Below are 72,089 nucleotides of genomic sequence, written 5' to 3' on the forward strand. Positions count from 1 at the left end.
GTTCTGAAGGGCACTGAAGTAGCACCACGGAGGCCAATGTTTACGTGGTGCTTACTCTGAGCAGGAACTGCCCTCGGGTGCTTTATTCCTTGCAGCAGCCTAGGAATGAGGTACTATTATTCTCAGCTCCATTCGACAGGGAGCAAACTGGGGCACAGCGAGCTTACACCACTTGCTCGGTGCCCCTTATGGCAGTATGTGGCAGAGCTGGGCTTTGCACAGAGGCTGTGTGGTGCCTGCCTCTGTGCACTCAGCCACGTGCACCCTAGAATGCGGTGGGTCTTTAATGCTGGCTATGCCTCAGAATCACCTGCATGACCTGCAAAGACCTGCTTGCTGAATCAGACTCTCCAGCCCCTGCGCTGGGTACAAGCTCCGGGCCTTGGTGCCCAAATATAGGCATTCCCTTCCCCTCCCTGGCTTCCTTTTCCTGACTCACTGGCTCTTTACCAAGTCATAGGACTAGATAATTAGGGTTACCTTTGACCCATTCCTGACAGAGCCATGTCACCAGCCTGTGTGACAGGTGGAACAGGTTCTAGGAGCTGCAGGAAGAGATGGCTGTCCCTGGGATGATCCTTCTCCTCCTGTCTGAAGCCACAACCCTGGTCATGTGACTACTGGGAAAGATGCTGTGAGCCATGGCGGATGTCTCACCCAACCTCTGTCTTTTAAATAAACCACATCTGACAACCCCATGTTATCCTGAGCCCCTTCAGGATGCTAGAAACTCCTGGGATGTTTCGGAAAGTATAGTTCAGCTGTAACTTGGGTCGTAGGAACCCATGGTACCAACCATAGTCGAATTGCCCTGAACGTTAAAATAAGATGGCCCTGAGTTCTCATACCCCTCTAGGACATTCCTCTCTCAAATCAAAATTTGTTTAAATGGGTGTTATGGTCTTACATGATCTGGCCCCTGCTAATCTCTCTGACCTGAGCCCAGTCACTTCCCATCATGATCCACACTTGAGCCACACCAGCCTTTCAACTGTGATGGCTCACACCTGAAGACTCTCACACTTGCCATTCATCTTACCTAGAACGTTCTTCCCCTAGAACTTGACACAGCTAGCTCATTCTTATCATTCAAATGCCAACTCCAATGTTACCTCCTCACAGAGGCCATCTGATGTAAAACCCCCTCCTCTACCCTCCCCCATCACTCTCCATCTTGCTAACCTTGTTTTATTTTCTTCATAATACTGGCAGGATATATACCCAGGATGCTTGGGTGGTGCAGTCGGTTAAGCATCTGCCTTCAGCTCGGGTCATGATATCGGGGTCCTGGGATCGAGCCCCGCATTGGGCTTCCTGCTCAGCCGGGAGTGTGCTTCTCCCTTTCCCTCTCCCTATGCCGCTCCCTCTGCCTGTGTTCTCTCTCTCTCTCTGACAAATAAATAATAAAAATAAACTAAAATAATTCCGTTTGTATAAAAAAATACTTATGACATTTCAGAGCTCTCTCTCCTTTGCTTGTCTAGGTCCTTATTGTATCTAATACTAGAATGGAAACTCCAGGATAGCAAAAGCTTTGCCTGCCATGGAACCTGCCAGAAGCCTGCCAGGAACGGTGCCTCGGACACTCCATAAGTATCTAGGACATGAATGAGAGCCTTTGCCATCAGCGCTTTCTCTCATCCCCGCCCCACTCCTCTCAACCAGGGTCCTCCAGGAGCAAAGCCAGCCAACTGAAAGCAGAGTGTGCCCCCTGAGATGGGCACAGGTGTGACAGATGCCACCGGGAACACCTGACAGAGAGAGTAAGCTCACCAGCTGGGTTCAAATCCTGGCCCATCCCTACCCACCATGACCCTGGCCTCGCCTCTGGGCTGTGTGACCTCGGGCTCCCGGCTGTGAGCCTGTTTTCTTCCTGTGTAAAAAATCAGACAAAGCATCAGACCTACCTCAAAGGGTCATGGTAAGGTGAAATGAGATAGTACATGTGAAGCACGTAGCCCAGTCTCTCAGACCCACAATCCTGGATGCAGAGCCGGGGAGGGGCACACACAAAGCCTGAAAGGCATCCCCATTGTACTTCCTCAAGGGAGGTTGGGGGGATGAGGGGACATTCAAGGCCACTGCCCTGCTTTAATTTACCCAGCTTGTTACTGCTGGAGAAGCCAAGCAGAACCACTTATCAAGAGTCAGTTTTGGGCTCCCCAAATAATTACCAAGCACCTGCCAGGTGCCTTAGGAAAGACATGGAGGAGACAGATGATGAGGTCTGGGGACTTAAGCTAGGAGCAGAGACAAGATAAAAACACAGGACCAAAGACAGTAGAGGTTAAGTGGAAGACAGAGGGAGGAGGGCCAGGGGATAGTCTGTTGGCAGCAGACCAGCTTTGCTCCTGATAACTGAAGGGAGGGCACCCTTCCACGGGCCCCTCCAAAGGATGCCTTGGCAGTAAAATAGAGTCAGTGGTTAAGAGAATGCCCTTCCCATTCAGGCACACCCCTTTTAAAATTGTGTTTCCTCTGTGACCTCAAGCACATGATATCACCTTCTCTGAACCTCGTTCCTCATTTATGAAATAGGGATAATATTGGGACCTATTCACAGGGTTCTTGAGAGGATTTCAAGAAGTCTGCATTAAAAGTCCTTGGCACAGGGTGGTAAATAGGAAATGTATAGCCACAGTTCTTGCTTTGTTGTTATGTTTATCCAAGCTGGAAGTATTTCAACTTCAAAGAAACCTCTCTAGCATTTGCTGCTTAAATTTTTCTTTTTTGTTTTTTAAATTTTTTAAAAAGATTTTATTTATTTGACAGAGGGAGAGAGAACACAATCGAGTGAGCATGAGCACAAGTGGGGGAGCCGTAGAAGGAGAGGGAAAAGCAGACTCCCCTCTTAGCAGAGAGCCCAATGCAGGGCTCGATCCCAGGACCCTGAGATCATGACCTGAGCCAAAGGCTTAACCCACGGAGCTACCCAGGTGTCCCTTAAATTTAGTTTCCAAACAACATTTACATGGTGCTTCTGTGCCAGACTCTGTCTTAACAACCTTATAAGGAAGGTACTATTTTTTGGTCTTTTTTTTTTTATACATAAAATTTACCATCTTAACCATTTTTAAGTGTACAGTTCAGTAGTGTTAAGTATAATCACACTGTTATGCAACAGATCTCTAGAACATTTTTGTTCTTTTTTTGTTTTTTCAAAAATGAAACTCTGTACCCATTGAACATCATCTCCTCACTTCCCCTTCCTGTAACCCTTGGTTTCTGTTTCTAGGAAGGTACTGTTTTAACTCTGTTTCAGAAGCCAAGAAACCAAGATCAGCTACATAGTTTGTGGGACTTGGTGCAAAATGAAAATGGAAATTATGAGGAATGGTCAAGATGATCACAGCAGAGCACTACATCAAGCACAATCACACAGGACCCATGATATAGGCCCTGGAGGAAACCAGGGGCCAGAGAAGGTAAGTTACTTTCCCAAAGTCACACAGCAAGTTTTGGAGTCTCTGAAATCATTTACTTATCGTAAACTCCCTGCAGGCAGGGGTTTTGATTTGTTCACCGCAGAGTGGCCAGCAACCAGCATAGTGCCTGGTGCCCTTGGTCATTCATTACATAGTTCATATCTGAGGGAATGAATAAATCGGTCACATTCACCTGAGAGAGAAGGGCTTTGTCCAAGGATCTGTGCTCTGGCACAATAGCATTCCCATTCCTCTTCCTCCTTTGTGTTTACCTAGAGCCCTTGGATTTCTAGGAGAAGCAAGTGTGGCGCGTGTCTTTCTATGTATAACGTCCCCTGGCATTTTTACGAGTCCTCTCCTCTTCAAAACATTCCTGGTTTCGAGTCCCACCTTCACCCGTGGAGTGGAATTAGAAGTCACTGGATAGGGGCGCCTGGGTGGATCATTCTGCCAAGTGTCCGCCTTCAGTTCAGGTTGTGATCCTGAGATCCTGGGATCGAGCCCTGAGGGTCCTGGGATCAAGCCCCAAGAGTCCTGGGATTGAGCCCCACATCAGGGCTTCCCTTCTCTCCTCCCTGCTCATGCTTTCTTTATCTCTGTCGCTATCTCTGTCTCTCTCTCAAATAAATAAATAAAATCTTAAAAATAAAAAAAGAAGGGCGCCTGGGTGGCTCAGTTGTTAAGCGTCCGCCTTCGGCTCAGGTCATGATCCCAGGGTCCTGGGATCGAGCCCTGCGTCGGGCTCCCTGCTCTGCAGGAAGCCTGCTTCTGCCTCTTCTACTCCCCCTGCTTGTGTTCCCTCTCTCGCTGTGTCTCTCTCTGTCAAATAAATAAATAAAATCTTAAAAAAAAAAAAAGAAGTCACTGGATAAAGAGAGGTCACTGGTAGCATGTTCTGGCCCCAGATCCCCAAAAGTCTGATGGCTAAGTCCCCTCCCTGATCTCAACACAAGAAAACTAGAACCAAACTGTAAAAGAGTTTTATTTACAGTTACAGCATTCAGTGCTGCAAAAGAGTTTAGGGAACTAGCCTATATGTTTTGTTGCTCTGAAAGGGATTTCATTTTTTTCTGTCTGACCGTGAGAGTCTTTGCTGGCAGTGAAAAGAAAGGAGAGATGAAACCTCAGGGACATATCAATGGATTAATCATACTCCTAATCTCACAACCTCTTATTGTTCTGTACATGATTCCCTTTTAGTTTAAGTATTCTTTATTTGTCCATTTTCAGTACACTAATGACTACATGGGAACCCACCCAAGAACTAGGTCACTGCTGATAACTCCTATCTCCTCTGGGCTCCTCACCTGTCTCATCCTTCCATCTCAGAGGTAACCACTGTCCTGAATGTTGTGTCTCCTGGTTGCCAGTTTTCAGGTGCATTAACATTTGTGTGTGTGTGTTTTTTTAAAGATTATTTATTTGAGAGAGCGAGAAAGAGAGAGAGAGAGCACATGAGAGGGGGGAGGATTAGAGGGAGAAGCAGACTCCTCGCTGAGCAGGGAGCCCGATGCGGGACTCGATCCCGGGACTCCAGGATCATGACCCGAGCCGAAGGCAGTCGCTCAACCAACTGAGCCACCCAGGCGCCCCTAGGTGCATTAACATTTGTATGCCCCCCTAAATAATGCATTGTTTGCTTTGAGTTGTTTCTGAAATTCATAGGAGGGGTATGTCAGCTTCTGAGACTTGCTTTTCTGACTCCAGAACAGCTAAAAAGATCACATTGCCATGTCGTTACACCTACTGTTATTTTATTTATTTTCACTATCGCATTATACTTCACTGTCTGGATAGACCATCATGTATTCACTCCTTCCCCTCTCAAGGGCATTCGGGTTGTTTCAGCTTTTTGCTCCTGAGAAGAGAGCTCCCATGAAATTCTCATGCAACTACATGAGTTAAATTTTGCCTTGGGTATATATAACCAGGAGTGCAATGACTGATTCATAGGGTATAGGAACGCTCAAATTTGCAAGAGGATGCCAGATCGTTTTCCAAAATTACTGTTGCAAACCCCCCAGTGATCACAGGGGACCCCATTGATCCCCATCTCCCATCTGGGGAAGATACATCAGTGATATAAAGGATCTATCTATCTTTTGTGAATTTGGGCTGAGAACACAGAGGCCAGACTCAGAATCTGGTGATGTGCCTGCTGTTGGCGCACTTGGTGGGATTAGATTATAAGAGTATAGAGCAGCCTGGTAGGTCTCATTCTAACCTCCAGAGCCTGGATAGTAACACAAGTACCCTGTAGGGGACTGGCAGACTTTCTTGGGTCTCCCAATTCTGTTCTCTGAAACTGAAATATTGGCATACTAAAATAAGGTAGGGGATCTACTAGATGTATGTGTTCGGTGGGGATGTGAGGGTACAATGAGTTTGAGAGTGACAAAGGTTAAAATTCTAGGAGGTGGGAGCTCCGGAGTTGCTACATACAATAAGTTTGGAAAGGTAGGTACAGTACAAAAGGCTTTGCCAGGGCTTACACGAATATCGGGGTGGGCGAGGGGAGAAGTGGCTGGGAGAGCAGCTCCATATTACCAACAGAAGTTTACAAAGTTGAGATTTGTTAAGGAATTTCATGAAATGAACCAAACGTAACATTTTGTCAATTAGGCAAGCAACCGAATTAAATCCCATCACAAGCGCATTTTATGCGGGCTGTGGGTGAATTTTGACCTGTTCAATGTGATACAGAGTGAGGTCTCCAAAAGCATTGTAAAGGGTTCTTGGCTGAGGAGAACCATTGGACCAAATCATAACACTGACTATATTCTTTCCAAGGAGACATACTCATCTCTGGCAGGTTTCTAATCCACTCTATCCTGAGGATGTGGCCTCCTTTGAGTCCCATCAGGTTGGTTAAATTAGCACTGAATGAAGTGTGAAGGGATAGGCCAAAGACTGGTGAAAGAGTATAGATTTACCACTTTATTTTTTTATTTTTATTTTTTAAAAGATTACTTATTTATTTATTTGAGAGAGAGAATGAGATAGAGAGAGAGAGCATGAGAAGGGGGAGAGTCCGAGGGAGAAGCAGACTCACTGCTGGGCAGGGAGCCCGATGTGGGACTCGATCCAGGGACTCCAGGGTCATGACCTGAGCCGAAGGCAGTTGCTTAACCAACTGAGCCACCCAGGCGCCCTAGATTTACCACTTTAGAGGTGTGAATACACATACAATACCTCGTTTTCCTGTCCACCTTTTCTTTTGTTAGATGTAATTTCCCCCCCTTGGTTCATACAGGTTTTTCAAGAAAAGCAGCCATTCTGAAGTGGACCCAAGAGTGAGAAAATTTTGGTCAGTTACCAAAGATAAAGGTAGGAGAAATTTGTTATATGTGAAAAGCACTGATGCTAATGATGTGGCTGAGTTAAATCGTATCTGTGTCTCTCGGGCTGCCTTGATTTGCCAAAATCTTACTGCCACGGTATTTCTATAGATCACATAAAAATGTATTTATTCAACACATTTATTGAGTGCTTACTATGTCCAGGCTGGGGTTGTATAAGAGCTGGGTATACAGCATGACCAAAAGAGAAAAATCCCTGTTCTCAGCTGTGGGGGGAAACAGAAAATTAAAAAGTAAATATATACCATGTCAAATAGTAACAAACGCTTGGAAGAAAATAAAAAAGAGGAAGAGATAGAATGATGGCCATCCTATTTGGATAAAATCGCCCCAGGAAGACATTCCTGACAAGATGATGATCTACTTAAACCACCTTCTGCAAGGATTGGGTGTATGTATTTAGGGGGCCCCTGGCAAACTGCCCCATCACGGCTGTGTGATCTTGTTCTCAGTGACTAACTTCTCTGAGCCCAAGCCAGTAACAATCCAGAGAGGATGAGGAAAATGCACTGTAAGTTATAGTGACTATTACAGTTTATGAATGCAATTTTGTATAGCATGAATTTCATGGATGTTATAATAACTTCCCCATGCCCCAAGGAAAAAATAATCTCCAATCTACCGAGGGGGGTCTTGGCACAGTTCCCTTCGTTTACAGTTAGAAATGGGATTTCGGACCCCGCTATAAAGCAGGCATCCCCCTGATTCTGAGAATTCAGAAAGTTCTCGATTGCTAGCTTCGTTCCCTCATCTATAAATCCGAGGTAATGGTCGTGCTGACCACTTAGGGTTTTGTTTTTTGTTTTGTTTTTTTGATATTAAAAAGACATTTATTGAGCTACATGTGAGACACATTGAACCATATGCCAGGCATAGTCCTAAACAATGGAAACATATTCATTTATCTAATCCATAACAACCCCGTAGACCGAGTACAATTTTATTTTATTTTATTTTATTAAGATTATTTATTTATTTATTTATTCATGAGAGACAGAGAGAGAGAGAGAGAGAGAGAGAGGCAGAGGGAGAAGCAGGCTCCCAAGGAGCAGGGAGCCCGATGCGGGACTCGATCCCACGACGCTGGGATCATGACCTGAGCCGAAGGCAGACGCCCAACCATCTGAGCCACCCAGGCGCCCCCGAGTACAATTTTAAACTGCACTTTTACAGCCAAGGAAACTGAGGCACGGAGGAGTTAAATCTTGACCCCCGCACCTAGGGTTCCAACCACCACAACTGGGCTCCAGAGCCTTTCAGTGTTACAAAGGGCTCAGCCCTGTGCCTAGCACATAGTAAGGACTCAATAAATCTTTATAGTGGTGGTTTTGTCAGTTCTAGCCAGGGGGCTGCTCCAGAATTTCCACTTAGAGCTGAAGGTAGCCGGTTTGTTGGAAGGGGAGGCTAGGGGGCACTGCATAGCAACTATAATGTTTACTTGAACTGCGGGAGTTGGTGGGGATTGCGGAGAAGGGGAGTTAGCCGGCCACCCCTGGGCACCCCACTTTGCCGCGGAGACTAACAAGCACCGTAGCAGCTGAAATCCGAGCTTCCCCCCCCCACCACACACCCCTCTCCGGAGCAGCCGGGTGAGCTGGCCCTCCGTGCAGCGCCCCCTTCCTCTTGAGACAGATGGTTCCTTCGTTCTCCGGGCTGGCACAGGTTCCGCGCTCCGAGTCACAAAGCGCGGGGTCACGTGGGCGGGCCGGTGCGCTTTGTGACGCCGCGGGCCCCGCCTCCCGGCCCGCCTATCCGCGCACGCCAGCCCCGCCTCGCGCGCGCCGCCCGTGCAATCCCTGCTTAAGAGACCCCGGAGTGGGGCGCTCGCCCGAAGCCAGGCCGCGTCCGCCATAGTGCCTGGCTTGGAGGTGTCGCCGGCGCTGGGTGAGGGCCCGAGAGCGGCAGGGGGGCAAAACAAAAAGAGAGCCCCGAAGCCCTTGCCGTTGCCCGGCGGTTTCCGGGCCTCCTCTCGCGGTTCGGGGCCGAAAGGCGACGGGAGCGAAAGGCGAGAGAAGCGCGGAGCACACGGCGAGAGGAAGCGTCGGGGAGCCTCGGCGGCGTCCCCAGGGTCCGCCAAAGCCACCCGGCCGCTGGCTGGGGCCCGGGGTGGTGAGGAAGTGCTTCGAGGCCTAGTTGAGGCCTAGTACCGGCTTTGTGTCTGAGGCGGCGGCGGCGGCGGCGGCGGGGGGGAGGCGGAGCCGGGGGCGGCCTGCGGGAAGGCCTCTCCTCCGCCGACCGCGCGTTTTTGGCCTAGGCCGCGGGCCGCTCGTGGCCTCCGGGGAGCAGGCGACAGGGGTTTGTGTGTGGGGGGGCCTGGGCCTGGGGAAGCTGACGCCGGTCGTCCGGAAGCCAGGAGGAGGCGAGAGGCCGCTCGTGGACTCCGGGCCTAGGCCCTCTCCCCCAACCTTCTCCCGGGGCCTGGGTCACCCCAATCCACGGAAAGAGAGACCAACCGGGAGGTGCGGCCGCGCTATGGACCCCTGACCCCGCGGGGTCATTCGGACTCTAACGTGTGGACTGACCGCTACTGACTGCACCGCCTGCCCCCCGTCTCCTGCCGGCCCTTAGCATGAGCGAGGGGGACCCAGCCGGGTGACATTGTGCCCGTTGGCGGATTCTCGATTTCCCCTTTTCCCGTCCTCGTCCGCTTCCTCCCGTATGAAGTGCTTCTGAGTATCGGGGGGGACGGGGGGGTTCTGGATTACTGTTTTTACGAACCCCTGCTTGTGGTTGGGGGGGTATTTAATCTGAGGCCTTAGGGTCCTTCGGTGTCTTTTGAGTGTTTTGTGTGTGTACATATTTTGCTCTTAAGTTTATAAATATACATATATTGAGAGTGTCCACGTCTCCTCGCTGAACCTTAGGAATCCTTTGGCACCATGTCCTGTGTGCATTATAAATTTTCCTCTAAACTCAACTATGATACCGTCACCTTTGATGGGCTCCACATCTCCCTCTGCGATTTAAAGAAGCAGATTATGGGGAGAGAAAAGTTGAAAGCTGCCGACTGCGACCTGCAGATCACCAACGCGCAGACGAAAGAAGGTAAGGGCCACCTGGGCTCCAGATACTTGCTGGTTGAAGATAGATATTAGTTGTGCTAGGTACTGGTTGCCTGGCAGAAGGCTAACCGCCATTACGTCTCTTGTGGGACGGTTCATTCTAATACTTTTGATACAACTTTTATTGAGACCCCAGGGTTGCAGCGGTCGGCCTGGGAGCTTAACTGGTTTATTTGATGTCTGCGTACGTGGGATCATCGGTAACAGGCTAATCTGAAAACGTGGAAGTCTGATGATTCTTCTCAAATGTTATTTAAAATGAAGATTTCAGTGGGAGACGGTGAGGGGTGTTATCCAGGTTCTTGGTATTCTTGCCTTGTGGCGTTTTCGAGCTTTTTTTTTTTTTTTTTTAAGATTTTATGTATTTGACAGAGACACAGCGAGAGAGGGAACACAAGCAGGGGGGTGGGAGAAGGAGAAGCAGGCTTCCCGCAGAGAGGGGAGCGCGATGCGGGGCTCCGTCCCAGGACCCTGGGATCACGACCTGAGCTGAAGGCAAACGCTTAACGACTGAGCCACCCAGGCGCCCCGAGCTTGTTTTTTATCAGAAGGAGGGGAGGAGAGCATATGGAGGCTTCTTGTTAAAGCAGCAGCAGAGATACTTCTCTTAACTTTCTAACCTGACAACGGTGTGGGGTTCATTGGCAGGTTTTATGTACTCCTTTTCTTCCTGTCCTTGTGTACTTTATTTTTATTTTGGAGTTGCCTGTGTTTTGGAGAAGGGATCCTCACTTAAGTATTTTTTAAGGATTTAATCTAGCCAGTCTTTAATGTTGGAATTGGTTTTGGAACCTGATGTGTTCTGATGTCACCACTTTTGTGTGTAAATTCCAGAATTAGTAATACAGTAATTAAGTGGTTGAGTTTTCAGTTCATCACATTACTCTTAAAATTTAGTAGCAATTTAGTAAAGATCAAAAGTAAAGGCTTTTCTTTTTTAAAGTAGTAATTGCTAGACTTTACATGATTATGTTGTTAACTAGGATACAGAGAATAGTAGGCTGCTACCACATGAATTTGAAACATGCCACTGATAGGAATCTTTAAGTTCTTTCTCCTTTTTAAAAGCATTTTATAATGTTGCAATTTTAACATTAGATGTGACAGCGTGATAAACAGTTTCTTCAGATTCTGGTTCTGCATTTGTTTTGGTTTCTTTTTCTCGTTGTTGTAATGCTGATGTGTAGTTTTCAGTAGGTTAATGTGGGATCAGAAGAAATTAAGAAGTTCTAATTCGCTTAGGGTATTTTATAGATCACTAAATTTGGCTTAAGGTGTGACTTGGGTTCTTTAGTTGAAATTGGGGGAGTCCCTCACTTGTAGCCTATTCGGGGTTTGGGGTTTTGTGTGGTTTTCTTTGTTTTTTAAGTAATCTCTACACCCAACGTGGGGCTTGAACTCATAACCTCAAGACCAAGAGTCGCAAGCTCAACCAACTGAGCCAGCCAGCACCCTTAGTTTGTAGTTTTTAATAGAGTAAATCTTGTCATGTAAAAGAGCTGTTTTCCATTTACATCCAGGTATAATTGTATTATGTTAAGGAATGGCACTACTGGCATGACTCAAAAATAGTCATTAAGAAAGAACTTTACTCACATGATAACATGGGAAAGAATATTCTGTGCTGCCCCCACCCCCTTTTAAAATGTTATACCTAAGGGATATTTCACGTGAAGCTTTGGTGATTGTAATTATGTGTAGAATACTCATTTCCGTAATTACTCATTACGGAAAGGAAAAATTGCTGGTCATCTTGAACAGCTGAGAAACAGCTTTTTAAAATAGCATTCAAGAAAATACCTTACAGGAAATATTCTTTAAGGCCGCCAAAAGTGTCCCTTAAGTATTGCAGCCACACTTCACAGGACAGATGGGTTTATAAGAATTTCAGGACGTACTGATATGTTAATGATACTTACAAATGAGAGGAAAAAAATACAAATTAAAGACTATTAAGGCAATTTTAGTCCTATACTTATGCAGGTTTTACATTTTACTGGAGTATTAAATGGTTTTATCATAGACTTTGTGTATTTTCTCCACCTAATAATTGAATACAATTTTGTTAGATTGGAGTAAGTTATAGTTGATGAAATTCTTGTCCAAAAATCTAAGAGTTTTGTGACATTGTGTTATTTTTTTTTTCTAAGCCAGGAAATTATGTGATGTATTATTTTTACAAACCCTTAAAGCCAGGGAAGTGTTCTGCCCAGCAGCATGTTTTCTTTTATATGTTTGGGTCAACTGTCCTTATTGGAGAAAGCTTTGATGTTAGATTAAGAGAAGGAGCTTCTGGGGAGAGAATGTGCGTTCTGTGCAATCCTCAAATTAAGAGAGGAAAAAATAGCATCGATAGTAGCGCAGAGGATATTCACTTAATGAGTTTTACGGGGGAAAAGCGTCCAATGTCACAGGCAGCTGAGTAAGAATGGGCTGGGTTTTAGCACCATCCAGTGAATTAGAGAGTACAAAATAAAAGTTTATAGCCTCAGAGTTAGGAGATTGCCTAGGAGAAGATGCTGAACTGGATCACTTAATTTGTTTGAATTAATGTTTAAATTACCCAGTATATCATATTTCTGTAAAACATTCCTTAAGAGTTTTGGGAATCTGTCCATGTTTAGGACCCTTAAATCTTGATTAGACCAAAATGCTTGGATCAAAATTTCATGTTTTAAAGAATCTTGCTCCTTTATTTCTAGACTCTTTCAAAACAAATCCCAAATGATCTTCCTGTATTTTTTAATAATAGCTTTTCCATATAAACTTGTTTTCCTACCTTTCAGCTTCCCCCCCCCAAAAAAACGCAACAAAATAAACCTTCATTCTGAACTTAAGTGTGAAAGATTTGAAAGCTGAGAATGAAGTATTTTTAAAAGACTCTTATCTTTATCCATTTCTCAGATTCATCTTGTTTTTCATTCCGAAATCTATGGTCTTCATATTTTTGGATCAGAAATCACACTGGCCCCTGGAAGGGGTCTTTTGACGCTAACAGGCTACTTAGTAAGGTATTTTAAGGGTAGGAAGTCACCAATGTAATTCAGGTACTTAAAAAGGTCAGAGCATCTAGTGTTGGGGCACGTGACTTTTAGTCTGACAGTACTGTGCTGATCAAATTAATAAGCTGTCTTGGAAAGCTACAGTGAATGCTTTTGAGAGTTGTTACATATTCAGAAAGTCTTTGTCAAATGTTTGACACCAAGTTTTGTTTCTAGAATTTGTTTTTTGAACATCTCCCATCTTCCAGTTTTTCTTACTCGGAGCTTGCTTGAAATCTGGAACTGTCATGAACTATCAAGATAATGATGATGGTCTCTAACAGTCTAGGAAATTGCATCGCTCTGATTGGATACCTGAGAGATACAGTCTACTACTTGAAATATACTGCAAAGAACCCTTTCTTGAACAATTTAGTTTGTAACAGGAAATAACTAATAATGTTATGATTAAAATTAATAGAGTATATATAAGCTTAAAATGCTCACATGTGTGATAAATTGAAATAACTGGAAGAACAGAAGTGTCAGCCACTTGGTGCTGAGTAACTTAAGTGAAGCAAGTAAACTCAGTTGGTTAAGCGACTGCCTTCGGCTCAGGTCATGATCCTGGAGTCCTGGGATCGAGTCCCACATCGGGCTCCCTGCTCAGCGGGGGGGTTCTGCTTCTCCCTCTGACCCTCTTCCCTCTCGTGCTCTCTGTCTCATTCTCTCTCAAGTAAACTCCATAATCTTAAAGAGTGAACCCTAATACCTGATTGGGGGAGATGGGTACATTCTCATGTCTATCTCCTTATTTTTCTTTTTAGTAATTTTAAGTTAATTGGTCCAGGTTCTCTTTTAATTTCATTCTTCCAGAAGTATTGCAAGTAATAGGGAGTTTAAAGAGTAGAAAAATTGGATCCATTCATCCTCCCTGTTTTCTTCGCAGTGACATCACTGTTCTTCCAGTTGGCTTAAGCCAGGAACCCAGTTTTTTATGCCTGATTGCTCTTTTTCCTTCATCTCCTCCCCCCCATTAAATCCACTGATAGCCTTATCAGTTCTACCTCAAACATTCTGATTCTCTTCTGTCTTCATCTGTCACATTCCAGCACAGACCATCATCTCTTACTGTGACTTTGCAGCAGCCTCCTTTTTGGTCACCCTCTTTCTGCTCTTGTTCCCCTCTGGATTCATTGTGTATATAGATACGGGAGTTATCTTGTTTGTTTGTTGTTAATGTAAACCAAATTGTCATCATTTTTGTTTAAAATCCTTCAGTGACTTCCTGTTGTTCTTAGAAACAAAATATAAATCAGTGTGTGATCTGTATCTTTCTGTAGTTCAAGTCATTCTTCCCTTTCATTATCTTCCAGCTATTCTGGACTTAGGATTTTTTTCCCACATGCTTTTCTATCTGAAACACTCTTTGTCCAGCTTTTTTGCACATCTGGCTGGCTTCTCAGTCTCAAGTGTTCCTTAGAAGAGCCTTAAATCAGCGTTCTATCCAAAGTTGCACTAATTGTTTGTACTAATTGTTTTTACAAAACCCTTTTTTCTCTATTCAAAATATGTCATAATTTCTTTAGTCTGTCGTTTTTAGTAATACTCAGGTTGAGGGGCTTGGAGGGACAGAATAACTTCGTTTTGAATTTTTTTTTTAAGATTTTGTTTATTTATTTGACAGAGAGAGACACAGTGAGAGAGGGAACACAAGCAGGGGGAGTGGGAGAGGGAGAGGCAGGCTTCCCGCGGAGCAGGGTGCCCAATGCGGGGCTTGATCCCAAGACCCTGAGATCATGACCTGAGCCGAAGGCAGACGCTTAACGACAGCCACCCAGGCGCCCCCAGAATGACTTCATTTTAAATAACCGCTTTTTCTCATAGTTTAGATGCTTAGCATTACTAGCTAAATAAACTGAAGAATGACTTAGTCTTACTGAGATTTGGGGTTCCACAAAAGTAGGGCGCTAGAGCCGAGAACCTGGTGACCATATTTGGTGTCTTTTGAAGAGAACCTCCTGTGAGGACTTGCTTTTTTTTTTTTTTTTTTTTTAAAGATTTTATTTATTTATTTGAGAGGGAGAGAATGAGAGATAGAGAGCATGAGAGGGAAGAGGGTCAGAGGGAGAAGCAGACTCCCTGCTGAGCAGAGAGCCCGATGCGGGACTCGATCCCGGGACTCCAGGATCATGACCTGAGCTGAAGGCAGTCGCTTAACCAACTGAGCCACCCAGGCGCCCGAGGACTTGCTTTCTTTTGACTTTGGATATTTGTTCTGACAATATCAGTAATCCAGATGCAAGGACCATGTAGTGATTAATGGTCTTTTAAATTTAAGTTCATTTTCCATGAAGTTTATGTTTGGTTGAAGTTTTCTAATTCTTGAGGACTGACTTCTCCAAATCGCCAAATAGAAATTCAACTCTCTATCTTTTTTACAGAATATACTGATGATAATGCTCTAATTCCTAAGAATTCATCTGTAATTGTTAGAAGAATTCCTATTGGAGGTGTTAAATCTACAAGCAAGACGTATGTTATGTAAGTTTTTATCAAAACTCATGTACTTAAGTCCTCAAAATAGACTTTTTTGTTTCACAAGAAAGAAGTATTTTAGAACTGAAGTCATTACGTTAATAAGTGTATCTTCTTAATCCTTAAAACTGTGAGAATGGGTTTGTTTTTTCCTGGTTTCTTCCCCCTGTTAACTTAATCTGTAGTTAGTATGAGTTATCAGGAATAATTTTTTGCTATATTATATAAGTGTGTTAAGAGATTTGTCCTAAATATTTTGACTGCATCCAGAGTGTTCAGTAATGCTAACATTTGCTTCTCAATAAGGGGCTTTTGTTGGGAAGCTATAGAGTTTATAGGATTTATGGAATCAGGCTTAGGTTTGACTTCAGTAGCTGCTTTACACCAGTTGTGTGACTTTGGATAAGTTATCTAAAGCCTCAAAATAGATTTCTCAAAATAATATGGGGATATGAGTACTTAAAGAAGAGAGCTGGAAGAATTAAACAGTGCCTGGCCCATGGTAGACTCCCATTATTGAAGTAAGAACACAGCAGTATTTTAGCACCAGCCTAGAGCTTAAGGAATTCATGGAAGATGCAGGATTAAAACATATCTTTTAACTTTCCCTGCCTCCTTGCAATTTTTTTTTTTTAAAGATTTTTATTTATTTATTTGACAGAGAGAGACACAGTGAGAGAGGGAACACAAGCAGGGGGAGTGGGAGAGGGAGAAGCAGACCTCCCGCGGAGCAGGGAGCCCGATGCGGGGCTCGATCCCAGGACCCTGGGATCATGACCTGAGCCGAAGGCAGACGCTTAATGACTGAGCCACCCAGGCGCCCCTACCTCCTTGCAATTTTAATGGTGTTAAAATTATAATAATGTGAAAGGGGTAGTGATTTCCACTTAGAAGTTAGGTAGCCTTATTTGAAATTTTGGCAAATTCTACTTTTGGCTAATGAAAAATTCTGGAATTTGCCAGTCCTAGGAAATGGAATGTGTTCCTGGAATTGAGGTAAAATAGTCATTTCTTGGAGCTTTACCTCATATGGGCAAGTATTCATTCTAAAATTATTGTCATTAGTTTGCTATAAAGTTATATTCCATGTTTTAGCATTTGGAGATCCTTTTGTGTAATATTTTGTATAGCAACAACTTAAAAACCTGCATACTTTCTTTTTCTTATAAAAACCAAGTGAATTATGTGCTTTTAACTTTGTGTAATTGTAAGAAATTATAAGGGAATAATTAATTCCTAGAATTCAGTGTGAAATTATACTTTAATTTACCGATTGCTTTTTAATAACAGTAAACATTCAGTTTTCAGTTGATTTTTTTTTTTTTTTGACACTAAGAAAGTCTTAGGGAGAGAATTACTTGAAGTACACAGGAAAATAAGTTGCCTCTTAAAATTGTGTGTTAATTTATGTGTGAGATTTCCTTTGTAATCTATTTGCCTCATAAAATGCCTCTGAGTTTATTGAGCAAGTACTAGAAAACGAAAGCTTCATTTTTTATCCCAGGACTTGAAAATCCCATGTAAACTTAGAAACTCCTTTCAGATGTGCACTAACATTTCTCTGTAGTCAGGATAGCATAAACTTCCAACTAAGCATTTAAACGCTGTATTTAGCAACTCAACCCCTGTCCCCTTTCCTGTGAGGACTTTTGAAAGAGTTTCTTCTTGGCCTTTATTTGTATGTACTTTAAAAAAATCAGTTTGTTCAATTCTTCATAACCATCAGACTCAGTCTTTGAACTAATATACTGTCAGACTATATTGCGTTTTTCTGGAAGTTAGAATTCTTGTTTAATCTTTGGTCATTGTTTTGAGACTTAGAAGAAGTTAAAGTAACTATCAACCTTTCTGGATTTGAAATTTAGTTTTTGGAGCACAGCAATTTCTCAGGGATCCAAATTATAAATGTTAACAGTGAGTGGTCTTCATTTAAGAAAATCTGATGTATGAAAATGTACATTCGTTACCTATTAAAAAACCTGCGAATAATGTAATTTGGTTGTAAAATCTATTAAGAAATAGCTACAATGTTTCTTTTCTTTCCTTTTTTTTTAGATTTTATTTATTTATTTGAGAGAGAGCGTGCGCACAGGGGAAGGGGGAGGGGCAGAGGGAGAAGCAGACTCCCCGCTGAGCAGGGAGCAGGGAGCCTAATGGCGGGGCTGGATCCCAGGACCCTGGGCGGAAGGCAGACACTTAACCCACCCAGCCACCCAGGTGCCCGAGAAATAGCTACAATGTTTCTTAACAAAAGCTCTTCATTCTACCTGTGAGAACATCTATTGTAAATGGCAGGTTACACCTATTCTAGAATTCCTTAGTATGGAATTTTATTTTATTTTATTTTATTATTTTATTTGCCACAAAAAGGTCTTAAACTATTTAAAGGTGGTAAAGATTAATCAAAGTAGTGTACTTATTATTACCTAGGAAATTGGTTGTTTTTAAATCTTTGTACCAAAGGAAATTTGTGTTCATAAAGATACGTGATTAGAGATATGTATTAAGATGTTTTAGCACAAAAATCTATAAATAGCTGCTCATAATTAATGTTATTTTCATTTTTGTTTATTTTTTAGAAGTCGAACTGAACCAGTGATGGGAACTTCAAAAGCAGTATGTAAAAACACAATCTCACACTTTTTCTACACATTGCTTTTACCTTTATAATGTAGCAGTGAAGTAAATCATTTAGAACTTAATATCCAACTGATCATAGTACACATTGTAAATAAAATGTATTTTGATGACAGCTCAGTTGAATATGGATATATGTGGCATAATTTGCACACTTACTTTGTAGAAATGGGTAATTTGTGCCCCCAAAAAACACTGTTTCATATTAAATATGATAGCATCCTCCCTGTATGACACTGTGTTGTACAGTTAATGTATGATTCTTTTTAGCTCATGTAGGTTTTACACTAATGAACATGATGACATGTTCTACATCTGTCTGTCTATAGTTAGTATTTTGTATGTATGTACAGGCTGTTGTGTGCTTTTTGTTTCTTGCAATAAAAAAAATGTTTGGAGTGTATATTTTGCCATTTTCACGTTGTATCACTTAGTTTTTGTTAGTTTTTTTTTCTGCCTGATTGATGGCTTTAAAAAATGCATTAGCAATGTGCAAAGCTAATGTTAAAGTTTGATGCTTTCTCCAAGTTCAGACACATATAGAAAAGAGCTTTCCAGAGACTTTTGATGCAGCTTTATTACTTAGTTTTGTCTTATTTGGCAATTTCAAGCTTTTATTCTTTGTTTATATCTGTACTATAAAGTGAGACCTGAAATTGGGCCCCATGAGTATATGAATGTCTCATTGATGATTTATACAATTGAGTACGTTGTTTTTAAATTTTAATACAAGGTCTTTCACTTCCAGCCTGCTTCGTTCTCCAAATTAAAATATTTCCCTCTTTCTCATAAAGATATTAAAATGCTGCATTAATTGTAAGCTAATTGAAAGCTGTAGCTCATCAAAGGTAACTCCCCTTAACCCGGGATAACATCTTCATTTTTATGATCACAGCTTAAGTATGACGCCATGTTGACTTGGAGGTCTTAAGTAAAAGGCAGCAGTATTCCTAAGTTGTGGGGTGACACATCTGTTTCAGAGCATAGGGCTGTAGTAATTGGGTTCTGTAAACTTGATGGTTCTCGAAACATTTTACTGCTCAGGCTTGATCTGTACACAATACAAGATGTCTGAAATCTTGATTTAGGGAATTCAAGGGTATTGCTTGCTGTTTCACTTTATCTTTTTAAATACTACTGATCTTTGTGTATCAGGCATTTCACTAACCTTGGATCATTGCATCTTAAACATGATAATATAGAATATCTGAACTTTGGACTTGTTCTCTAAAGTATATGGCCTTTAGTTCTCATGGAACTAAATATGGTGATTCAAAGGTCAAAACTTAGTGTTTTGGGGTTCCCCCCCCCCGGGGGGGTATATGGGGTTTTTTTGTTTTTTGGTTTTTTTGTGGTTTTTTTTTTGGGCTTTTTTGTTTTTTTGGTTTTTTTTGTTTTGGTTTGGTTTTTTGGTTTTTAAAGCATAATGCTGTAAAAAACTGTCCAAATTTCTGTTTTGCTGGTGATTGGTTTAAAACTGATTTTATGTATCCAAATGCTAGCACAAATTAGAGTGACTATCCTGGTGACTGTAGTAGTTAATGTAACACATTTTGTATAAAGTACTTTTATATAGTATTTAAACTAATTCAGATGAAGTTTTATTTCTTGAAAAGTTATTTCCTTTTTGTTTATTAGCATGTGTATAAACACAAATCACATGTTCATAAATAAAGTTAACATTCTTTTAGCCTTGTGTGTTCCCTGGCATGTCTGTATTACACTTACAAGAAGCAGTTTATTTTATGCTTATTTAGGTTTCTCTTTTTTTCTGTTTTTTTTTCTTTTTTCCTTTTTCTTTTTTCTTTTTTTTTTTTTGATACTTTAAAAGTGGCTTTAATTTTTAGGTAGAATGTCTGAAATCAGGAGACATTAAATAATTTAATATCCCCATCATTTATTTGCTTGGGGTACAGTTGCTGGCATTTAGGTTGAGAATATATTCATCAAGCATAGTTAATGCCCATTTTACAAATCACCTGTTATTGTACACATTCACAAAAGCCAAGATAGAGCCACCAAAACAAATTTCTGAATTCTGATTAATAAAAGTAAATGTATGTACATTTTTGGTAACCTAAGCCAATTGTAATCAAGGATGGCTATTTCTATCTATATTCCTGAGCTTTGTTTTATTTAGTCATCCTTCCTTGTTGGTACTGCAAAGCTGGATGTTCTTCCTGCTTACTAAATACCGGAACTGCATTTTGTAGGATCCTTTAATTTCAAGCAAGGGTAGGTAGCATAAGAAATTTCAGATTCTTTCTCCCAGAAGTAAGACCACAAATTAGATGTGGGGAAGTGGGTTAATTTTAATGATGTTCAAAGTATGCATTGATTAGTTTTTTTAAGACTACTTTTTTTTTTTTTTTAACATGGTGCATTTTTTTAATCATTAGTATCTGAGAGTTAATATGTGTAATGAGGCTTAGGACATGTAAATTCCTAGTCATTTTTAAACCATTTCTTGTCAGCAGTTTTCACTAATTTCTAGTACCTTGCTATATGCAGAAAGTAATTGGTTGCCTTTCTCAATTTGTGGTAAATTTTATTGCCTTGTGGATTTTAAGGTATTTAAGGTGCTAAAGTGATTGTTTGGTGGGGAAAAAAAGTGATGTAGTTGTCAAGTATCTGAAACCACTTTTTAGGGTACTAAAACAAGTTGGTAGAAAACTAAAAGGGCAAGAAAGCCTGGCGTAAGAACCAAAAGACAGCTATATCTTAGGAATGGGAAGAACAAAAAATGTTAGTATTTTAGTTCCAGCTGTAAGAAAGTTAATATAGCTGCTTTCTTTTAAATGATCAGTATTAATATTCTAGATAGTAATGGATTTATTTTGAAGGACTATTTTTGTTTCTTTGGTTAGAAACAGATGATGCTTGACAGTAATTTGTTCAGTTCTTGTTACTTAGATTCAAGTAATTCCTAGCTAATATAAAATGTAACCCTCTTGAAGATAGATGATCAGAATTTATTCTGGATAAAAATAAGATATTTGTGTACTTTTTTTCTTTAAGCTTCCCTTTGAGATTAGTTCTGTAAGGAAAGAGCACTTAAAAGCTAGATGAAAATAAGAACACATTGGTGGATTATACGGTTGTGTATTAGGAATGCGGAGTTAGTGCATTATGAACTCTGCCACCCCTCAGTGGGGAGCTAAGAACCTTTTGTTTAAATAAGCATCCCAGTAATAATATCCATTAAACTAACTTTTAAAACCCTAAGATATTTATAAGGTGTATTTTAAATTTAGCCAACATTATTTTTACTTATTGAACTCCTACTGTGGTAGGCATTGTGCTAAGAACTTCATATTGAAACTGGTAACATTTCTATTTGGGACTCTATTGGGACTCTTCTATTTGGGACTCATGCTGTTTTTATTTTAATACTCTTAGTTCTCTGGAATATTTGAAAAATACCTGATGGAGACTTACTTTGTTGTTGTTGTTGTTGTTTTTCTTTGATCCAGACGTTTCGTTACATCCTCTCCATTTTAAACAAGAGTTCTGACCAGTAATGCATGAGAAATTTATAATCTGTTGAATAAGCAACCCAGTTACTACCTAGGAAGCTAATAATGTTTTCATTTTGGCACACCTATAGGGAAATCATATCTTTAGAGTTATATGCTAAAGGGGGTGTGTGTGTACATATGTACACATATACACTTTAAAAAACTGATAATTAAAATCATTTCAGGGATCAAATAATGAAAAAATTTTTAATATCACATTTGAAAATACATTTTTAAAATCCTTCTTACATCTTTCAATATATAATACTTGCTCGCTCCATTTGATTAAATTAACTTTCTTCACACATTAAAGTCCATCCTCTTATGATAGCCCTGTTTGCCTTTGCGCCAGGCTACCTTTGGTTTCCCTTTTTTTGGCTTAACATCTTTGCCCTGATAAAGCTGTGGTTTCTTTGGCAAAAAGCCATTCTTACTCTTTGTATGGGAGAATAAACAAACTTACTCAGAATGAACAGTACATGCTCAAAAATAGAGAAAAAAGTAGCAATTATGTGGGAGCTGTTTATTAAAGCAATTATCTGAGCCTTTAAAGAGCTGCTTGTTTTTACAGTGTTATATGATGGCATTCCAGGAAAGTTAGATTTCTTATTCTCTCTAGTGTACATTGTCTTGAGCATTATCCGATTTAGAGACCATCGATAGACACGGGACTCTTCTTGAATATTTAGTCACTGCTCTGAACACATTTTCTGTGATATATTTTTCTTCACCCTGTTCTTTTCATTGTAATTGAGTCCCCTTCAACTTTAGCCTTTTACTGTGTGTGAAATACGTAGAGAAGGGTAAAGCAGGGTGAGCTACAATTTCAGCTTTAAAACTGGAAATAACATTTTTTAGAAAACTTCTAAGAAAATGCCCAATATTTGAACATTAAGTGGCAGTAGGGACTAAATGATCACTTTCAGATGTTTTCAGTGTGGAACTTGAATGTGTGTTTAATTTTTTGTGAACAGATTGATGACTCTTCTGCGTCTATTTCTCTGGCCCAGCTTACAAAGGTATATATATATATATATATATATATTCTTGAAAATATAAATCTTTTTCTAACATCGTATTTTTTTAATGTGGAACAATTGTTTGAAGAGGGGTTGGGGGAGGATGTATTTTGCGAAAACATTGTACACATTATTACTATCCTGTAAAGAGTAGTTGCTGTTTTGAGAAGATAGGGGGAGTATTTTGGCAGCCTCACCATAATGTTGGAGTGTTCATCTTCAAGACAGAAGAAACACATGAAGCTACACTTACTTGGTTTTTTTTTCCCTCATACATTTTGTTTAATTATACATTGGAAACTAACAAAGTTCTGGAGGAATTTCCTGGTTTTGGCTGTAAATTATGTGGACTTTCTTTAAGCAGCCAAAATAGAAGCTTTCCTTTACATGGACGATTGCACGGTTATTTCTCGAATATTTGAATTGATCCCATGAAGGTCAACATTTTAAATGTGTTACAATTGTTTCTTTATGCTATAGACTTGTAGTCTGTCTGCATTAGAAAAAGTTTTAAACAACCTAATTTGTTTGAACACAGACTACATGAATTGTGTAAATGTATAAGCTGTTTGCAGGAATATACCAATGTGTATGTTTGGCAGAGGGGCAAATTGTTACCTCCTGAAATAATTGTATATGCCATGTTTTGCGATAAAATTGCTTGCATTTTCTGCTCAACAATGTGTACTTTTGTTTGGGAAAGCACTAGTGATGGATTACTTTTTAAAACTATAGATGTAGTTTGCAAATCATGCCTTAACAAAAAAAAGACATATATTACAGAATAGGCAGATTTTTGAGGACCAAGAAGGAAGTCTTCCAATTTTCCAAAAATCCTTTTTCCCCTGCTATCGGAAATGTAAAACCAAACTTAAATAACCAAGATTAACGAGTTGGATGGATTTTCCATTAGTGCTGTCCCTATCTTAGCCTTGGCTTTGTTAGAGGTTGTGTCCTTTTCCCTAGAATGTATCCCCCCAAAATGTCCTAGTAACAAATAAGCTTTTTAAGCTCTTGTTCCGGGAAAACTAAACATTAAAATTGATGATTCTAAGACACAAGTGGGCTGAAACCATCCTCTCACAATTTTCTAATGCAAAGTGGTCTAGCATAGAGTTAACCTCTTAAGCAGTTTATAGTTCATGGTTTTAATTCTTATGTGCTGTAAGGACCATATTTGAGTTTTGGTCTGTTCCTACCATTGTTTCTTTGTGGGAAGCAGTTGGGGAATTTTGGAGGTTTGGGGGATTTTTTTTTTTTAACTATTTGTAAATTAATGTTTGGGTTCAAACAAATTAGTTGTTCAACATCTGTAATCCAGTTTTCTGTAAATGTTGCTGTTGTTCTAAGCTCTGTTAATGTTAAGCATTCTTTGTATATAAAATTACAATAAAATGTTAAAACTGGTTGCTTGTTTTGTGGATGAATGTAAAGATAAAACCCAATGAATGGCTGATGTGAGTGCTAGATGCTTGAAGATTAAAGTTATTAGGACTCACTCCCTTAGACCCTGCTTATATCTAGACTGTTCTGTATATAATAACTTAAAGATGAATGAAGTTCATAAAACTTTGGAGAGTTGGATTTATAATTCTGAGTGCTCAGTTGCATGTGCTTTGCACTAATTTGAAACTGATGGTACTACTTAAAGAGTCTTCTGGCTTAATACCAGCTGCATAATATGTTCAGTTGTTCTACCCACAACCCTACCTCCAAGTTGATAATATTAAGTCTTTATGTTGTGACACTTGAATTATTTTGAAGATTTAAAATATCAAGTGTTTCCGTAATCTGCTTTTAACTCTTAGAGGAATCATATGCAAATCTTAATGTAAGGTACAAACAGGGTCTAAGGTTTGAGTGCCCCCAGAACAACCTTCCTCAGCCCTGCAGACACCCAAACATCATGTAATGACCTAAGGAAACTCCCGGGGCCTCTTCTAGGTTATACATGTAAATAGTTTTCAGTTTTAGGTTTTATGCAAGATTAGATACTGCTCTTTACAGGATGAGTGGTGTTGTCTTTGGCTGTGTGGTCTTAAATGTGTTTCTAATGTGTGTGTCAAATAATTACCTGTTAAACAGACTGCCAATCTGGCTGAAGCCAATGCTTCTGAAGAAGATAAAATTAAAGCAATGATGTCGCAATCTGGCCATGAATACGACCCAATCAAGTAAGTCCATAAATGCTTCGTACTAATAGGTACTTTGGGGTGGGTTTTTCCCCCCCAATCAAAAGCATTGTTTTTTCAAGTTTTTGTGTACATGTAATTTTTTTTTCCCTTTCAGTTACATGAAGAAACCTCTAGGTCCACCACCTCCATCTTACACCTGTTTTCGTTGTGGTAAACCTGGCCATTATATTAAGAATTGCCCAACAAATGGGGTAAGTCCAGAGTAAAAACCCTGGTACACTTTATTTTTCTTAATTATTTCTTAGCCATTGTGTTTTTCTTGGTGAATACTGCCTTCACTATGACAATGGCAAATGAGTACAGGCTCTGGAGCCAAATTACCAGGCTTCAGACCCTGGCTCTGCCACTTAATAGCTGGGTGAGCTTGGGCAAACTACTTGATTCTTCAGGTCTGTCGTTTCTTCTCTGTGAGACCGAGATGCTTATAGCAGTATTTCCCTCACATGGCTATTGTGAGGATTAAATGAGATCATATGTGTAAAGCACTACAAATAATAGAAGCAGTTAATGAGCACGGTGTGTTAGTTCATATTAAATAAAGGTAATTGCTTGCTTTCTTCCTCCTTTCTCCTTTCCCCTCCGAATAGGATAAAAACTTTGAATCTGGTCCTAGGATTAAAAAGAGCACTGGTATTCCCAGAAGTTTTATGATGGAGGTGAAAGATCCTAACATGAAAGGTGCAATGCTTACCAACACTGGAAAATATGCAATACCAACTATAGATGCGTAAGTATGCGAGTTAGGTATGACCTGTGAGGCCGCCGTCCGGCCAGGCACCAGTACTCTCTGTGGTCTCAGGCTCATAACGTGGCTATTTGGATTTCTTGTGAGCATTGTATAGCAAGACTGTTAGTCTCCATGTGTTGCATTTCTATGTGAAGAATGAGAGGCTGCAGTCTGCTCCATGAAATGCAAATTTAAAATGGATTTGGGGTTTTTTGTTATCACCGAGTGCCACTTCCCTTGTAGTCTTCTGATTTTTTCTTTTTCTGTCATACCCTGCTTTCTTCCTCATTCACATACATACTCCCATATAATCTTATATGCTATCTACATTTTTTAAGTGAAGAAGACAAATATCTTAATCTTTTTGAGAAACAAAAGGCTTAAGCATAAACGTTCTACAAGATGTCGAGGCAGATATAAGTGCCGAGAATAAATTAAAAACTGAGTCCTCTTGAATAAGTTCAGATATACTGTGTGTTAAGATTCTAAAATATGGTTTATTTTATAAGCCATTAGCTTAGAAGAGCTACAGCGCTGTATGCTACAGCTTCGTGCTTATTTTGAATGGGTTTTCAGATTTTACTTAATGAGTCAATTTTAATGAAATGGATGTGAAAACCTAGTGGTATAGTTCAACTAGGTAACTTCTCATTTTATCTGCTCTTATTGATACATCTAATTACATTTGCAGTTGCCCTGGGCAGCTGTGAATTCATAATACAGAGCACAGTATTAATTGTCCCTTTGGACTGCATTCTCTAACCAGTCCTCCAGTGGATTATGAAGTGAGCACGTCCTCAGGACATACCTTGAGAAACATCAATTTAGAGAATAGCTGGCAATGTTCATAGTGACACAGGGAAAATGTGCAGAAGAACAGTTTTCCTCAGCTTCATGCTGTCATGTTGAAGCGTAGTGAGCTGGTGAGGGTGATGGAGAAAGATGGCTATGCTACCGAAATGATATGGAACAGACAGAGTGGTTTCAAGTATGTGCTTTAGTAATAAGTACCTTGTTTTAGTTCACGGATAGGAATGAATGTTCTTCCAAACTCCCAACCCTGTTCACTTTCTCAGTTTCACCCCCATCTATTTTTTATCTGTCACCATCCTGTGTTTTGTGGTTCATCTTAGACTAGTCTGTTGTTATGCTGTTTCTAATTCAGACATTTCATACATGCTTCCAAACAACTTAGGTTGAAATGGTTGATTTTTACAGACACAATTTAAGAGCAGACCGCTTCATCTTAATATAATATATACAAGTAAAAGTATTTAAATAAAAATTTATGTTGGAAAAATTAACACCACCCTTGTGAACCCTAACTAATAATTAACTTCATTGCCTTTGAATGCTGAAATACAAAAGCCCATTTGTGCCAAACACACAGCAAATACTGGGGAAAAATGGGAGCCCAAATATTTTAAATGAAACTTTCACCCTCTCCACTAACACCACTGATAAGCAACTCAGACTCTTCTTCTGTTTCTTTTTCTATCCTCTGTTCTCCTCTTTTTTTTTTTTTTCTTTTCTTTTCTCTCTTTTGGGCAGTGGGAGACTCCTCTTTCACAAATTGGGAACAATGGGGCATAAGCAAATTGATACTTATTTCTGGAATCGTGGTGATGTCTATGGAGCAACTGCAACACAAATAACACACCTAAGGTACCCTACTCCGTACAGCTGAGATTCTTTCATTTCCAGCGTTGAGATTGACACACTGTTCCTAAATGAGGTAGAAAGAATTTAGGAATTCCTGTGTTTCATAAATCTGCCTGATTACAGAGAAGATGGGGGTGTTCGAAATAGTGACAAGTCTGAGAATAGTGTATTGTGTTTCTTTCTTTTTAATATATTAAATATACAACATTTCTGCAAAATGCACTTCAACCAAAAAAATGGACCCCATGGTGGAAGTGTTACTTTATATTTTTGTAACACATACTCTGATCACTTAAGTCATTTATATTTCTTAGTTGGCTTTAATAGATTAGTCTCTCTTTTAAAATACTGATGATGAGTAGACCACTGGTTTTGCAGTCTACTAGCTACTGGTGTGGTTGGCAGTGTCCTATTTCCCTTGAAATATCCCCCTTGATTGTGTAATGTCAGCACCAATTTCTATTTCCTGTGGTACAGCATTCACTCTGGTACCTTCACACATTCTGGGACTGTGGGACTGTGGAGGGGAAATTTCACTTGTTTTTCAAGTAATATGGTAGGATAGGGAAAATTGTGGCTAAGGTGTTGTCAGGTCTAAGTTCAAATCCTGTCTCTGCCACTTAAACATAATTTTGTGGCACCAAATGTGTTCCTTTATTCTCCGGCCCTTAGTTCTAGAGTTGTGGATTCTTAAGATCCTGTTAGCCAGTTTTATAGTGTTTGTTTCTTTTTGTTACACTTGTTTAGGATTTTGTTTTATGTCTTTTTTGTTGTTTAGGGGGAGGATGTTCATAATTACTCCCTTATTTTGGAAGGTGCTACACTTGTGTAAACAAATTTAGCATCGTACTGAATTACAAGTTCCAAATATGGCATAGTAGAACATGTGTGTATCTTGGAAATACTTTGCCTTCTTAACAGTGTTAAAACAGTAAAACCTTCTTTTACAGAGAAGCATATGCAATTGGGAAGAAAGAAAAACCACCTTTCTTACCAGAGGAGCCATCTTCTTCTTCAGAAGAAGATGATCCTATCCCAGATGAATTGTTGTGTCTCATCTGCAAAGATATTATGACTGATGCTGTTGTCATTCCCTGCTGTGGAAACAGTTATTGTGATGAATGTAAGAAACATTGAACCTTCAAAGAGTAGATCTTAGAACATGTGTATTTACCTGGAAAGGCTCTAAGCAACATTATAGGTTTTAATATTGAAGTATAAAATGTCAATAGTTGGTCAGTTCATCAGTGAGCATTTAATAGCAAGGACCGTCTTTGTCGCTGCTTTTTTTTTTTTTTTTTTTAATAACAACAGCCTCTTTGTCCTGTTAATTATTAGTTAGAATGGACCACCTCTTATACCTTCATCAGGGTAGCTGTACTGAGGTTTTATGAAATGTAGGATTTTTGTTGCCTATACGTTTTAAATGGAATGCAAAATTTTGAAAGCTTTTTGGGCCTTAGATATTCTGGAAATATTTTTAAATGGTACTTAAATCCCTTTCCTGGATTGTGAAAAATCGCTTACTCTAAATTCCTAAGTTTGATTGAGAACTGCTGTCTGTAAAGATACTGCCCAACATTTGCCATGTGGTGGCTTGGGACTTTTTTTTCTGATCATTTATATTAGCATTTGTTTTTTTCTGCCACGTATTCTAAATTTGCCCCTTCTTAACCCAGATGAAAATGACATCATCTGAAAATTTTACTCCTCAGTCCTGCTCTGGCCTTTTTCATTTCTAAACATAGCTTTGGAATATAAATCTTTATTTTGGGGTCTTTTTAGTGAACGCCAAAGTCACAAAGAGGTCACTCAAGATTTGTTTCAGAGTGTGTCTTAGATTTAACAAACCACTTATTACTGGATTTTTTACTACACTGAAGCATAATCAGTGAATCTATAATTTAGCGTTATTCCTGTGCACTGTGCTGGAGGTGTCACTGACCTTCTTGCCTGAATAACCCTTCTGGTCTTTATCCTATACTTTTCTTGTGAGGCTTTTTTAAAAAGCCTGTTAGCCATGTAAAGTTTTATCTTTCTAGACTATATCTTACTTCTATTTTCCCCTATAATATTCCAACTACTAAACAAAGAGAATAGTATTTAGGAAAGAGTGCTTTTTCTCTTAGTTTAAATGTTTGTTGAAATTATATTCATGATTTCTATTTTTAAAGGTAGAAGTTAGCAGAGGAGTGCTATCAGGCGAGAGATTTTACTTCTAAGTTTCTTAATCTTATCTTAGAAATGATTAGTGATGTGTGCTTGGAAACAGTAATGTAACTGATTAGATATAAGTGGTCTTTGTAATTCATTCTCTAAACACTGAGTTTGTACTCTGCTTTTATTAATATTTAAAATATTTGACATAGGTATAAGAACAGCACTCTTGGAATCAGATGATCATACATGTCCAACATGCCATCAAAATGATGTCTCTCCTGATGCTTTAATTGCCAATAAATTCTTACGACAGGTAACTATCTTTGTATCCCTTTTCTAAAAAATTTTTTTAAATTTTTGATTGTTGGGCGCCTGGGTGGATCAGTCGTTAAGTGTCTGCCTTCGGCTCAGGTCATGATCCCGGGGTCCTGGGATCGAGCCCCGCATCAGGCTTCCTGCTCCGCGGGAAGCCTGCTTCTCCCTCTCCCACTCCCCCTGCTTGTGTTCCCTTTCTTGCTGTGTCTCTCTCTGTCAAATAAATGAATAAAGTCTTAAAAAAAAAATTTTTTTTTTGATTGTTCAGGGGCGCCTGGGTGGCTCAGTCATTAAGCGTCTGCCTTCGGCTCAGGTCATGATCCCAGGGTCCTGGGATCGAGCCCTGCATTGGACTCCCTGCTGAAGCAGGGAGCCTGCCTCTCTCCTGCTCCCCCTGCTTGTGTTCCTGCTCTCACTGTCTCTCTCTCTCTCTGTCAAATAAGTAAAATCTTTAAAAAAAAATTTTATGATTGTTTAAACTGTACTTGAGTAAATACAGCCTTACATTTTCCTGCATTTTTCTGTTTGGTATATATAGGCTGTTAATAACTTCAAAAATGAAACTGGTTATACAAAAAGACTACGAAAACAGTTACCCCCACCACCACCCCCAATACCCCCTCCAAGACCACTCATCCAGCGGAACCTACAACCTCTGATGAGATCTCCAATATCAAGACAACAGGATCCTCTGATGATTCCAGTGACATCTTCATCAACTCACCCAGCTCCCTCTATGTCTTCATTAACTTCTAACCCGTCTTCCTTGGCCCCTCCTGTGCCCGGAAATTCATCTTCTACCCCAGCTCCTGTACCTGATATAACTGCGACAGTCTCCATATCAGTCCACTCAGAAAAATCAGATGGACCTTTCCGGTAAGTCTGTGTGCAGTTCTCACTCTTCAGAAACAAGTGAGATCAGTAATACAGTTTTTTATTGTTGTATATTGCTCTAGTAGTTGTAGTGACCTGCAGTATGTATCATCCTTGTGAATCATTGTACTCAGTAAGGTGGGGGAATAAAGTAACCCTCTTCTAAAGGTTTCCTTGTAAGAGATGACTTAATCTTAATTGGAAGAACAGATAAATGAAGGAGATTCACTCGGCAAATGATTAAGCATCCCAAGGTCAAGGACTATACAAGTTGCCAAGAACCCTTGTTAAATGTCAAATCATAGAGAAAATTCACTTGTGGTCATAATGGTGGTATTAGAAAGAGTTGATGTGAGCAGAACTAAGCACAATTTGGATCGGTGGAGTAGAGGGAATAAAACATTGGTGGCAGTAGAAAAGTCAGAAACAAACTGACAAGAGCAAACTTAGGTAGAAGATGACCAGTGAAAACTCACTTAAATCCTACCACTTGCTCCTACCACTGGAGCAAAATTAGGTAGAAGACGACCAGTGAAAACTCACTTAAATCCTACCACTTCAGACACAAAAAGGACCTTTGACCATGTCATCCAGTGGCTCATAAATTCTTAAAGAATCAACAACTTTTTTAAATTTTTTATTGTTATGTTAATCACCATACATTACATCATTAGTTTTTGATGTAGTGTTCCATGATTGTTTGTGCATAACACCCAGTGCTCCATGCAGAATGTGCCGTCTTTAATACCCATCACCAGGCTGACCCATCCCCCCACCCCCCTCCCCTCTAGAACCCTCAGTTTGTTTTTCAGAGTCCATTGTCTCTCATGGTTCGTCTCCCCCTCCGACTTACTCTCCTTCATTCTTCAGAAGTACAGATTTGTGATTCAAGAATCAACAACTTTAAAAAAAAAAAATAGATGCCAGGGATCTGTACAGACCTACTGAAGCAAAAATCTTGAGGACTGGGACCTTTACATGTATATGGAAGACTTCTCACTGATTTTCTGTGATTAACAGTGGGAATGAGTCTCAGGGTTCATTGGCTTTTCTAAGATCACCCCTTTGATTCAGTGGTGGAGCTGGAAGTAGAATTCACTCTTAATCCTGTCTTCTTTAGGTCCCACACTTTGACTTTTTTTTTTAAGCTTTATTGTTCTTAGAACTGAACTGATTTCTTTCATAGCTATCACAGATGGGACTCCTTAAGGAGATTCCTTCTTTTTACTTACATTGTGTGTTTGAGGAACTGTGCAAAGGTCTAGGCTTCTCACTTTCCTCCAGAGTTTTCTTCAGCTTTGATTTAACTCACCTTAATGCAGGTGGTGGGTGGACAGACTTAGTAATAATATGTAAATTTTTTACTCTTAATCCTCCATTTCTGATGACTTCTTAATGTATTGCAAACTACATTGTTTTGTAGGGACTCTGATAGTAAAATACTGCCGGCTGCAGCCCTTGCGCCCGAGCACTCAAAGGGTGCCTCTTCAATCGCAATCACTGCTCTTATGGAGGAGAAGGTAAGTTTGATTGGCTTTTAAATTTGGAGGTTTGTCTTACAGTTTTTCTTCCAGGTTTTTTTTGTTTTTTTTTAACTCTCCCTCTTTTGTCTTTTTTTTTTTTTTTTTAACTTTCTTTTTATTCATGTTTTTTTCCTACAGGGTTACCAGGTGCCTGTACTTGGAACCCCATCTTTGCTTGGACAGTCACTATTGCATGGACAGTTGATCCCCACAACTGGTGAGTAAAATCATTCTGGTTTGAACATTTTCTCCATTCAAAAATAGTTGTAACTTTACTTAACATGTGATTTCATATTTACCTATTGTTTTTGTTTCCAAGGTCCAGTAAGAATAAATACTGCTCGTCCAGGTGGTGGTCGACCAGGTTGGGAACAGTAAGTATATGTTTAAAAAATCTACAGATGATTGCTTTTGAACTAGATAATGGGAATTAGAATCAAATGTGTTGGTGAATATTTTTTATTGTGAACTCCTCTTTCATATGCCACGTTATCGTAGTTTTTATGTAAAGTGGCATAAATTCAAGATTATGTGAAGAACTATTTTCTAAAAGAATGAGTAATTCTTTTCTGAAAATGGTAAAATACAAATTCGTATCAATTTTTGTTACTTTCATGTCTTAGCAAATGGTGATCTTGACAGGATCTCAGTTCATGGATAAGTAGTAATTGAAAGTAGGGGTTTTTTTTTTGTTTTTTTGAAAGAGTGTTTTAAATGTTGAATCACTTACTGTGCTAATAGATTAAATTTTTTCCTAGCCTTGATATGGATTTTCAAAATTTGATTTGAGTAAACATATTAAGGCTACCAAACAGTTTCTCATTTTGAATAGTCTGTATTAGTGGAATTTTATTACATATTAAAATCTATAGGATTTTGATCTTTGTATTGATAATGGTCTGTGGCATTAAAAATTAGTGTATTTATTTATGAATGGTCTTTATACAATCATTTCTGTTTCTGTAATCTATATAAATAGGCTTATATATTTATATAAACTGGCTTATATTCTAAAATTTTGATCTGTTTGTTTGAAAGATAAGTCAGATTTTTTTATTTTCAAGAGTATGCTAAGTGAGAGACTTAGCAGATTGTGTTGGTAGAAGGAATACAGGATTTGGAGATCGGTAGGCTTGGGTTGGAATCCCAGCCTCTGCACTTAGCAGCTATATGACCCTTGGGCATGCAGTTTTACTCAGCTCCATTGCCTCATCTGCAGAATTGGAACAGTGCTAGTTCCTTAGCTGCACAGTGCCCAGCAGATAAAAGGGCTCTATTTCTCTTGTAACAAGTTCAGTCACTTGTAGAATGCTAAATGGAATACCATATTGTGAAAAATATTGTACATTGAGGTTTAATTATTGTCACAATAGTTAATTGAAAAAATAGTTTAATACTTGCTCATATCCCCTCTATCTGGAACAAATTACAGAATGGGGGTCAGGAAGAAGAAAAAGTTTCTAGAATAGTTAAAATACGTGTCTTAAAGTCCACACACTAAGAGATCCTGTGTTATACTCAAGCCCATTTTATCTTTCCACACAGTTCCAATAAGCTTGGATATCTGGTTTCTCCACCACAGCAAATTAGAAGGGGGGAGAGGAGCTGCTACAGGTAGGCTTGTTAAACATCTTGAAAAACTGTAATCTGATGACATGCTGAAAAATATAACACAAAGAAATTAAAGCACAGCAGTGGCACGAGAGGGAGGTCATTTGGTTTATGCTTATCTCACTTAAGTCCTCAGTTGCCCTTGAGGCCTAGAGAAGAATAGATTACATTTAGTCTTTTAAATGATGGTTTTAGGCTACATCTTTAATACTCCTTCCCAGTGACTACTTTCTCCAAGCACACGGCAGAATATTACCTCACATTTACTCTTTTGAGGGTAGAAGGACATCATTAAGGTCCAGACAGTATTTAAGGTGACAGTTTAATTTAAGATGAAAGTTAACTTGCTCACCTCCCAAGTGTGAAGGCTTGCATTTATTTCTCTTCTAGACTCCATTTTCTGAATCTCCTCCCACCTTCTCTTTTCCAAAAGAAGAGACAAAGAAATTGTTCACGGCTTTTGCCCTGGACAGGCAAAAGCAATGTTACTCTTCAAAGCCCTAAGTCTTATTATCTAGGTCACACTCGCCACCAGGGTAAAGGGCCTCTAAATTAACTCTATAACAAGAATATTAAGGTTTATCTTCTAGTGCTGCCTTGAGAATTGCTAAGTAATAACTTTGTTACTAGCTCACATGTTAATAGAAGATAATATTTACTAATTCAGACTCTGAAAAGAGCTTAAACTCTAAACCCCTGCTGCTGCTGTTGTGTACCAGTTATTCATAATTTAAAGAACCTTTAGCTTACAGAAATAAGCCCACCTTTTAAAGAAGTCACTATTTCTTTGATGAGGGACAATTCAGAAACTTTGGCCAGCACTCTTTATTTTTACCCAACCCTTAGAAATAAAACATTGAGATTTTTAGTTGTTAGTGACAAATGTTAAGAGTGGTACTTATTTTCTTGAGGATGAAAGGTAGAGCATAGGGAATATAATCAGTGGTATTGTGATAGTGTAGTATGGTGACAGTAGTTACACTGTGAACCTCACATAAGGTATAGACCTATTGAATCACTGTGTTGCACACCTGAAACTAATGTAACCTTGTGTGTTACATTCTAGTATAGTTATAGTATAGTATAGTTACAAACTATACTTCCAGTTTTTTTAAAAAATGTGACCAATTATTAAAAAGTACTTTAAATGCAAAAACGAAACAAAACCAAAAAGCTATGAAGCCATTTAAAACTGTGTTTCTAAAGACATTTTAATGACATCGAGAAATGCTCATGATGTACATAATGTCAGGTGAAATATGAAATTATGAAAATCAAAAATACCTTGTACTTAGGTATTTTTGAAGTACCATTTAGAAGGATCCTTTCCACACTTCCTACCTCAAAGGATTACAGGAAGTGGTTTTTATTCATCGAAAGTTTTGGTTTGGAAGGCATTTTGGGGAGGCCTGGGTCAGAGAGGCATTAACCTTGTCAGTTCCTTTAAATGACAGATTAGGAAGTCACAAAAGATCTTTGTGGAGTGGTAATAAATCTGAACTTCACAAAAGAGAACTTCTAAATATGGCGTCTCCGTAGAGAGAAGGCCTTATAAACTTGTATCATTTTGGTCCCCAAGTGGCCTTAAAAATTGTATTTTCATATAAATAAGTTCCTATTCTTATTTGAATAGTTGATTCTATTCCATCATTTGTAAGTTTGAAGATAATTACAGATAGAAAAGACACTTACTTGTCTTGTCTTGGGTGATTATAGTTTGAAGGAGTAATATCTCGGATTTATTTCTCCAGAAGTATAAACCGCGGACGACACCACAGCGAAAGATCACAGAGAACTCAAGGCCCGTCGCTACCAGCAACTCCAGTTTTTGTGCCTGTGCCACCCCCTCCTTTATACCCGCCCCCGCCCCATACACTTTCTCTCCCTCCAGTTGTGCCTCCTCCACAGTTCTCTCCTCAGTTTCCTCCTGGCCAGCCACCACCTGCTGGCTACAGTGTCCCTCCTCCAGGCTTTCCTCCGGCTCCGGCCAATTTATCGACAACTTGGGTATCCTCAGGAGTGCAGACAGCTCACTCAAATACCATCTCAACAACACAAGCACCCCCGTTGTCCAGGGAAGAATTCTATAGAGAGCAGCGACGGCTAAAAGAAGAGTGAGTGCTTCAGTTTGAAATTCTCATACACTTTCATTTTCTGATGTAACATTCAACCAGGTATCTTTGGAAACATTTTCTAGTGTTTCCAGTTAGTACAAGAAAAATCACCTAAAAATTAAGCCAAAGCCATACAAGCAACTTCCTCAGGGATTCTTAGTTATTTATAGTTTTAAAATGGAAAACTAATGGCAATTTCATTCATTTCATTCATGATCTAATTACATTTGTCTTGTTAGTTTTCTTAAATGGTTTTTGTTAACTTTCACTCTTTAACTTTATTTTACTAGGGAAAAGAAAAAGTCCAAGCTAGATGAGTTTACAAATGATTTTGCTAAGGAATTGATGGAATACAAAAAGATTCAAAAGGAGCGTAGGCGCTCATTTTCCAGGTTAGTGTTTTGCAAGCCTTCACAACAGAATTACAAATGGGACTTTGAATATCCAGGGATTAGCTATGGATATAAATAACATTGCACTTACGGAATTTTTCTGATTCGGTCTAGGTTTATAGAAATGGACATGTAGCTTATTTCCCAATATCTGTTTATTGAAATAATGTCTCAATGTAAATTCTATTGTGTAGAACGAGCAGTTATGGGGATGAAATTGCCCTTGTCCCTCGAAGTTATTTGTAGCGTGAAATAATTGGGAAATGTTTGTGGAAGGAAAGAGAGAAATAGCTGAAGAACATTTCTGAGGACCCTTTTACCTGAGGCTACAGCTTCTTGCTGGAACATTAACCTGTGTAATTGTTGAAGTAGTGGTAGAATACAGACTGCTTTATCGATAGAAAAACTGAATTATAAAAATTCCCTGGAAGTTTGTTTAAAAGACTTATTTTTTAAGCTTACATTTGAAATGTGGTTCCTTTCAAAGCTAGACTATTGGCCAACGTAGGACAAAGAAATTACTCCTACTTAAATAACCAGATAGGAAGTAAAATTTAAATTTAATTGGCATTTTGTTTAATGTTAATTAGCTCATATAACTCACGGTACATTAATGCGCTTCACTCTTAATTGTCAAGATTTCACTTTTGTTTTGTAACAAATGATTGCTCTGATCTTTGTGTACTTTATTCCATTCCAGTAGAGGTCACTGTGCCTCTTTAATCATCTAAGATGAAATTTGATATAAAGAAAGATGGAACCGTGAGGAGAGCATGCTAGAATCTGAGTCTGTATTTTATTTTGTATATATTTCTCAACTATCAACTATTGTTTTGTTTTTGTTTTTAGGTCTAAATCTCCCTATAGTGGTTCATCATATTCAAGAAGTTCATATACTTATTCTAAGTCAAGATCTGGTTCAACACGTTCACGTTCTTATTCTCGATCATTTAGCCGCTCACACTCTCGTTCCTATTCACGATCACCTCCATACCCCAGAAGAGGCAGAGGCAAGAGCCGAAATTACCGTTCACGGTCTAGATCTCATGGATATCATCGATCTAGGTCAAGGTCACCCCCATATAGACGATATCATTCACGGTCAAGATCTCCTCAAGCATTTAGGGGACAGTCTCCTAATAAACGTAACGTGCCTCAAGGGGAAACAGAACGTGAATATTTTAATAGATACAGAGAAGTTCCGCCACCTTATGACATGAAAGCTTATTATGGGAGGAGTGTTGACTTTAGAGACCCATTTGAAAAAGAGCGTTACCGAGAATGGGAGAGAAAATATAGAGAGTGGTATGAAAAGTATTATAAAATAGGTTATGCTACTGGAGCACAGCCTAGACCATCAGCAAATAGAGAGAACTTTTCTCCAGAGAGGTTTTTACCTCTTAATATCAGGAATTCTCCCTTCACAAGAGGCCGCAGAGAAGATTATGCTGGTGGACAAAGCCATAGAAGTCGAAATTTAGGTGGCAACTATCCAGAAAAGCTTTCAACAAGAGACAGTCACAATCAGAAGGACAGCACAAAGTCGAAAGAGAAGGAGAGTGAAAATGCCCCAGGAGATGGTAAAGGAAACAAACATAAGAAACATAGGAAAAGAAGAAAGGGGGAGGAAAGTGAAGGCTTTCTAAACCCTGAGTTATTAGAAACTTCTAGGAAATCGAGAGAACCTACAAGTGGTGAAGAAAATAAAACAGATTCATTGTTTGTTCTCCCAAGTCGAGATGATGCTACACCTGTGAGAGATGAGCCAATGGATGCAGAATCTATCACTTTTAAATCAGTGTCTGAAAAAGACAAGAGGGAGAAAGACAAACCAAAAGCAAAAGGTGATAAGACCAAACGGAAAAATGATGGTTCTACTGTGTCCAAAAAAGAAAACGTTGCAAAACCTGCTAAGGGACCTCAAGAAAAACTAGACGGAGAGCGTGAAAAATCTCCTCGACCTGAACCTCCACTTAAAAAAGCCAAAGAGGAGACTCCAAAGACTGACAATGCTAAATCGTCATCTTCCTCTCAAAAAGATGAAAAGATCATTGGTACCCCCAGGAAAGCTCACTCTAAGTCGGCAAAAGAACACCAAGAGACAAAACCAGTCAAAGAGGAAAAAGTGAAGAAGGATTACTCCAAAGATGTCAAATCAGAAAAGCTAACTAATAAGGAAGAAAAGGCCAAGAAGCCTAGTGAGAAAAGTAAGCCACCTGACAGCAAGGGAGAAAAAAGAAAAAGAAAAACTGAAGAAAAGGGTGTAGATAAAGATTTTGAATCCTCTTCAATGAAAATCTCTAAACTAGAAGTAACTGAAATAGTGAAACCATCACCAAAGCGCAAAATGGAACCAGATATTGAAAAGATGGATAGGACCCCTGAGAAAGACAAAACTTCATCATCAACTGCCCCAGCCAAAAAAATCAAGCTCAACAGAGAAACTGGTAAAAAAATTGGAAGTACAGAAAATGTATCTAATACAAAAGAAACCTCTGAAAAATTGGAATCAACATCTAGCAAAGTTAAACAAGAAAAAGTCAAAGGAAAGGTCAGACGAAAAGTAGCTGGAGCTGAAGGATCCAGCTCAACGCTTGTGGATTATACCAGGTAACTGATTATGGGTGGTTGGGTGTGGATGTTTGGGGAAAGAATTCCTTTAATTTTATCAATGCTTTTAATTCTAAAGTGTAGTATGTTAATTAAGAAGGGGTTAGCTTGGTTTATTCTTGTCTTTAAAGAAAGGAGTTGAAGGTTGTAAATAGATTTTGTGGGTGAGCCTTTTTTTTTTTTTTTAACACAATCCTACATTTAAATCATTTAATCTCAGAGTAGGGCTATTGGCTTTTGAGAGTTAAAAGGACATTTATGTTTAAGTTAGCCTTTTTTATATTTATCAGTGTTCAGTAGTAGTAAATTCCTCATTAAATTAACAGCATTTTAATTTTTTTTTAGTACGAGCTCAACTGGAGGCAGTCCTGTGCGGAAATCTGAAGAAAAAACAGATACAAAACGAACTGTCATTAAAACTATGGAAGAGTATAATAATGACAATACGGCTCCTGCTGAAGATGTTATTATTATGATTCAGGTTCCTCAGTCCAAATGGGATAAAGATGACTTTGAATCTGAAGAAGAAGATGTTAAGACAACACAGCCTATATCAAGTGTAGGAAAACCCGCCAGTGTTATTAAAAATGTTAGCACTAAACCCTTAAATACAGTCAAGTATACTGAAAAAGAAAGCGAGTCATCAGAGAAAATTCAGAAACTCACCAAGGAAGTGAGCCATGAACTTATACAACATGAGATCAAAAGTTCAAAGAACTCTGCATCCAGTGAAAAGGGGAAGACCAAAGATCGAGATCATTCAGTGTTGGAGAAGGAAAACCCTGAGAAGAGGAAGAACAGCGCTCCGCCGGAGAAAGATAGTAACTTGGACCGTCTGAATGAACAAGGAAATTTTAAAAGTCTGTCTCAATCTTCCAAAGAGACGAGAACTTCAGATAAGCATGATTCCGTTCGAGGTTCTTCAACTAAAGACTTTACCCCCAACAGAGACAAAAAACCCGACTATGACAACAGAGAATACTCAAGTTCCAAACGTAGAGATGAAAGGAATGAATTAACAAGAAGGAAAGACTCTCCTTCTCGAAGTAAAGATTCTGCATCTGGACAGAAAACTAAGCCACGGGAGGAGAGAGATTTGCCCAAGAAGGGAACAGGAGATTCCAAAAAGAGCAATTCCAGTCCCTCAAGAGACAAAAGACCTCATGATCACAAAGCCACTTATGATACTAAACGCCCAAGTGAAGAGACAAAACCTGTAGATAAAAATCCTTGTAAAGATCGTGAGAAGCACATGTTAGAAGCAAGGAACAATAAAGAGTCAAGTGGCAATAAATTACCATATGTGCTTAACCCACCAGACCCACAGACTGAAAAAGAGCAAGTTCCTGGGCAGACTGACAAGAATGCAGTGAAGCCGAAACCGCAGTTAAGTCACTCCTCCCGACTTTCCTCCGACTTAACTAGAGAAACTGATGAAGCTGCTTTTGAACCAGACTATAATGAAAGTGACAGTGAAAGCAATGTGTCTGTAAAAGAGGAGGAAACTTCAGGAAAAGTTTCTAAGGAACTGAAAGATAAAGTCGTGGAGAAAGCAAAAGACAGCCTGGACCCAGCAGCAGGCGGCCAGATAGGCACAGCCAGGAGCCAGAGTCAAAGCAGCCCTAGTGTTAGTCCAAGTAGAAGTCATAGCCCTTCTGGAAGCCAAACCCGAAGCCACAGCAGTAGTGCCAGCTCTGCAGAGAGTCAGGACAGCAAGAAGAAGAAGAAGAAGAAGGAAAAGAAAAAGCACAAGAAACATAAAAAACATAAGAAGCATAAGAAGCATGCGGGCGCCGAAGTAGAATTGGAAAAAAGCCAAAAACACAAACACAAGAAAAAGAAGTCAAAGAAGAGCAAAGATAAAGAAAAGGAGAAGGAGAAAGATGACCAAAAAGTGAAATCTGTCCCTGTATAAAAGGACGGATTTTTAAAAATTGACTTAATTACTAAGTCATCTGTATTAAATTTTGTTATAATGTAAAGAGATTCAAGCCTTGTAAATAATGATATGGAAGACCCTGTGCTGCACTTAAAATATTGCTGCTTGATTATTTGATTTTTACATCAGAGCTTTATAACACGAACTTTTGTACAGAATTGTGAGTTGTGACCATGTAACATGAGAGGTTTTGCTAGGGCCTATTATTTTTAACCACCATTAATTAGTTGGGGTGGAGTTTACTGTACTGTGAAATTTTCACATTTGAATTTTTTTAATTGCCTGGCAAAAGCTGGTATCAGTTCTAAAATATCAGCAGAATGATTTGCTGAATTCATTACAACCCCAGTATGTCACTTTTTGATTACAATAAAAGTTTTCAGTAAACTTTTCAAATGTCGAATATATGTGTTATTTGAAGGAAGTGTGTCATGTCTCTTCCCCCTTCCATTTCCTCATTTAAAATAGCCTTTGAGCCTGTAGTATAAGCTGCACCAAATATACAAAATTATGAAGTAAACATGGTAGGTAGACTTCATCAGTGGGCTGGTAGTAGGTGGCCAGAAATAAGAAATCAGGATTAATTGGAGAGCTGGTTGAAAAAAAATCTGAAAGGGTCTTAGAGTAATTAGAAGTTTGGACTTGAATTTTAGCGATGAGGAATTGTGATTTGTTTATGGTTCTTTTTCTTGAAACCCTGTTAAACAAGTGTTAAATTCCTTGATAAAGTGCCCACTAAAGCGCACAGTCATGAGCGTCTGTGGCCTGCCTGGTCTGCCCTGTTGACGAGCAAGCAAGTAGGAGGTCCAGGAGCATTGGGTTAGACTATAATGGGCTCTTTGGGGCTGTGGTTCAGGAAGTTATTGTAGGCAATGAAAGGCATTGAAAGGATTTGGGGAGTTAGGGTAAGAATGGTACCTCAGAAACTTGGCAGTATGAACAGGGATCAGGATGACAGCGGCTGGAAGGAGGAAAAGAGACCAGCTCCAGTCTGAGTAACAGTTCCCCTGAACTGTTACTAGTGGGAGGGGAAAGGAACTAAATTAGCAGCGACTTGCTTCTGTGAACCTCCTGTGTCTGAGCCTTTAAAGGATTTCCAGGCTGGGCCGTGCGGACGGTATGCAAAAATACTTCAGAGTGTGTTTTTAATGTAACTTCTAATAGTTAAAAATGATTTAAGGAGATTAATGTGAGTGTCACAAATGCTGTTGACCTCATGAAAGCCATGCAAGACTGAGTTAAGTTTGTTACGTGTTTGTCAGAAGTGTGTTAAACTAAGTTAAACCAACTTTCCTTTAAAGGGCTCTGTCACTGGGGTTGCAGGTGTCTGTTGTCCCCCCTTGGAGCCCCACCACACCGCACCCCACACAACACATACGACCACTTCTACTCTGAGGTACTCCAGCTAGACTACCCTCTTCATTCGTACTAATCAGGACCCCAGATATAGATCGTATCTCCCACGTTCACTGAGGATTTTAGCACCTGGGACTCTTTATATCATAAGCTTCATCAGGTGAGGTCAGGTTTCTTACCTAGGTAGGCACCTGGCCTTTCATTTTCATCTCAACTGACCTTTAACAGCCGTCCACTCCTAGGACAGTTTTCCAGAATTCATCATCTGTGGCCATTGGTTTAAGTTTAAACCAATCTTTTCATCTTCCAGCTCTATCCTCTACTGGCCTTTCTTAGGCCTAAGGGTTTTTTTTGTTTTTGTTTTTTTATTATGTTACTCACCATACATTACATCATTAGTTTTTTTTTTTTAAAGATATTATTTATTTGAGATAGAATGAGAGCATGAGAGGGAAGAGGGTCAGAGGGAGAAGCAGACTCCCTGCTGAGCAGGGAGCCCGATGTGGGACTCGATTCTGGGACTCCAGGATCATGACCTGAGCCGAAGGCAGTCGCTTAACCAACTGAGCCACCCAGGCGCCCCTACATCATTAGTTGCTGATGTAGTGTTCCATGATTCGTTGTTTGCATATAACACCCAGTGCTCCATGGAGAACGCGCCCTCTTTAATACCCATCACCAGGCTAACCCATCCTCCCACCCCCCTCCCCTCTAGAACCCTCAGTTTGTTTTTCAGAGTCCATAGTTTCTCATCGTTCGTCTCCCCCTCCGATTTCCCCCCTTCATTCTTCCCCTCCTATCTTTTTTTAACATATGTATTATTTGCTTCAGAGGTACAGTTCTGTGATTCAACAGTCTTGCACAATTCACAGCACTCACCATAGCACATACCCTCCCCAATGTCTATCACCCAGCCACCCCCTCCCTCCCACCCCCCACCACTCCAGCAACCTTCAGTTTGTTTCCTGAGATTAAGGATTCCTCATATCAGTGAGGTCATATGATACATGTCTTTCCCTGATTGACTTATTTCACTCAGCATAACATCCTCCAGTTCCATCCATGTCGTTGCAAATGGCAAGATCTCATTCCTTTTGATGGCTGTGTAATATTCCATTGTGTATATATACCACATCTTCTTTATCCATTCATCTGTCAATGGACATCTTAGCTCTTTCCAGTTTGGCTATTGTGGACATTGCTGCTATAAACATTGGGGTGCATGTACCCCTTCGGATCCCTACATTTGTATCTTTGGGGTAAATACCCAGTAGTGCAATTGCTGGATTGTAGAGTAGCTCTATTTTCAACTTTTTGAGGAACGTCCATACTGTTTTCCAGAATGGCTGCACCAGCTTGCATTCCCACCAACAGTGTAGGAGGGTTCCCCTTTCTCCACAGCCCCACCAACATCTGTCATTTCCTGACTCGTTAATTCTAGCCATTCTGACTGGTGTGAGGTGATACTGAGGTTTTGATTTGGATTTCCCTGATGCCGATCAATGTTGAGCACTTTTTCATGTGTCTGTTGGCCATTTGGATGTTTTCTTTGGAAATAGGCCTGAGGTTTTAACTCCTCCCTTACTCTTCCATCCTATGATTGCCTGAACCCCGTCACTTGCACCACAGGACACTCCCCAAATCTGCTCCCCCTTCATCTTCCTGAACCTAAATAGCTTAACTCCCAACCCTAAATAAGGGTGCTGAATGGGCTGCTTAATGAAATTAAAGGCTTGAAAGAAACTGTAAGAAGTAACTGCCAGGCACTGTGATAGTTGCTTGTATTTATTTGATCCTTAAAAATTCTAGCTTTTGATGTCTGGTACTACTTTGAGGGGGAAATTCTACTGCCTATGAAGGTTCAGTCCAGCCTTGGGTACTCAAGCCTCGGCGCCTAAGTAGTCCAACTTATCCCTGCCATGTAGAGAGGAGTGGGACCTAACATGTTAAGATTCATCTATTTTTGCTGGACCCCAGAAAGGCCATGTTCTATTTCCATGTCTTCTATACTTGGCTGTTTTTGTCTGGCTGGAGTTTTCTTCCTCCTCTGCCTGTTTTACAGTTTCCTACCCACTGTTGAAGAATTAGCTTGCCTTTTTTTTTTTTTTTTTTAACTATTCCCTCACGGTGCCTGCCTGCCCACCCCCACACACACCCAAGATGGAATAGCATCATTGAATATGCTGTGAGGACACGCCAGTTGTTTTCTGTGGGTTCTGGTTGTCTTCCTCAATGGACTGAAAGCCTCAAAAGGAATGTGGGTATATATTCCAGAAGCCAAAACACACCTTGCACATTATAAGGTTAATAATTGATAAGATGAAATAAATTTTTTGAACTTGAAGTTAAATTTTGCTAACTTTCTGGGAACCAGCGATAACGTCAACATTTTTAAGGGAGGAAAATAATTTTTGAGCTACTATAGACTTGGAAGATAGTATCTTTCCAATAACCAGCTGCTTCAGTGTGCCAAGGATATTGCAAAGCCTTACGATCAGGGGCCTAAGAATAACTCCTTTGCTAGTCTCAGCATGCCAAATGAAGAGCGCTAAATCCCCTCCAAAATTTTTAAGCCTGGAATTTCAGAGTTAGCTAGTGAATAGTTTATTCATCCCGATTTGTGCAAGTGTTCCCATCTGTCTTGTCCACTTTTTCCTGTCTTTAACTCCTTTAATGAATGTTGTTCCTATTGTACAAAACTACACGGGACAGAACCTCTGGTTTGGAGCAAGCTCTTTCTTTGAGCCCTTTTATACTATTGCTATTTATGTAAGCCAATTTCACCTGGTCTCTTATTTTATTTTATTTTTTTAAAGATTTTATTTATTCGACATAGACAGTGAGAGCAGGAACACAAGCAGGGAGAGTGGGAGAGGGAGAAGCAGGCTTCCCGCCGAGCAGGGAGCCCAATGTGGGACTCGATCCCAGGACCCTGGGATCATGACCTGAGCCAAAGGCAGACGCTCAACTACTGAGCCACTCAGGCGCCCTGGTCTCTTATTTTAACAAAGCCTTACTAATACGTAGATACGTGTATATATGGTGTGCTCTGCTTTCTCTCTGTATATCATAAACAGGTCTTTTCAGCATTAACATTTTCCATTAATTTTAAGTGTTGCAAGTGATCACGAAAGAATTGAATAAAGTAAGCCACTTAAATCCTTAAAGGGTAATGTGGCTCTGCTGTGTGTGAATGATGGTTCAGCACACTAATATGAAAAATGGGGTTAACAGGAATGTTCAGAGATTTCATGAGAATTCTTTTCAGTAATGTAGTCTAAACACTTGATCAAGGCTTCTCTTTGTTACAGGCTTCTGACATTATTTTTACGATCATGTTAAAAGGACTTTTAAAGAACAGCTCTTGCTAATTTTTACAGTTAAAAAAAAAAACTGATGGGGGGTGAACAGTGATCCCATTTTAGAACCCACATCAGAATGAATCTTGCTTTTCCACCCAGAAATGTGGCTACTTAATAATTTGCTATGAAGCTGGCTTGGCCAGTGTGGATCTTTTTCAATTTAGTTCTTCATTTTTAAAGTCTAAAGTAGTAAGAGATACTACTAAAAGAACGGACATACCTTTAGAATTCAAAGTAGTTTTTAGAGAGACATTGACACCTTAAAATTTTGGTAATTATTTATAAATATGTTTTAACATTGGCTTAATGACCTATAACTAGATCTGGTAGACCGATTCCTTTTCATGGCCTAAAACTTAAAACTAATAAAAACAAGTTGGATGAAAAGTGAACAAACATAGGAGGAAACTGTATCAGTGCTAGAGTCCAGGGAAAGGATGGGAGGGGCAGACAGCCAGAGATGTGGAATTTTGCCACAATGCCACATTTTAAAAGTTGTGTTTTTGTTTTTGTTTTTTAAGAACTAGAGACAAGATGCCCAGAATTCTCTTCCTTGAGAAAGCAGATGGCCTCTTGGGAAGTGCAAATAGAAGATCTTGGGCAATATGAATGCCTCATAATCTGGAGGGACAGTGGTAGGTTATGGAGCATATGAGGAATACTCCCTTTGTGGTCATTTTAATATGATGGAAATTGCACAAAGGAAACCTGAAGCATAGGCTACAACTTTGATGGGGTTAGGGGAAGGTTCCATCCAAAAATAGATATGCTGTATGTGGTCTCAATGCCAGGAAGGAGGTCAGAACACAGAGGCTTCATTCCCCTGGCTATTACAGGTGGGGGTGGGGTGGGGAGATAATACAATTTTCTAATCATGATAGTGTCTCTACTAGAACAGGTAGACAAATTGTGGAATTGAATGAAACCCCAGAAACTGGCCCAAATAAAGTATTTGATGACAGTTTCAACATAAATAAATATGAAAGAGGTCCATTTTTCAGTAAGTAGCTTTGAGAAAACTGGATTACCATTTAGAGAAAAAATTTTTCACACCTGAAAATTCTAGATGGATTAAATCTTTTTATGAACAATTTTATTTTACATAACCCAAGTGTTGGTCAGTTTTCCTTTTTCTAGGATCAACTTCTCTTTAATAGCTTGGGTCTTTATTTTTTTTCAAACTGGCCAGTCAACTGGAAATCCAAGATCTTCCCCAGTATTTCTGACAGTGCTTGTGAGATGTGGTTTATCTTGGTCTGCTCCTTTCTGATTCCCTGACATCTATTCCTGGTGCTGATTGTTCTCTTCAGATCTCACTATGTTAGAGTCTCAGTCTTCATAAGTTTATGACATTTCCCTCAGAATACATCACATCCTCTCACTTACCCTGTGTTCAACGTCTTTTCTTCTTTTCTGTCCTCCACCATAGGCTCTCCATCTTTTAAGGTATTTTCTGAGTCAAGAAACAATCACCCTGTGATGAATTATACCATTAGAGAGCAGAAGAAGCTGCAGGCAGTTCTTTAAAATAGCAACTCTTTTCTTCCCTCTACAATTTTTAAAAATTACAAACTTAACTATTATACAGAATACAAATGGCCAATTGATATTTGAAAAGGTTAAATGTCACTGGCAATAAAAATGCCGGTAAAACAAAGTTCCATCGCCTTCAGGCATTTAGAGTTACCTGCAAGTCCAAAACCAACCCAATTCTCCCTCTTCCCACCACCTTGGCATTTCCATCAGCATTTGTCTGTGGTGGTTAACTTTTCACTAAGTTTGCTCAGATCATAATATGCATCCTCAGTTTGCAGGCTTTTAAAATGTGTTTTGCTTTTATTTCTAACAAAGCCCTACAACGATTAAAAAGTCATAAAATTCTTCAAGGCATAAAACACTTGAGCCTGCTGCGCCAACCGCACTGCACCCTGACCAGCTCTTCAGATGCAATCAATTCCAACTCTTCTAGTTCTTTCTTTAAAAACAAAACAAAAACACTTGTTGAATATAAAAAGTGAACTCTTACCTTGATGTTTCAGTTTCAAGTGTTAGCTACTACTGACTTTAGCTCCTCATCTCCCTCCCCACGCTACCCCCACACATGTATCTTTTCCCATCCTCCAAATAAAAGTTCCCATTTGGACTACATTGAAACGGTGTGAACATTATTATGTCTTGGGGCTCCTGGCTGGCTCAGTAGGTAAAGTATGCGACTCTTGGTCTCAGGGTCATGAGTTCAAGTCCCATGTTGGGTGTAAAGCTTATTTAAAAAAAAAAAGATGATAGAAGACATTATTATGTCTTTACATCTGTAGTTCAAAATCAAGTCATTTGGTATATTAGGATTCTTTTTCCTGTAAAGTTTTGGTTTCCCTGGAATTAATAACTGACTTATTTTTTTAAAGTTTTTCCTGTCCTACAGATTGCCAAGAAATGTAAATCTGTCCTCAGTATATTCAGATGAATCAAGTGGCCTTTTAGTTTTATCTTTTTTCTTGTGATAACTCTCCTGTAAAAATTGGTTGTCCTCTAAGCCAGCCACACAGCTCTGACCCTGCAAGCTTCTTTACTACCATCCTGGGGATTTTCCTCACCCTCTCTCTGTAATGGATCTCTGTGTCTTCCATCTTGTATCTTTCTCTTTCCAGGTTGGCTGCCTCACTTGGGGTGAAGGGCACATGTAGATTCTTGAGAAGGGCTGCATGAAGAGGTACATTTTTTTGAGAGCTTACTATATCAAGAATGTTTTTACTCCACTGCCACACTTGATTTATGGTTTGGGTACAGAATCCTAAGTTGGAAATTATTTTCACTCATACTTGCAGACATTGCTTATAATACAGCTTTCAGCACTGCTGATAAGACTTCAAAGGCATTGTGACTCTTAACCATTTTTGTGACTTTTTTTCTCTCTCAGTATACTTTTGGGAACTTCCTTTTATCCTGAGTACGTTAAAAATCTGATGATGTGTGTTGATGTGAGCCTTTTAAAATTTATCTTGCTGAGTGTTCTATGAGCCCTTTCAGTCTGGATACTCAGGTCTTTCAGTTCTAGAAACCATCTTTTATTACTTGTGAGATAATATTCTCCATGTTTTTCTGGGACATATTTATTTATTTTTAAAGATTTTGTTTATTTGCGAGAGAGTGCATGACCCTGGGGTAAGGGGGTCAGAGGGCAAGGGAGAAGCAGGCTCCACACTGAGTAGGAAGCCTGATGCAGGACTCGGTCCCAGGACCCCGGGACCATGACCTGAGCCGATGGCAGACGCTTAACCCACTGAGTTACTCAGGCACTCCTGGGACATATTATTTAGATGTTCAATTTCCTGGACTGATTCTCTGATTTTCTTACTTCTTTTCTCCTATTTTCCATCCCTGTTTTTTGCAAAGTTTCTTCAACATATTCCAATTTTTATTTCTGCTAGCATATTTATAATCTCTCAGAATTCTTTTTTGTTTTATTGTTCCCTTTTTATAACACCCTGTTCTTTTTTCATGGGTATAATTGGGTTGGTGAAGATGTGATAGGTTTTTTTTTTTTTTAAGGGTTTCCTATGCTCCTTGCATTAGAAACTGTGTGCAAGCTTTGTCAAGTGGGTTCTATTGATCTGATCTGATTAGATCATTTCATTAGGGGATCCCCAGCTGCCAACATCTTCCAAGCATTTTCCTTTTTTGAAAAATTATTTTAAAATTTAATTCCAGTACATTAATGTACAGTGTTCTTTTAGTTTCAGGTGTACAATATAGTGATTCAGCAGGTCCATACATCACCCAGTGCTCATCGTGGTAAGTGTACTCTCAAGCATTTTTCTTGGGCTAGTTTTCTGAGGAAGGAATTCTCTACTCCTCAGTGTGGGCTAGAGGAGGAGCAGTATAATTACCAACCAGACTACCAGGAACTTTTTTGGAGGTAAGTAGGCTCTGTTAAATATAAAGGCTTACATTTGATCTCCCTGTTTTGATTACAGCACCCCTGCTTACAGCTATTATGCTTGATGTCTTCAGCTGCAGGGGCTCTCCCATTCAGCGGTTCTCCTAAGGGCTGCGTACTGGAATTACCTGGGGACCTTTAGCAAATACTGAAGACTGGGTGGATGCCACCCCCAGAGTTTCTGATTTAATACATCAGGGTGTGACCTGAACATCAGGCTTCTTAGCATCTCCCAGGTGATTCCAACATACAGCCAAAGTTGGGAACCACTGCTTGAGTTGCAACCCTCCAGAGAGTTAACCTCCATCCTTCTGCCCAAGTGAGCGGCTTTGTACTCCCCCTTTTGGCCCTCTCTGCATTGCTGCTTTCAGTAGTACTTGGCTATCAATGTACTTTGGATCTTCTGGGCTTCTGTGTTGAACAATCTGTCTTTGGGCTTCTGATTTAGACCTCTGATTTTCTGGTCCTCTAGGTTAGTTACCACTTCCATATGAATTTCACCTTCTAAAATTTGTGATTTCCTATTCTTGTTCTTGTTCCTTCATGCCTTTTTCCCTCTTCATTATCATCAAGGTGCACTTTTAGGAAGGAGCAGAGGTAAATATATGCAGTCCACCACGTTTGACTGGAATTCCTGATTCCTACTCTCTGTGATCAATAATAGAATTAAAATACCTGCTGGTGGCTTGCCCTTTACTGTTATGTATGTATATGTCTGTGTGCATATATGAATATGAAGAAGTTTCAACATCTTATTGTATAGCTTCCCTCAGTAATTACCCCCTCACTCCTGATAAACACTGTCATTAGGTACTTGTATATCCTTCCAGAGTTTCTTAATATATATACATGCACACATACACCCTCTCTTGTTACTTTTCCTTATTATACAAATAGCTTTAGAACAAAATAGTACGGAGCACACCATTTTGCCCTTTGCATTTTTCACTTACTAATACACTTGGACCTCTTTCTTTATCAATGCATAGAAAATGTCCCTATTCTTTTCTATAGCTGCATAATATTACATTGTGTATAAATTTAACATTTAACTAGTCACCTATTGATAATTTAGATTGTCAGCTATTGCTATTACATACAGTGTTAAGTACACTAATACTGAATTCAGTAGTGCTTTTCTCTTAGTCCAATTATTGTTTCAAATACTCAGACATCACAGGATATTTTTCTTTTTATTTTAAGCGTTTTTACTGAGATTTAATTATCACACAGCAAACGGCACCTGGGTGGCTCAGGCAGTTAAGCAGCTGCCGTTGGTTCAGGTCATGATCCCAGGGTCCTGGGATGGAGCCCCGCATCGGGCTCCCTGCTTCGCGGGAAGCCTGCTTCTCCCTCTGCCGCTCGCTCCCTGCTTGTGTGTTCTCTGTACCTCTCTCTGTCAAATAAATAAATAAATAAATAAATAAATAAATAAATAAAATCTTAAAAAAAAGTAATGAGCATATCTGTCACCTCTAAATATTTTCTTGTGCTTTTTGTAAGGCCTCCTCTTACACTTCCCCAACCTCATCCCCCAAGCAACCACTGATGTGCTTCCTGACAGTGTAAATTAATTTGAAATTTGAATTTTCTAAACCTTCATATACATGGAATCATACAATTGGTATTCTTTTTTTTTTTTTTTGGTCTATTTTCCTTCATTCAGCATAATTATTTTGAGATTCATCCCTGCCATGGTATGTATCATTTCTTGTCTTGCTGAGTGGGATTTTTTTTTTGTTTATTTTTCTTTGTTTATCTATTCACCTACTGATGGACATTCAGGTTGTTTCCAATTTTTGAATATTACAAATAAAGCTGTGATGAACATTCAGGTACAAGTCTTTTTTATGTATATATGCTCTCATTTTTTTTTTATTTTGCATCTTTTGCAATTTTTTTATTAACATAAAATGTATTATTTGTTTCAGGGGTACTGGTCTGTGATTCAACAGTCTTGCACAATTCACGGCGCTCACCATAGCACATACCCTCCCCAATGTCCATCACCCAGCCACCCCATCCCTCCCACCCCCACCACTCCAGCAACCCTCCGTTTGTTTCCTGTGATTAAGAGTCTCTTATGGTTTGTCTCCCTCTCCAGTTGCGTCTTATATCATTTTTCCCTCCCTTCCCCTATGATCCTCTGTCTTGTTCCTCAAATTCCTCATATCAGTGAGATCATATGATACTTGTCCTTCTCTGATTGACTTATTTTGCTTAGCATAATATCCTCTAGTTCCATCCATGTCATTGCAAATGGCAAGATTTCATTTTTTGATGGCTGCATAATATTCCATTGTGTGTGTGTGTGTGTGTGTGTGTGTGTGTATATATATGTATATATATATATACACACCACATCTTCTTTATCCATTCATCTGTTGATGGACATCTAGGTTCTTTCCATAGTTTGCCTATTGTGGACATTGCTGCTGTAAACATTGAGGTGCATGTGTCCCTTCTGGTCACTACCTTTGTATCTTCGGGGTAAATACCCAGTAGTGCAATTGCTGGGTCGTAGGGTAGCTCTATTTTCAACTTTTTGAGGAACGTCCGTACTGTTTTCCAGAATGGCTGCACCAGCTTGCATTCCCACCAACAGTGTAGGAGGGTTCCCCTTTCTCCACCTCCTCCCCAACATCTGTTGTTTCCTGACTTGTTAATTTTAGCCATTCTGACTGGTGTGAGGTGGTATCTCATTGAGGTTTTGATTTGGATTTCCCTGATGCCGATCAATGTTGAGCACTTTTTCATGTGTCTGTTGGCCATTTGGATGTCTTCTTTGCAGAAATGTCTGTTCATGTCTTCTGCCCATTTCTTGATTGGGTTATTCTTTGGGTGTTGAGTTTGATAAGTTCTTTATAGATTCTGGATACTAGCCCTTTATCTGATATGTCGTTTGCAAATGTCTTCTCCCATTCTGTCGGTTGTCTTTTGGTTTTGTTGACTGTTTCCTTTGCTGTGCAAAAGCTTTTTATCTTGATGAAATCCCAATAGTTCATTTTTCCCTTGCTTCCCTTGCCTTTGGTGATGTTTCTAGGAAGAAGTTGCTGTGGCTGAGGTCAAAGAGGTTGCTGCCTGTGTTCTCCTCAAAGATTTTGATGGATTCCTGTCTTACATTTAGGTCTTTCATGCATTTTGAGTCTATTTTTGTGTGTGGTGTAAGGAAATGGTCCAGTTCCATTCTTCTGCATGTGGCTATCCAATTTTCCCAGCACCATTTGTTGAAGGGACTGTCTTTTTTCCATTGGACATTCTTTCCTGCTTTGTCGAAGATTAGTTGATCACAGAGCTGAGGGTTCATTTTTTGGGCTCTCTATTCTGTTCCATTGATCCGTGTGTCTGTTTTTGTGCCAGTACCATACTGTCTTGGTGATTACAGCTTTGTAATAAAGCTTGAAGTCCAGAATTGTGATGGCACCAGCTTTGCTTTTCTTTTTCAACATTCCTCTGGTTATTCGGAGTCTTTTCTGGTTCCATACAAATTTTAGGATTATTTGTTCCACTTCTTTGAAAAAAGTTGATGGTATTTTGATAGGGATTGCATTAAATGTGTAGATTGCTCTAGGTAGCATGGACATTTTCACAGTATTTGTTCTTCCAATCAATGAGAATAGAACATTTTTCCATTTCTTTGTGTCTTCCTCAATTTCTTTCATGAGTGTTCTATAGTTTTCTGAGTATAGATCCTTTGCCTCTTTGGTTAGATTTATTCCTAGGTATCTTATGGTTTTGGGTGCAGTTGTAAATGGGATCAACTCCTTAATTTCTCTTTCTTCTGTCTTGTTGTTGGTGTATAGAAATGCAACTGATTTCTGTGCATTGATTTTATATCCTGCCCCTTGACTGAATTCCTGTATGAGTTCTAGCAGTTTTGGGGTGGACTCTTTTGGGCTTTCCACATAAAGTATCATATCATCTGCAAAAAGTGAGAGTTTGACTTCTTCTTTGCTGATTTGAATGCCTTTTATTTCTTTTTTTGTCTGATTGCTGAGGACTTCTAGTACTATGTTGAACAGCAGTGGTGATAGTGGACATCCCTGCCGTGTTCCTGACCTTAGGGGAAAAGCTCTCAGTTTTTCCCCATTGAGTATGATATTCGCTGTGGGTTTTTTGTAGATGGCTTTTATGATATTGAGGTATGTACCCTCTATCCCTACACTGTGAAGAGTTTTAATCAAGAAAGGATGCTGTACTTTGTCAAATGCTTTTTCTGCGTCTATTGAGAAGATCATATGTTTCTTGTTCTTTTATTAATGTATTATATCACATTGATTGGTTTGCGGATATTGAACCAACCTTGTAGCCCAGGAATAAATCCCACTTGGTCGTGATGAATAATCCTTTTAATGTACAGTTGGATCCTATTGGCTAGTATTTTGGTGAGAATTTTTGCATCCATGTTCATCAGGGATATTGGTCTGTAGTTCTCCATTTTGATGGGGTCTCTGTCTGGTTTTGGGATCAAGGTAATGCTGGCCTCATAAAATGAGTTTGGAAGTTTTCCTTCCATTTCTATTCTTTGTTACAGCTTCAGAAGAATAGGTATTAGTTCTTCTTTAAACGTTTGGTAGAATTCCCCTGGGAAGCCACTGGCCCTGGGCTCTTGTTTTTTGGGAGGTTTTTGATTACTGCTTCAATTTCCTTAGTCGTTATGGGTCTGTTCAGGTTTTCTATTTCTTCCTGGTTCAGCTTTGGTAGTTTGTACATCTCTAGGAATGCATCCATTTCTTCCAGATTATCTAATTTGCTGGCATATGGTTGCTCATAATATGTTCTTATAATAGTTCGTATTTCTTTGGTGTTGGTTGTGATCTCTCCTCTTTTATTCATGATTTCATTTATTTGGGTCCTTTCTCTTTTCTTTTGGTAAGCCTGTCAGGGGTTTAGCAATCTTATTAATTCTTTCAAAGAACCAGCTCCTAGTTTTGTTGATCTGTTCTACTGTTCTTTTGGTTTCTAGTTCATTGATTTCTGCTCTGATCTTTATTTCTCTTCTCCTGCTGGGTCTAAGCTTTATTTGCTGTTCTTTATCCAGCTCCTTTAGGTGTAAGGTTAGGTTGTGTATTTGAGACCTTTCTTGTTTCTTGAGAAAGGCTTGTCTTTCTATATACTTTCCTCTTAGGACTGATGTATACTTTCCTCTTAGGACAGTTGTGTTTTCATTTTCATTCTTTTCCATGAATTTTTTAAATTCTTCTTTAATTTCCTGGTTGACCCATTCATCCTTTAGTAGGAGGCCTTTTAGCCTCCATGTATTTGATTTCTTTCCAACTCTCCTCTTGTGATTGAGTTCTAGTTTCAAAGCATTGTGGTCCGAAAATATGCAGGGAATGATCCCAATCTTTTGGTACCAGTTGAGACCTGATTTGTGACCCAGGATGTGATTATTCTGGAGAATGTTCCATGTGCACTAGAGAAGAATGTGTATTCTCTTGCTTTGGGATGGAATGTTCTGAATATATCTGTGAAGTCCATCTGGTCCAGTGTGTCATTTAGAGCCTTTATTTCCCTGTTGATCTTTTGCTTAGATGATCTGTCCATTTGAGTGGGGCGTGTTAAAGTCCCCTACTATTAATGTATCATTGTCAATGTGTTTCTTTGGTTTTGTCATTAACTGACTTATATAATTGGCTGCTCTCATGTTAGGGGCATAGATATTTAAAATTATTAGATCTTCTTGTTGGATAGACCCTTTAAGTATGAAGTAGTGTTCTTCCTCATCTCTTATTATAGTCTTTGGTTTAAAATCTAATTTGTCTGATATAAGGATTGCCACCCCAGCTTTCTTTTGATGTCCCTTAGCATGGTAAGTTGTTTTCTACCCCATCAACTTTCAATCTGGAGATCTTTTTGTGTCTAAGATGAGTCTCACGTCTCTTGCAGACAGCATATCGATGGGTCTTGTTTTTTTATCCAATCTGATACCCTGTGTCTTTTGATTGGGGCATTGAGCCCATTTACATTCAGGGTAACTATTGAAAGATATGAATTTAGTGCCATTTTATTGCCTGTAAGGTGACTGTTACTGTATATTGTCTGTTCTTTTCTGGTCTATGTTATTTTCAGGCTCTTTCTTTGCTTAGAGGATCCCTTTCGGTATTTCTTGTAGGGCTGGTTTGGTGTTCACAAATTCTTTTAGTTTTTGTTTGTCCTGAAAGCTTTTATCTCTCCTTCTATTTTCAATGACAGCCTAGCTGGTTATAGTATTCTTGGCTGCATTGTTTTCTCATTTAGTGCTCTTATATGCTCTCATTTCTCATGTTAATTACCTGGGAATGAAGTTTCTGGATCATGTTGAAGTGTCTATTTAATACTTTAAGAAATTTCCAAATTATTTTCTAAAGTGGCTGACCATTTTTCATTTCTGTCAGCAGTGTGAGGGAGTTCAAGTTCCTGCGCATCCTTGCCAACGGTGTGGCCAGGCTTTTTAAAATTTTGGCCGTTCTGAGAAGGATCTCATTGTACTCTTAAGTTACATTTCCTGTTGAGTACCTTTTCATGTGCTGTTTGCCATTCATATATCTTCTTTAGTGAAGTTTCTGTCCTAATCTTTCACCCATTTTAAAATTTAAGTATTTTGAGAGTTCTTTAGGTATTTTGGGTACAAGTCCTTCATCAAATATGTGATATGCAAATATAGTTTCCTACTCTATGGCTAGTTTTTTATTCACTTAACATTGTTTTATGAAGCCTAGAGTTTTTTATTTTGATGGAGCCCAGCTTATGTGTTCAGTCTTAAAGGCTGTGCTTTTGGTGGCATTTCTAAGAAATCTTTGCCTAACCCAAATTCAAAACACTTACTCCCATGTTTTTTTCTAAAAACTTTATCACTTTGGTTCTACACTTAGATTGATGATCCAGTTTTTAATACCAGCTTTACTGAGATATATTTCACATACCATAAAGTTCACCCCTTTCATGTATATGATTCAGTGGTTTAAGTATATTCACACAGTTCTACAACTGATACCACCATCTAATTAGAACACTTTCATCGCCCCAAAAAGGAACCCCACACCCATTAGTCATACCCCATTCCCTTCTCACCTCAGCTCCTGGCAACCACTAATCTATTTTCTGCCCCTGTGGATTTGTCTATTATGGACATTTCCTATTAACTGAATCATACAGTATGTGGCCTTCTGTGTCTGGCTTCTTTCACTGAGCCTAAATGTTTTCAGGGTTCAGGGTGCCTGGGTGGCTCAGTTGGTTAAGCTTCTGCCTTTGGCTCAGGTCAAGATGCCAGGGTCCTGGGATAGAGCCCCGTAGCTCCCTGCTCAGCGGGGAGTCTGCTTCTTTCTCTCTCTCCCTCCCTGTCTCTCAAATAAATAAATAAAATGTTTAAACAACAACAAAAAGATGTTTTCAGGGTTCATCCCTATTGTAGTATGTATCAGTACCTCATTTCTTCCTATGACTGAATAATCCACATTTTGTTGATCCATCATTTATTGGGCGTTTGACTTGTTTCTCCTTTTTGGTTATTATGAATAATGTTGCTATGAATATTCATGTACAAGTTTTTCTGTGGATGTGTATTTTCAGTTCTCAATCCTTTAAGTGGAATTGCTGGATCATACGCCAAATGGTTCCCAAAGCAGCTCTGCCATTTTTTTTTAAGTAGGCTCCATGCCCAACATGGGGCTTGAACTTATAGACCCCGAGATCAAGAATCACATGCCTCTTGATTGAGCCAGCCAGGTGCCCCAGCTCTACCATTTTATATTCTCACCAGTGGTGTTCAAAGAGTTTCTCCACATTCTCCCCAACACTTACTATTATTCATCTTGTTTATAGCTATCCTAGAGGATATAAAGCGATATTTCATTGTGGTTTGGATTTGTGTTTCTCTAATGACTGATGATGTTAAGCATCTTTTCATGTGCTTAATGGTCATTTGCATATCTTTTTTTTTTTTTTTCCAGAAATGTCACTTCAGATCCTCTGCCCATTTTTCGCCTGGGCTGTTTGGCTTTATTGTTGAGTTGCGAGAGTTCTTATATAGTCTGGATACAAGTCCCTTATCAGATATAAGATGTGCAAGTATCTTCTCCCATTCTGTAGATTGTCTTTTCATTTCCTCTTTGGTGTCCTTTGAAGCACAAGTTTTAATCTTGTTGATGTCAAATTTACCTTATTTTTTTTCTTTTGTCACTTGTGCTTTCATGTCACATCTAAGAAAACATTGCCTAGTTTAAGGTCATGAAGATCTGCTTTTCTACATTTCAAGAATTTTATTGTTTTAGATCTTACATTTAGGTCTTTAATACATTTTGAGTAAATTTTTGCATATGGTAGGAGGTAGTGGTCCACCTTTATTCTTTTGCATGTGGATATTCACTTGTCCTAGCACCATTTGTTAGAAGACTGCTGTTTCCCCACTGAATCTTGGCACCTTCTCCAAAATCAATTGACCATGATGGTGTAAGGTTTATATCTGGATTCTTAATTCTGTTCCACTGATATATATGCCCATCCTTAAGCCAGTACCACACTGCATCTTGATATAAGTTTTGAAATTGGGCAGTATGAGTCTCCTAACTTTGTTTCTTTTAAAATATTTTTTTTTTTTGGCTCTTCTAGGTCCTTCACATTTCCATATGAATTTTAGGGTTAGATTGTCCATTTCTCAAAAAAAGGCATTTGGGATTTTGATAGGGATCAAAGTGATGTCTTTTGGTAGTATTGCCATGTTAATAATATTAAGTCTTCTTAATATTATAGTCTTCATAAACACAAGAAATCTTCCCCTTATTTATATCTTCTTAATTTCTTTCAGCAATGTTTTGTAGTTTTCAGTGTACAAGTACATTCTTAGACAAATTTATTCTTAGGTACTTTATTCTTTTTATGCTATTGTAAATTAAATTGCTTTCTTAATTTGATTTCTTGTTGTTCATTACTAGTGTATAGTGTATAGATTTTTATATATCGATCTTGTATTCTGCAACCTTGCTGAATTTGTCAATTAGCTCTAACAGTTTTTTGTGGAATTCTTTGGGATTTCCTGTATATGAAGTCATGTCCTCTGGAAATAGTGGTTCTTCCTTTCCAATTTGGATCCCTTTTTCTTTTTCTATGCCTAATTTTTCTGGTGATGTTAAATAGAAGTGGCAAGAGGAAACATTCATGTCAAGTTCTGCTGTTAGGGGAAAAGCATTCAGGCTTTCCTGATTAAGTAGCACCAAGTTTTTCATAAATAACTTTTACCAGGTTGAGGGAACTTCCTTCTTCTTCTTTTTTTTAATATATTTATTTGAGAGAGAGAAACAGCATGAGAGGGGAGAGGATCAGAGGGAGAAGCAGGCTCCCCGCTGACCTGGGAGCCCGATGGGGGACTCGATCCCAGGACTCCGGGATCATGACCTGAGCCAAAGGCAGTCGCTTAACCAACTGAGCCACCCAGGTGCACCCCTTCTTCTTTTTTATTTATTTTTTATTATGTTATGTTAATCACTATACATTGCATCATTAGTTTTTGATGTAGTGTTCCATGATTCATTGTTTGTGTATAACACCCAGTGCTCCATTCAATACGTGCCCTCTTTTTAATACCGATCACCAGGCTAACTCATTCCCCCACTCCCCTCCCCTCTAGAATCCTCAGTTTGTTTCTCAGAGTCCATAGTCTCTTATGGTTCGTCTTCCCCTCCGATTTCTCCCCCTAAGGGAGCTTCCTTCTATTGCTAGTTTAGTGAGTGTCCCTAGTTCACTGAGTCTGAGGATGTTGGACTTGGTCAAATGCTTTTTCTGTGTCTATTGAGATGATCCTGTGGTTTTTGTTTTTTTATTTAATATAGTATATTATATTGATTTATTTTCATTGGTTAAACCAACTTTGCACTCCTGAGATCCCAATTGGTCATGGTGTATAATTACTTTTATGTGATACTGAATTCTGTTTGCTAGTATTTTATTTAGGAATATTTCATCTATAAGGGATATTGGGTATAATGTTTTTTCTTGTGATATCTGTTTGGTTTTAGGATCAGGGTAACCCTGGTCTCATAAAATGAATTGGGAGGTGTCCATATAATCCATTTTGAGTTAATTTTTGTATAGTTCAAGGTAGCGGTTAAAGTATTTGTTTTTTAGCATATATATAAATTTTGTTAGCACCATGTGCTGAAAACACTGACTTTCTCAACCGAGTTGCCTTTGCAAGTTTGTTAAAAATTAATTGGCCAGATTTGTGTGGGTCTACTTTTTTTTTTTAAGATTTTTCTTTTTTAAGATTTTATTTATTTGAGAGAGAGAGAATGAGAGATAGAGAACACGAGAGGGAGGAGGGTCAGAGGGAGAAGCAGACTCCCTGCTGAGCAGGGAGCCCGATGTGGGACTCAATCCTGGGACTCCAGGATCATGACCTGAGCCGAAGGCAGTCACTTAACCGACTGAGCCACCCAGGCGCCCAAGACTTTTTTTTATTTATTTGAGAGAAAGGATGAGAGAGAGAGAGAGCACATGAGAGGGGGGAGGGTCAGAGGGAGAAGCAGACTCCCCGCCGAGCAGGGGCCTGATGCAGGACTCGATCCCGGGACTCCAGGATCGTGACCTGAGCCGAAGGCAGTCGCTTAACCACCTGAGCCACCCAGGCGCCCCGTGTGGGTCTGCTTCTATAATTCCTGTTCTGTTCCACTGTTTTTTGCATCTGTCTTTACACCAGTACTACAATGTCTTGATTACTGTAGCTCTATATTCCAGTTTTGGTCTGGAATTGAAAACTTTGATTCAAAGTTTTCCCCCACTGTTCTACATCTTCCATATTACCATGAATTTTGGAATCAACAACATTTTTGTTGTGGTAAAATATACATAACACCATTTTAGCCATTTTTGGATGTATGGTTCAGTGGCATTAAGAACCTTCATACTGTTGTACAATCATCGCAACCATCCATCTTTTTCATCATCCCAAAATGAAAGTCTGTATCCATTAAACAATAACACCCCATCTCTCCTTCCCCCCCAGCCTCTGGCAACAACCATTCTATTTTCTGTCTTTATGAATTTATTTTTTTTAAAGATTTTATTTATTCATTTGAGAGGGAGAGAGACAGAGAGAGCACAAGGGGGAGGGGCAGAGGGAGAGGGTAAAGCAAACTTCCCATTTCCCATTGAGCTGGGAGCCGGATGTGGGGCTTGATACCAGGACCTGGAGATCATGACCTGAGCCAAAGGCAGATGCTTAACCATCTGAGCCACCCAGATGCCCCTTGTCTTTATGAATTTAACCTCACATAAGTGGAATTATATTACATTTGTCCTTTTGGGTCTGATTTATTTCACTTAGTGTAATTCCTTCAGGTTTCATCCATGTTACAGTACACATCAGAATTTCCTTCTTTTTAAGGCGGAATAATATCCTATTGTATGTATATGCCACATTTTTGTTTATCCATTCTTCTGTCCAGAAATTTGGAATATTTTCACCTCTGGCCTTTGTGAATAGTGCTACTATGAACACTATTAGTATGTGCTCAACTTATCAATTTTTATTTTTAAAAAGCCTTCTGGGATCTTTTTCATAAGATTTTATTTACTTTTTTTAAAGATTTTATTTATTTATATGACAGAGAGAGAGACACAGCGAGAGCAGGAACAACAAGCAGGGGGAGTGGGAGAGGGAGAAGCAGGCTTCCCGTGGAGCAGGGAGCCCGATGCGGGGCTTGATCCCAGGACCCTGGGATCACGACCTGAGCCGAAGGCAGACACTTAACGACTGAGCTACCCAGGTGCCCCAAGATTTTATTTTTAAGTAATCTCTACACCCAACATGGGACTTGAACTCACTACCCCGAGATCAAGAGTTGCATACTCCACCAGTTGAGCCAGCGAGGTGCCCCGCCTTCTGGAATTTTGATTAAGATTACATTGAGGCAATAGATCAATTTGGGGAAAATTGACATTTTAACAATACTGAGTCTTCCAATCCATAAGCCCATGTACCTTTACATTTATTTAGATATTCTTTTATTTCTCTCAGGTTTTGTAATTTTCAGTGTACAGGACTTACACATTTATCCCCAAGCCTTTCATATTTTCATGGTATTTCTTAAAATTTCCATTCTGATAGTTGCTAGTGTCTAGCAACATTTTTGGAAATTGGCCTTGTATCTTGAAATCTCATTGAACTTACATATTAATTCTAGTAACTTTTTTCGTACTATTTTCTATATAAATTATCCTGTTGCCTGCAAATAAAGACAGTTTTCCTTCTTTCTTTCCAATCTAGGTGCCTTTGATTTATTTATTTATTTTCTTGCCTAAATGCCCTAGCCAAGACCTGTAATACAGTGTTAAATAGTGGTAGTGAGAACAGACATCCTTGTCTTATTCCTGATCTTATGGGAAAAGCTTTCAGTCTTTTGCTACTATGTGTGTTGTTAGCTGTAGATTGTTTTCATAGATGCCTTTTATCAGGTTGGGGGAGTTCCTTTCTATTCCTAGTTTGCTGAGAGTTATTAGAAATGGGTGTTGTGTTTTGTCAAATATTTGGGGGGGCATATATTGAAATAATTATGTGGGTTTTCTTTTCTAGTTATGTGAATTACACTGATTAAATGTTAAATTAACCTTATATTGTTGGAATAAACCCCACTGGATCATTATGTGATAGCCTTTTCATATGATATTAAATTCAATTTAATAGAATTTTGTTAAGAATGGTTTCATCTAGGGACGCCTGGGTGGCTCAGTCGTTAAGCGTCTGCCTTCGGCTCAGGTCATGATCCTGGGGTCCTGGGATCGAGCCCTGCATCAGGCTCCCAGCTCAGTGGGAAGCCTGCTTCTCCCTCTCCCACTCCCCCTGCTTGTGTTCCCTCTCTCGTTGTGTCTCTCTCTCTGTCAAATAAATAAATAAAATCTTTAAAAAAAAAAAGAATTTTTTCATCTGTGTTCAAGAGGGATATTAGTTTTTAGTTATGTTCCTTGTACTGTGTTTGTCTGAATTTGCTATCTGAGTACTGCTGGCTTTGCAGAATTCGTTGAGAAATATTCCTCCTCCTTCAGTTTTCTGGACGAGCTGGTGTAGAATTGGAATTTTTTCTTCCTTAAGAATTTGGTAGAATTACTCAGTGAAGTCATCTGGCTCTGGGGTTTTCCGTGTTGAAAAGATTTTAAGTACAATTTCAATTTCTTTAATAGATATAACACTTATCCAAGTTATCTATCTATTCTTGAGTGAGCTTTGACAGTCTGTGTCTTTCCAGGCATTTGCCTATTTCATCAGAGTTGTCAAATTCATCGACATAGAGTTACTCATAGTATCTTATTACCTTTTTTAATATTCATAGACTCTGGAGCAATGCCTTCTTTCTCATTCTTGATATTGGTAATTTGTGTCCTCCTTTTTTCTCCTTGATTAGCGTAGTTGGAAGTTTATTAATTTTATTGATCTGAAAACATCAGCTTTTGGTTTCATGGATTTTTCTGTATTATCTTTTGGTTTTCTGTTTTGTTAATATCGATTCTGGTTTTTTATTTCCTTTCTTCTGCTTACTGTGTGTTTTATTTGCTTTTTTCCCCTCCTAATTTCTTAAGGTAGTAGCTAAAGTTTTTGAGCTGAGGTCTTTCTTTTCTAGTATAAGCATTTTAGTGTCACAGATTTCCATTTAAATACCATGTTAGATGCATCCAACACATTTTTATATGTTCCATTTTAATCTTTTTTTAATGTTCCGTGTTTTTTTTGTTTTTTTTTTAAAGATTTATTTATTTATTTGAGAGAGAGAATGAGAGAGAGAGTACATGAGAGGGGGGAAGGTCAGAGGGAGAAGCAGCCTCCCCGCTGAGCAGGGAGTCCGATGCAGGACTCGATCCCGGGACTCCAGGATCATGACCTGAGCCGAAGGCAGTCGCCCAACCAACTGAGCCACCCAGGCGCCCTCCATTTTAATTTTTATTCAGCTCAAAATTCTAGTTTCCTTTTTGACTTCTCCTTTTACCCATGGGTTATTTAGAAGTATGTTATTTGTTTCCAAATATTTAGAGATTTTTTCAAATATATTTATGTTACTGATTTCTAACTCCATTTTGGTAGGAGAAGATACTTTGTATGATTTTTATCTATTTGAGTTTATTGAAATTTGTCTTATGACTGAGGCTATGGTTTAACCTGGTAAATATTCTATGTACACTTGAAAGGAATGTGTATTCTGCTGTTGTTTGCTTGGAGTGTCCTATAAATGTCAGTTAGAGCGAGTTTGTAAAAATGTTCAAGTCTTCTATGCTTGTTTTTTGTATAGTTCTATTAATTATTGAAAGACGGATATTGAAATAGCTGCTTATAATTGTGACTTTGCCTGTTTTTCCTGACTGTTCTATCTGTTGTGCTTTATTTATTATGAAGCTCTCTTACTTGGTGAATAAATGTTAAGTTTGTTATTTTTTTTAAGATTTTATTTATTTATTTGAGAGAGAGAGTGAAAGAGAGCCCAAGAAGGGGTAGGGTCAGAGGGAGAAGCAGACTCCCTGCTGAGCAGGGAGCCTCATGCAGGACTCGATCCCAGGACTCTGATTCATGACCTGAGCCGAAGGCAGTTGCTTAACCAACTGAGCCACCCAGGCACCCCAATGTTAAGTTTGTTATGTCCTCTTGATGAATTAACCCCACTGTCATTATGAAATTACCCTCTTTATCTCTTGTAGACATGTAGATATAGATGTAGATAGATAGAGTAGACATCTCTCTATGTTCAATATTGATAGAACCACTCCAACCTTCTTTTGGTTAAAGTTAGCATGGTATAATCTTTTTCCATCCATGTATTTTTAACTTATTTGTATTTTATATTTAAAATGGGTTTCTTTTAGTATATAGGTGGTTCTTGCTTTTTTATTCAATCTGACAATCTCTGCTTTTGAATGGGTGTTTGGATCATTTACATTTAATGTCATTGGTTTTTTGTTTGTTTGTTTGTTTGCTTTAAAGATTTTATTTATTTATTTGACAGAGAGAGAGAACACAAGTAGGCAGAGTGGCAGGCAGAGGGAAAGGGAGAAGCAGGCTCTCCGCTGAGCAGGGAGCCAGAGGCGGGGCTCGATCCCAAGACCCCAGGATCATGACCCGAGCCGAAGGCAGCCACCTAACTGACTGAGCCACCCAGGTGCCCCAATGTGACTGGTGATATGAATGGGTTGAGATCATCTGTTCTTTGTTTCCCTTTTCCTTTTTTTCTGCTTTTAGATGAAATAAATATTTTTGTTATTCCATTTCATCTCCTCTGTTGGCTTATTAGCTATGACTTTTCTTTTTTTTTTTTTTTAAAGGTTTTATTTATTTGACAGACAGAGGCACAGCAAGAGAGGGAACACAAGCAGGGAGAGTGGGAGAGGGAGAAGCAGGCTTCCAGTGGAGCAGGGAGCCCAGTGCCGGGTTCAATCGCAGGACCCTGGGATCATGACCTGAGCCGAAGGCAGACGCTTAACGACTGAGCTACCCAGGCGCCCCTACCTATGACTTTTCATTATGTTATTTTAGTGCTTGCTCTAGGGTTTATAGTAGACATCTTAAACTTATCGCAGCCCACTGTCAAGTGATATTCCACTTCACATGTAGTTAGTATAAGAATCTTACAACATTATACTTCTATTTCTGCCCTTGGTTTTTGTGCTATTTTTGTCATATACTTTACTTCTACTTATTTTGTATACTTACAATGCATTGTTATTATTTTTATAGAGATTTAAATAATAAGAAACAAAGTATTTCTGTTTAATCACATAGTCACCATTCCTTGTGCTCTTTATTCCTTTATGTAGATCCAGATTTCCATCTGGCATTATTTTCTTCTGCCTGAAGAACTTCCTTGAACATTTCCTATAGTGAGGGTTGGCTGGTGATGAATTCTTTCAGCTTTTATATGACTAAAAGTATTTTTATTATGCTTTCATTTTTGAAAGATTTGTTGCTACGTATAGAATTCTAGGTTAACTTTTTTTCCCTTTTAGTAGTCTAAAGATGTTATACTATCTTCTCATATGCATTTTTTCCAACAAAAATCTGTTGTCATCCTTACCTTTGTTTCTCTGTAAAATATCTTTCCCCCTCTCTCATTGCTTTTTTATTTTTCATAACCACTTTATTGAAATGTAATTCACATAATGTACATTTAAAGTGTACAATTCACTGGTTTTTAGTATATTCACAGAGTTGTGCAGTGATCACTACCATCAACTTTAGAACATATTATCACCCCAAAAGGAAACCCATACCCTTTAACTGTTATGACATCCCCTCCCCTAACTCCTTACCTCCCCAGCCCTGATCTACTTTTCTTTACAGATGTGCCTATATTGGATATTAGATATGAAGGGAATCATATAATATGTGGGTTTTTTTGGTGACTGCCTTCTTTCACTTAACATTAATGTTTTTAATGTTCATTCATGTTGCACCTTGTATCAGTATTTAATTTCTTTTTATGGCCAAGTAATATTACATTGTAATACATACCACATTTTGCTTCTCTTTCATCAGTTGACAGACATTTGGGTTTCCATGTTTTGGCTATTGTGGTTAGTGTTGCTATGAATACTCATGTATTAGTTTTTATGAAAACATGTTTTAAGGTGTCTTGGGTATATACCTCAGTTCAGAACTGTTGGATCAAATAGTAATTGTATGTTTAACTTTTTGAGGAACTGCCAAACTGTTTACCATGTTACATTCTCACCAGCAATGCATGAGGATACCAATTTCTCCACAGCTTTGCCAACACAAAAACATACTTTTATTTTTAAAGATTTTATTTATTTATTAGATAGAGAGAGAGGGAGAAAGCACAAGCAGAGGGAACAACAGGCCCCATTGAGCAAGGAGCCCGATGCATATGTTTTTTTAATTATAACAATTCCAGCAAATGATCCCTGACCACTTTTAATATTTTCTCTTTATAATTGTTTTTTTTTTTAAAGATTTTATTTATTTAAGAGAGAGAGAGAAGAGAGAGAGAGAAAGTACCTGAGGGGGGTAGGGTCAGAGGGAGAAACAGACTCCCTGCCGAGCAGGGAGCCCGATGCGGGACTCGATCCAGGGACTCCAGGATCATGACCTGAGCTGAAGGCAGTCGCTCAGCCAACTGAGCCACCCAGGCACCCTATAATTGGTTTTAAGCAATTTGATTGTAACGTTATTTGGTATAGTTTTCCTTATGTTTCTTGTGGTTGGTATTTGTTTAGCTTGTTGGATCTGCATGTTTATGGTTTTCATCTATTTGGAAAAATTTCAGTCATGATTTCTTTTTTTTTTTTAAGATTTTTATTAATTTTTTATTTATTTATTTGAGACAGAGAGAGAGCACAAGCGGGGAGGAAGGTCAGGGAGAAGGAGAAGCAGACTCCTCGCCAAGCAGGGAGCCTGACACGGGGCTTGATCCTGTCCTGGGATCACAACCTGTGCTGAAGGCAGACACCCAACCCACTGAGCCACCCAGGTGTGCCCCTCAGTCATGATTTCTTAAAATATTTTTTCAATCCCCCTCCTTTCAGGGTCTCCAATTATGTGTATATTAGGCCACTTGAAGTTGTCCCCTAGCTCACTAGTGCTCTGTTCATTTCTTTCTATCGTTTCTTCTCTGTGTGTTTCATTTTGGATTATTTCTATTGCTATGTCTTCAGGTTCACTAAAATCTTATCTTACAAGTATAATCTGCTTTTAATTTTATGCAGTGTAATTTTCTTCTCAGTCATTATAATTTTCACATCTAGAAGATTGATTTTGTTCTTTGTTACATCGTCCATGTTTCTACTTAACATATATTTCCTCTAGCCTCTTGTATGGAATAAATATGGAACATAATAATCATAATTGCTTGAATTTCTAGGTTAGTTTTGATTATTTCTCCTCTCTGTGAGTTACGTTTTTCTGTTTCCTTGCATGTCTGATAATATTTGAGATTGGGTGGTAGACAATGAATTTTACTTTGACATGTGCTCACTATTTCTGTGTTTCTTTAAATATTGTTGAACTTTGATATGGGATACACCTAAGTTACTTGTTGATCCTTTCAAGGCTTGCTTTTAAGGTTTGTTTGTTTAAACCAGAGTTGTGTTTAGTCTAGGGATAATTCAGTGCCACCACTAAGGCAAAACATTTCTGACAGTTGTACCTGATACCCTGTGAATTAGGAAGTTTTCCATCCTAGGGTAGTGAGCAGGAGTGATTCCTGGCCGTATGTCTGCCCCAAAACTTGGTCTCTCACACCATTTTGGGTAGTTTTTTCCATTGTTCTAGGTCATTTTCTCACAGGCATAGGATGATATGTCCTCAGATGAAGACTTGGGAGACACCCTTGCAGGTCTCTGGAGTTCATTTTCTGTGCAGCTCTATTCAGCACCCTACCCTTTAGACACCATCTGCTTGGCCTCCCTGGACTCCCAGCTCTCTCTCTTTGCTTTGGGGGGACCGCCAGCCTCAATTTGAGGCTGCAGCGTCTCTCTAGGCAGTATAATGGGGCAGCAATAGGGCAGATCTCATTTGTGTCCTTTGTCCCTCAAATCACTGTCCTTTGTTATTTGATGTTCAATGTCTTCAAAACTGTTGTTTTTTGTTTTTTGTTTTCAATTTCAGGCAGACAGTACATCTTATTTCTGTTATTCCATCTTATTTAGAATCAAAAGGCACTCTCTCTTTTTTAAAAGTTAAGCATAAAGTTTTTTTTAATAGACTTCATTCAACTGTTTTTTTTTTAAGGATTTATTTAAGAGAGAGAGAAAGTGGGGTGCCTGGATGGCTCAGTTGTTAAGCATCTGCCTTCAGCTCAGATCATGGTCCCCGGGTCCTGGGATTGAGTCCCGCATCGGGCTCCCTGTTCTGCAGGAAGCCTGCTTCTCCCTGCTTGTGTTCCCTCTCTCACTGTCTCTCTCTCTCTGTCAAATAAATAAAATCTTTAAAAAGAGAGAGAGAGAGAGAGAGTGTGAGCAGGGGGAGGGGCGGAGGGAGAGGGAGACAAGCAGATGCCCTGCGGAGCAAGGAACCTGAACAGGGGTATGGGGCTCGATCCCAGGATCCTGAGATCATGACCTGAGCTGAAATCAAAAGTCAGATGTTTAACTGACTGAGCGCCACCCAGGCGCCCCTCACCTGTTTTATTCTAAGAAATTTATAGGGTCTGTCCTGGTCTTTGTTCTGTCCACTAGCACTTTATGTGTTAAAAAGAACTGGTGTTTTATAATTTTGGATTATGAACTCATCTGCAGTGGGAACTTAATCTGTGGGAATTCTGTGAGGCCTGGGCTTAAGAAATTTACCTCTAGATCAGTTTTATGTTTGCCTGTCCAAGGCTCCTCTCTTTATGTGTTATTTTTTATTTTTTATATTCCTGGATCATAAAAGTAGTTTACAGTTGACCTTTGAACAACACAGTTTTGACCTATGTAGGTCCTCTTATATGTGGACTTTTTTTCTTTTTACATTATTGTAAATGTATTTTCTCTTTGTTACAATTTTCTTAAAAACATTTTCTTTTCTCTAGCTTATTTTATATTATAAGAATACAATATATATTACATATACAAAATATATATTAATCGACTATATATAATCAGTAAGGCTTTTGGTCAACAGTAAGATATTAGTAGTTAAGTTATTGAAGAGTCGAAGGTTGTGTGTGGATTTTTTTTTTAAGATTTTATTTATTTATTTGACAGAGAGAGAGTGCACAAGCAGGGGGAGACACAGAGGGAGAAGTAGGCTCCCGCTGAGCAGAGAGCTTGACGTGGGTCTCGATCCCAGGATCCTGGGATCATGACCTGAGCCGAAGGTAGACACTTAACTGACTGAGCCACCCAGGCGCCCCTTGTGTGTGGATTTTTTTTTTAGAAGATTTTATTTATTTATTTGAGAGAGAGAATGAGATAGAGCATGAGAGGGGGGAGGGTCAGAGGGAGAAGCAGACTCCCCGCTGAGCAGGGAGCCTGATGTGGGACTCGATCCCAGGACTCCAGGATCATGACCCGAGCCAAAGGCAGCTGCCCAACCAACTGAGCCACCCAGGTGTCCGTGTGTGGATTTTTGACTGCATCAGGGGTCGGTGCCACTCACCCCTGTGTTGTTCAAGAGTCAACTGTATATTCAAACATCAAAGACACATGAGGACAGGCCATGGTTTTTTAATTATCAGGGGAGTCATTTTTTTTTTCCCTGACCTAGAATTCAGGTCAAATCCCACAAGATTCCATGTTTGGTTAGACATAAAGGTAAACTATGTTCTGTTCCACATTTTCACTTAGAATACAGTGATTTTAAGGTCCCTAAGTTGATGTGGAAATTTCAGTTCCACAGCTCTCAGGTACAAGACTCTCACCAACAGCTGCCTGGAGCTACAACACAATCTTCTAAGGCTACCATGTCCCCACCAAGCTCCAGTTCTTCAGGATTGGCATAGTCTTAACATATGTGCTTAGCTCTCTGGTTTTCTGTTTCTTCTTCCCTCTTAGGGAGCTCAGCTATGACTTAAAGGAATGTCTGCTATATTTTATCCAGAACTTCCTCTATGACTATTGGGTCCTCTGTATTGTCAGGAACAGACTGTTCCAATTTACTTCTTAACCCACTATCACCAGGCTTCCACCTCCACAACTTCACTGGTGCTATTCTTCAAAGGCCATTGATGACCAGGAAGCAGCTGCCAAATTCCCTGGATGCTGTTTCAGTTAGGATGTATTCCAACCACAAGTGATAAAATATCTGGCCAAAAGGAGCTTAAACCATAAAGATGCTTAATTTTCCTAAAGCAGCTGGTTGGCTGGGCAGCTCAATTCTGTTAAGGACCTATGTTTTTTCTGTCCTCCTTTGTCATCTTCAGCATGTCAGTGATGTTTTTTATCTCATTGTCACATGGTGGCTGCCTCCCGTGACCACATCCAAGTAGCAAAACGTAGCAAGCAAGAAAAGGACTTTTTTCCTCATGAGCCTCTGTCTTATGGAGTAGGAAAAATATTTCCAGAAGGTCTGCACAGTTGACCCTGGCACCCTTCTGGCAAGAACTGTCACATACCCACCCCTGGAACAATCATTCAACTCATCCCTGGGGTTGGCAACATTGCTGTTGGAACAATAAAGGGATTTTGTTGACAAGGAATAGGAGTTGTAGAAATGCGCAAGGCAAGATCTCTGCCCTTGAGGTCTGCGTTGCCTGGGGAGACAACAGAAACACAGATATAGCAAATGCAAAATTCATGTTCACACAAACTTGGGTGTACAGAAATGTAAATTCTTTATTAGTCTACCCCAAAATCTAATTTCCAGCCTAAACCTCCCCATTCTGCCACATGCAGGAGACAAAGTATCACATCATGTAAACTCCATCAGGTGTAGGCAGTCATCTGTGTGTGCCACAGACACGTTCTCTGCCTTACTGTATAGGACAGTATAGAACAAAACTTTCATTATTTGGAGCAGACTCTTTCCTCTCAGACGCATTTTACACCTGCTGCCCATCTGGCCTTAAAACATAATCCTTTGCTGTACCTCGCCCCCAGATTGCAAAGTGACAGTGAAGCACTATCTCCTTCTAAGGAAAGTGGTCCACACAGTTTACTAGTTCATTGGAGTGAGTATCAGAGCTTAGTACCAACCCCAGTGTGGAGAACAACAAGAGAAAAATCTTTAATTTCATTTGCTTTAAATCTGAAGCAGAGAAAAATGGCCCAGAGGTGTTTACTTGCTAGTGACTATAGAGTCAATTTCCTCCGTTGGGCAGCATGGAGGGCAGGGAGGCTGGAGGTAGAGGTGAGGTTCAGGTGTAGACAGACCCATGCCTCAGTTTGGGTGACTCTGAAATGTGCATCTGCTACCTCAGTGTGTGTTTCTGCTGCCTCTCACAGCATCACCTCAAGAACAGAGACCCCCCACTTTATGTATCTCCTCAACCTGTCTCCCCTCCCCTTCTCCCCCGCCCTGCCCAGCACAGGACCTGAAACGCTCTACAAAAATGCTTGTTTAATAAAAGGTTGTTAGAGTGAATGAATACATGAGAAAAGGAGGTTACTGCAATGGGAGGAAATGAGCCCAATAGATCCTGAAGCCAAATGTGCTCAACTGTATCCTGATTAAGGAGAGAAACATAGAAATGCATGCACAACAGGCCGATTGAGAGAGAGAGCTCCTGCAGACAGAGCCGAGCTAGGATCACCAAGTAAAGAGGAGACAGCCTAATCAGAGAGCCAGACAGGCCCCACCTGACTCTTACTGCAGCTGGGGGAAAAAAAAAAAAGCCTAGAAGGTTCAGCGGGCGCAGTCTCCCCACCTCCGCCCCACTCCCACTGCTCGGTGAGGCAGCATGGAAGCTGCGGGGCGGGGAGGCAGCCGAGCTGGGCTTTCCAGAACGAGGCAGGATGGTGTGAGCTCAAACGCCCTGCAATTGCTGGAGCAACGGTGGCGACACTTGAGTTATTCACAAAGGCTGGAATTCAAATGAGGCTGGCACGGCTCCAAGTCGCAGTAGCTTAGGAGAGAGAAAGGCGTATTAAGTATTCATCAAGATCTTAGCGTTGCGTGGGCTCTGATCGTTCTCCATCTGCATCCCTCCCTCAACCACGGATTTTTGCGTGGAGGGGGGTGCTCCCCCAGAAGCACTTCATCCGTCAGTCTGGGGGGTGGCGGTGGGGCGGGGGGCCGAAGTTAGGCAGAATTGTCTTATCACATGATGGGGGACCAGTATCATGTGATGACTCCAGTGATGTTGGAGGCAGCATGTGACTCCCAGGGCTACGTGGGCTCAAAAACAATTTAAATACAAAAACACAAGCAGGTTCCCCTCCTCTC

The 72,089-nt window shown here is 39.5% G+C and overlaps 1 protein-coding gene across 5 annotated transcripts; it reads left to right on the top strand.

The window, feature by feature from the left end:
- Positions 1-3,245: 3,245 nt before the first annotated feature.
- RBBP6 (RB binding protein 6, ubiquitin ligase) lies at positions 3,246-41,056 on the top strand. Of its 5 annotated transcripts, XM_028090387.2 has the most exons (21): positions 3,246-3,425; positions 4,656-4,756; positions 6,679-6,752; positions 9,649-9,829; positions 15,272-15,371; positions 17,945-17,981; positions 22,495-22,539; positions 24,625-24,713; positions 24,829-24,925; positions 25,322-25,461; positions 28,074-28,246; positions 29,493-29,596; positions 30,137-30,474; positions 31,895-31,991; positions 32,133-32,211; positions 32,314-32,368; positions 33,540-33,608; positions 35,357-35,719; positions 36,010-36,111; positions 36,961-38,721; positions 39,067-41,056. In XM_028090387.2, exons 4-21 carry the CDS (start codon positions 9,664-9,666, stop codon positions 40,634-40,636), a joined length of 5,385 nt encoding a protein of 1,794 aa, XP_027946188.1. In that variant the 5' UTR covers positions 3,246-3,425; positions 4,656-4,756; positions 6,679-6,752; positions 9,649-9,663; the 3' UTR covers positions 40,637-41,056. The 5 variants fall into 5 exon arrangements, with proteins under 5 accessions (XP_027946188.1, XP_027946189.1, XP_027946190.1 ...); XM_028090388.2 differs by lacking the exon at positions 4,656-4,756; XM_028090389.2 differs by lacking the exons at positions 3,246-3,425; positions 4,656-4,756; positions 6,679-6,752 and adding an exon at positions 8,565-9,440.
- The last annotated feature ends 31,033 nt before the right edge of the window (positions 41,057-72,089 follow it).

The sequence above is a fragment of the Eumetopias jubatus genome, unplaced genomic scaffold (assembly GCF_037043125.1).
Source record: "Eumetopias jubatus isolate StellerSeaLion01/CBP00866 unplaced genomic scaffold, mEumJub1_p1.0 scaffold_12, whole genome shotgun sequence".
In the NCBI taxonomy this organism is placed as follows: domain Eukaryota; kingdom Metazoa; phylum Chordata; class Mammalia; order Carnivora; family Otariidae; genus Eumetopias; species Eumetopias jubatus.

Bases quoted from the DNA above. Each gene is read 5' to 3' on its own strand.
- RBBP6 (XM_028090387.2), top strand. From the start codon at position 9,664: ATGTCCTGTGTGCATTATAAATTTTCCTCTAAACTCAACTATGATACC. The intron at 32,369-33,539 runs GTAAGTATATGT...CTTTCCACACAG, and splicing joins GGTCGACCAGGTTGGGAACA to TTCCAATAAGCTTGGATATC. The intron at 38,722-39,066 runs GTAACTGATTAT...ATTTTTTTTTAG, and splicing joins ACGCTTGTGGATTATACCAG to TACGAGCTCAACTGGAGGCA.